The 72,089-nt window shown below is 40.9% G+C and overlaps 1 protein-coding gene across 1 annotated transcript; it reads left to right on the plus strand.

Annotated features, from left to right (window-relative positions):
* The first annotated feature begins 3,706 nt into the window (after window positions 1-3,706).
* On the plus strand, window positions 3,707-8,667 carry wfikkn2a (info WAP, follistatin/kazal, immunoglobulin, kunitz and netrin domain containing 2a). Its single transcript, XM_055152798.1, has 3 exons — window positions 3,707-3,907; window positions 5,068-5,384; window positions 6,551-8,667. Exons 1-3 carry the CDS (start codon window positions 3,707-3,709, stop codon window positions 7,734-7,736), a joined length of 1,704 nt encoding a protein of 567 aa, XP_055008773.1. The 3' UTR covers window positions 7,737-8,667.
* Window positions 8,668-72,089: the final 63,422 nt, after the last annotated feature.

Genomic DNA, 72,089 nt, shown 5'->3' on the forward strand with positions numbered 1-72,089 from the left:
GACCTGTAACCTGTAAAGATATGGCATCAATATATCTCTATGGAAACAAGGAGGTGATGCCAAAAGACAAATTTACAGGCCAGATATTTGGGGAGGCAAGCCCGCTCAGAATAAGAATATGTTTCAATGTTTAGCAATAAAAACACCTGTAGTCTCCTGTAAAATAAATATGTTTAATGCCAGACTGTGGAACACTCCAAGAAAAGTAAACTTCACCATGGAGACGAGCACGATGTACACCCCACCTGAAAAGTTCCACAGTGCACTTTTAAATGTAGAATGAGTTGACTGTATTGGCATGACTAACTAGCTTTTCTGGTGAAGGCTCCTCCTAAAAAAATAATAATAATAATAAAAACTGAACTGCAAAAATGTGGTTAGATGTAATGCCTTACTGTGGAACATTCTAGTTAAAGCAGAAAAAGATCACACTGGAGACAAGCAGGTGGCGTGTCCCTGAGCAGAACTAAAATGAAAACATGAACATTTTTATTAGATAAATGAGCTTTTATTGTGCCTATCCCTGATGACCATAGGGCTGGCTCAGATTGCTAAAATCTAAATAGTGATTTTTGGCGCAGAATCCAGACTTAACCAAAACAAGGCTCTCCAGTCATCACACCCTCCATGTGTTCTGGATCTGCTAAACCAACAGCGCCATACAGATGTCACATAAGTTGTCAATTTGTTTTGAAGTGGAGTCTGCCGCGCTCGCAGAAGGTCAAATTCAAGGTCTGTTTGGGAACAATACACAAGGAGGGCACGCAGACTGCCCCCCGCCGCGACCGCCCCACAGCCCAGGAACCAGAGCCTAGAGCCGGGGCACTGCTGCTGGGAATGTGGGCCAGAGGGAGGGGACAAGGGAGGGAGGGGGAGCAGGGTCAGCGTACACAATATCCACTATCACATGGATAAACACATTTACATTTACGCTGCTCAGGTACAGCAAGTTATTAAATGTAAGGTCATTTTTCAGAAGGAATACTTTTTACTCCCACTTGATGCAGTTAAGTTATTCTTCCCAGTGTGAGGAAGTCATGATGATTTTTTTGCACTGTTTTTTGCACCATTTTTTACATATTTGTCTCATTTATTTTATAGGTTAGGGCAGTAATCTGGCTCTCACCAGATTGTAGCACTCTGAATAGAGTTCTACACATCAGTCTGGGATGGCTCTGTCTGAAAATGTTTGGAGTCAATGATCAAAGCATTCAAATAAATATTTTACACTGACAACATCACAACAAGCCTACAAATCAAACTCTAACTAAATCCAGTTGGCGTCTTACTCATGCACAAAGCACTTCCCTCTTTCAAAAACAGAATAGTCTGTATTTCATCTAAAATAGGCCGTTTGTACGTTTGTCAGTGTTGCCATGTTTGTTTTGAAATCACACCTGAGTGATACTTTTTCATCCTGAAGCAATCTCAGCAGTTTATAAAGACGTTCAGTTTGTGGTGCTGTGAGACAATGTTTCTGCCTGAGCTCGCTCTTGTTTGATCACCTGTTTGAGGTGTGTAGCACCTTCTCCAGCCTGATTCATCAGCCAGTTTCACTTTGTGGAAACCATCTGACTTCGCAGCATTAAGGTTCGTTTGCTCAACGGTAGGTGGGTACTTTTTTATTTCACCAATCGCTGCTACTTGGTCGGGAAGTATGTAATGCGCCAAATCCCATAGGAAGAGGAGCAATAACGTCTTTCTCCTTGATAAAATTCACCAAACATTCTTTGTTCCAGCTTTAAATCCTCGATCTCGGGAATCGTTGCCAACACAGAATGTATGTCTTTGTCTATATCCACGCTTTGTTTACTGTTGTGCTGTACAAAAGGAACCCAGGTGCTTGAGTTTAACATCATGGCTTCACAACTCTTTTTTTGATTGGCCGGGGTGCAGTCTACAACTTCCAGGGTTCTCATCTAGTATATTCTAATTCCTGACCTAGTTGCTGGAGAGAAATGAAATTGAGTGGAGGCACTAGGTGGTGCCAGCTTGGCTACACCTCCTCAGCTACAGCACAAGAGCCTGAAGACCTCTGAAGGACAGAACCTCTTGTGATCTGCATTTCACCTCTTAAACCAGCTGTGATGCCCAGGTTGGTACAGGTCACTTTAGACTGTGCTTCAAAGCAAAACAATGAAAACAAGGCTTATCCATCTCCATGGAAACAGTCAGACAATGCCACCAGGCCAAGTTACAGGTCAGATCTGTGGAGAGAACATAAGACTGCATGTTTATACACCAATACTACAGATTAGTTTATATTTAAGTTTAGCGCTGCAATAAGAGAGTTACTTACTCTGTGTATTGTTTGGTAACATTACCAAGTCTACTTATCTGTTGAAATAGTCAAGTACGGTGAAAAAATCCAGACAGGGCGTTAACATTTCCATGGAAACCAGCAAGTGGTCAACCCCTCCCAGAAAAGTTACAAAGTGTACCTTTAAATACTACTTGAATTATACAACTTTGTTCATACTTTTACTCTAAATAACAACACTGATGTTATACTTCCCTCTGAAGGTACAAGAATGTCTTTTCTAATAATAAAGACTATATAACATGGTAGTGTGTATATTTTGCAGTGGGGGTGGGGTGGGGTTACAGACAGAACAGCAGACTATAGTCCTGGCTGTGCCCGGAGCACTGGGCCCCTCCTCAGCAGGGATCCAGCATGGGAGGTACACACTGGGACCACCACAATACAATATGATTTATATATAAGCTCAGGCCCTTATAGTGGGACAAAGATGGCTTTGTGTGACCCAAATAAAAGATATAACATTAAAATTAGAGAAGGGACTCTGTGGCCAAACCAGATGGGGCTTGAATCATCAGTATCGGCCTAATGAGAGCATGTCATAATGTTTGTATAGAGTTTAAGAGTGAGTTTGAGGACAGCGCTTTGGGTTCATAACTCTGAAAGAGATTTTGGTAAATACACTGAGGCCGTTTACTGGAGCTCTATGAAACTTTTCTGGTCCAGGCTCTGCCATCTGCTTGCCCCATGGAGATGAGATGTCACTGCGTTTCCTGGATTGCTCCACAATGTCATATCAAACTTATAAGAGGGTGACGCAGCCGTGCCATTACAGGTCAGATCTGTGGGGAGATGATCTGGCTCAAACGAGATCATGAAGGCTCAACATTTATGGATTTTCGTTAAACTGGGCTTACTCAGAGTAATATTTGCCTAATATTTTAAGCTTTATTACACGCGAATCTGTCGCAGTGTTGGTCCGATGAAATGTTTTGAACGTGTGGAAGTTTTGCAGTTTTTATTTATTGTGCGTAAAATTACACACGTCGCTAAGAATCTCCAATATGCTTTTTGACACGTTCATCTTGCTGGTTCATCATGCAGTTCTCGTTATAAGCTTACAGTCGTGTCCACAGTAACTCTGTACTTGGCAGTAGCCCGCTGGAAGTGAAGGGTTAAGGCGCGCACGCACGCACAGGTGGCCGAGCAGCTCCTCTCGCTCCTGCGCGCCTCTCCATTGACAGAAGCCGCTCGTGACTGTAGCCCGCTCACTGTACCTCCCGCACTGACATCTGCACACTTTGTTTTCCCACCGCTATCCAACTCTGTGCACTGCCTGCCTACCGCTCCCCTCTCATCCCTGCGCCGCTTGGGAATTCCCTCTCCACTCTCCCCTCCGCACTTCCCCGGAGTCTACTCGCCTGTCGCGTCTGCTCCGCTGCGGACATGTGGTGGATGCTGTTCCCCCGGTGGATTTGGTTCGTCTCGGGGCTGCTCTTGTGGAACACCCGGCGGGTCAGACCGATGCCGCTGGGTCAGGTGCCCAAACTGGTGTATTCCCACGCGGGTCTGTGTCCGAACGAACTCAATCCGAACTTGTGGGTGGACGCGATGAGCACCTGCATGCGAGAGTGCGAGTCTGATCAGGTGGGTTCGGCTGTTTGGGTGAATTTGGGTTCGAACCAAAGCTGACACAAAGTGGACTTTTACGTTTTATACGCGCAGGGACCATCTCTGTGCACCACGTGTTCTTTTCTTCAGTCATGCTTAGACCATTACTTGAGACAGATTAGATATGTCATTCATTTAATTAACAAAATGTGTCTTCTGCGAGGCTGCAGTATTTATGGTAAGAGAAAATAGTCCCGTAACGCCGTTTGCACCATGGCTACGAGTAAAATATTACATTTTTTATTCGCAGAAGTACTTGCTGCTGCAAAATGTAGGCTCTATTAAAAGGTAGTTGTGGACTTGTTGCGCGTTTTCTGCTGCTACAACAATTTTCGAACTAGTAACTTTGATAACCTACACTTTTCCATCTGACAGAATATAATTTTATTCACAAAATCGTGTTTCTTGATTTCCTTGTGATCTTAAACTAGTTCTAATATAGAAGACTATAGTAAAAAAAGACTATTATACCTGACTATTAAGAAAAGGTCCATCTTTGTTTTTTATGTGTTTTTTTTCTGCATTGCAGTATCAACACTTAAGTATACTATATAAGCATCTAGTGTAGTAGCTTTGATATTAGTTTTGTATTGAATAATATCTGGGTATTTCATTTTTGACAGTCCTAATTTGATCATTTTATACAGTATATGCTATGTGCTTAAAGGTTTATTATGTAACTTTTCTGGTGGAGAGTCTGCTACCTGCTTGTCTCCATGGAGATGTTACTGCTTTGCCTAGAATTTTCTGTAAAATGGCATTACATGTTTTTCTTTTGCAATACTTTACAGTTGTCATGCATTCTTATTGTGTGTAGGCTGGGGTCACCTCTCCACAGATCTGACCTGTAACTTGTCTCCATGGAGGTAGATGGAAACCATACTGTACATTCCAATTGAATCTCCTTTTGAAAAGTTACATAGAGCTTTAAACATGTGCATTGAGTTTTGTTTGTTTTTTTAAGTGTTTTTTTGTTATTATCCCTTATGGTTATTAGCCCCAAACGCTGTACTGTGAACCTGATATGAAATCTGTGTTCTGTGTTATTCTTTGTTGTGTGAGTAGAGAGTAACTTTCTTCACACTGTTAAACTTAAATCCTGTAATAAAACTTGTGTTTCTTATTCCCGTCTGCAGGACTGTGAGTCTTTTGAGAAGTGCTGTCCCAATGTGTGCGGAAACAAAAGCTGTGTGGCGGCGCGCTACATCGATGTCAAAGGCAACAAGGGCCCCATTGGAATGCCGAAGGGGGCCACCTGCGACAAGTTCATGTGCTCCCAGCAGGGCTCCGAGTGCGACATCTGGGACGGACAGCCCGTGTGTAAGTGCAGAGACCGCTGTGAGAGGGAGCCCCACTTCACGTGTGCGTCCGACGGAATGACCTACTACAACAAGTGCTACATGGACGCCGAGGCCTGCTCCAAGGGTATCTCTATCACTGAGGTCACCTGCAGGTAACATGTTAAGTACTTTAGCTCTTACTCTGCTGCTGACAGGTAACTCTGCATGGGGCTGCATGGGGCTTCTGGCTCGTCCGGGATACAAATGTGCAAATATTTCATCTTCATCATGATTGTTGCCCATTACCTCACTGGACCCTTAAATATGAAAGCTCCAAAGTGAGCTAGAGTACAGAAAACTTAGAAAACTGCCATACTGACCAAAATAAACATCTCTATACTTGCATCTGACATGGAAATGTTTTGGCTTAGTTTTGAATATTCCACAATGTGGAATAAAACAGATCTATGTTGTATTTATCCATCCACCTCCAGTGTGCATTGGCCTTAAATTCTGACTGTGTAACTTTTTTGGTAGAGGGCCTGCCACTTGCACATAGAATAGAAAGCCTTTATTGTCATTATACACAGTATTATAAGATGCAGAGCTGCTCCTTCAAAGTGCACACAGCACAGTATAATAAAATACAACAATATCATAAAAGTAAAAGTACTATCAACTACTAGCTACAACATATATACAATAAAAACTTGTGCAGACCCACTAGGGGTACACAGACAGACAGTAAAACAGACCAATAAAACAGACTTGAGACTAAAGTGACTAAGTGGCTAGCAGCATTAAAATTATGACTCCATCAAAAAAATTATAGGTCAGATCAATGGATAGGAGTCGTAGCTCAGAAAATGCATGTTTGTCAAATTATATTTAAGTTATAAAGCACCCCACATCAGGAAAAGTGACTTTTGTTTAAGGGGTTAAGGTTAAAACTGCCATCTGTAAGTTTGTTTGATGTTCTTAATCAGTAGATGTGAAATTTGCTCCTCTTTACCTCCCTTGGCCTTTGGTTGGTCCATTGCATTTGACCCATCTTTCAATGCAACTGGGTTAAACCTGTCAGGAGCAGTGGGACCCAAGGGACCCATCTCCAGGTCTTGAACTAGTCTTGGTCAGGACTACCTTAGCTGGAGGATTTGATCTACTGTGCATGTTTTGAGTTGATGGGGGAAACCAAAGTGTTTAGAGTTTATCTACCCATACACAGGGAGAACGTGCAAACTCCACTCGTTACTCCGCCGCGCCTTTATGACCCCAAACCTGAAGCACACCGCTCATTTGGAGACACTTACCTGATTTGCCTCTCTCTCTGCCCCCACAGATTCCACCTGACCTGGCCCAACACCAGTCCCCTACCTGACGAGACCACCCTCCACCCCACCACCGCCCTGCAAACCACCCTCCCCGCGGACATCCAGCCGCCCGCCATCCACAGTCCCGTCATCCGCCAGACCGTGTTCGTGGGCGACACTGCCAGCTTCCTGTGCGAGGTGTCCGGCAAGCCCCACCCCGACATCACGTGGGAGAAGCAGATCAAGGGCCGTGACAACACCGTCCTCCGTCCCAACCACGTCAGGGGCAACACCGTGGTCACCAACATCGGCCAGCTGGTCATCTACAACGCGCAGCTTCAAGACGCCGGCATCTACACCTGCACCGCTAAGAACGTAGGGGGCACTGCGTCGGCCCACTTCCCTCTGGCGGTCATCAAGAAAGAACCGAGAGTCAACACCACGAATCTACCGTTCCCCGCCGAGGAATGCCTGAAGTCGCCGGATACCGATCACTGCGGGGAGGATACAATGAGCTGGTATTACGAATCGAAGCGGAACAACTGCTTCCCATTCACCTACAGCCAGTGCAACAAAAACCGCAACCATTTCGACACGTACGAAGCTTGCATGCTGTCCTGCGGGGGCGAGCTGGCGGCACCGTGCAGCCTGCCTAGCCTCCAGGGTCCCTGCAAGTCCTACGAACCTCGATGGGCGTACAGTAGCGTCCTCAAGAAATGCCAGTCGTTCGTTTACGGTGGATGCGGTGGAAACGAGAACAACTTCGAGTCCAAGGAGGTGTGCGAAGAGTCCTGCCCGTTCCCGAAAAACCACAACTGCAAGATGTGTAAACCGCGCGGTAAGATGATAGCCAGCTTCTGTAAGAGCGATTTCGTGATCCTAGGACGCGTGACGGAGTTGACGGAAGAGCAGGAATCGGGGCACGCGCTGGTCACCGTAGACGAGATCCTGAAAGACGACAAGATGGGGCTGAGGTTTTTCGGAAAAGAGCCTCTAGAAGTGACGTTGCTAAATGTGAACTGGAATTGCCCCTGTCCGAACATCACGGTAGCGGACACTGCGATCATCATCATGGGGGACGTCCACAATGGCATGGCGGTGCTGCAGCCGGACAGCTTCGTCAGCGCGTCGAGCAGCAGGAGGGTAAGGAAGCTGCGCGAGGTGGTGCACAAGAATACCTGCCACTTTCTCAAAGAGTTCCCTGCTGCTCAGTAGGTTCAACCGGACTGTAGAAAGGACCAGGAGCAGAGGTGGGTAGGGTACGCATATGATGTCATTCAGTTAAGATAATGATGTTTCAAAGTACTCTTACTCAAGTATTAAGTTCATTATAAGCAGATGGTGTAATCCCGCATTCGTCCAGAAGTGGTTCAAAGTAGAGAAGGTTTCAACATTGGTTATCTGGACTTTTCAACTCCATCCAGAAGCCATTTTTCAGTTTGATGGTACTGGCGAGAAGCACAAAGATTTATCCAACTCTGAGTTAACTACACAATACACAATAGGGGCATAGTGATATTAGCTAATGAAGAAGGGCTGGGCAGTTTCACTCTAAAACCCATTTCTTAAAGGGACAGTCTGGAATTTTGGACATAGGACCTCATTTCCTACTTAGCCAGAGGCCGCTTTCACACTAGTACGTATTTGAGTCGTTTTCGTTGCGGATGCAGTGTTCGTCCACACTAATCCGATTGAAAACGGCTCCAGAGACAGAACGATCTGGTGCCGCCAGCTCCCTCAAATTCATCTGAGTATGGATCTGATCTGGCACTGTGTGGACTTCTGAAAATGCTGATATGCTGACATAGGTCAAGTAATTCACGTCAAAACGCTAAGAGGCTAGAATATATGTCCATTCATATATACGGTCTGTGTGTACGACCTGCAGACGTATAATCTCTGAAAAGTTTAACATGAACCATCTCCAGCGCGATAGATGCACAGAACAGACTCACCATCAACGGAACACCCCTCTGTCAAAGAAAGAACCCATATAATCCACTGAGTCATGTCTCTAAATCGGACAGAAGCTGAACCGCGTCAGCGAACTGTTTTTTGAGCGCTTAGTTTCTGCAAATTAGCCATGCGGTTTTAAGTTTTGTTTCTGTAAAATATAAACAAATATGCTCAAAGCTGTGTGGATAGGGAAGGCTTGCGGACACAGAAACGACGTGTCTGGATGCAGATCTTTTCCAATACGGTGATACGGTGATTTGTTTCAGTGTAAATGTAGCCAAAGTGTTGGAGACGTGTGGAGACAGTTTTTAAAATATTCCATCCAGTTCTTGTATTTGCAGAGGTCACTGGTGCTAGGCTAGTGCATGTCAATGGCCATAGTTATCCTGCCACTAAAAACACTCTTACCCACTAGACAATACACCCGAAGCAAATCTATTATTACACCAGACTGTCGATGTCAATGTCTGTGTAGATAGAATAATTTTAGAAGTAAAACCAACCTTACATTTGAAGGATTTATGTCTGAGCAGCAGCAGCGAGTTGAACCTCCTGATAGAAAGTTTGGCAGCGGCAGACTGATATCACCTAGCACCTGTCTTACTGGCAAAATAAAATTCCGTTGCTGCTAAGAAAATAGTCCCTCAACATGCGACGATTCATGTTCATTCATAGTTGTTTTTAGTGGCAGGATAACTATGGCCATTGACATGCACTAGTCTAGCACCAGTGACCTCTGCAAATACAAGGACTGGATGGAATATTTTTTTTAAAAGTGTCTCTACACATCTCCAACACTCTGGCTCACTATGTCCAAAATTCCGATCTGTCCCTTCAACTCTCAGTAGGATGAATTCTAGTTCCTCAAGCCAGTGCCATCAAAATGAAAATTCCTTCTGAAGAGGAGCCTGAACATCTTAAATACAAAAAAAAATAGTGTACGGATGAAGTGTACCGATGAGCATTAATTAGAAATAGTGATTCAAGTAAAAATAAAACATAATGCAAAGACGTAAATTGTAATTAGAGTGCTCACTGGATCACCGCTGAAGTAAATAATAAGAGATCAGGTGCTCTTCGGAGATCTCAAGTGGGCAAATGACTTACTGGATGAAAAAAGGAGATCTGAGGCACTCCCTAAAAAAGTAAAACATACTTGTGAAAATACAGAAAATTCAACTGAAGCACTTGTATTGAGAAACCTTTTAATGTTTAAGTCTGATTGATGTGATCAGAAAGACAAAAAATATAAAAGAAAGTGAAAAATCTGGTCTAGCCACAGAAAAATAAAAAGTAAATCTTAGGTTGCGTTCATGCTAATTAAACCAGATCTGAATCAGGACTAGATCAGGATCAATCCCAGTTGAAGCTTCACTTTTTTTACTTTTTACTTTAACTCAAGTACAAGTAAAAGTACAGTAAATATTACAGAGAGAAGTGCCTGACTGCTACCCACCCGCCTCTGCTCAGATTGGCTCAGGACCTCCAGCTCACACTCTTCAGGTACGTGCTCTCCTCAGAGGGCACTGTCAGGGCAACATTAGCATTAGTATACATACTGTGTACTCTGTCCACTCGGCCTGATAAAGCTACTCCGGTTTGGCTCCTGGTTACGCTGCGTAATATGATTGGATACAAAAACCAGAGGTGCAGTCTGATTGGCTGTTCCTCCCGTTAATGCAAAAATGTCAACAAAAGACAAAATGTATAGTAGCCCTGAAAGCACACAACAGAAACTACTACTACTACTACTACTATTATCACAAATACCAATAACAGTTTGATAGTAATAATGATAATGTACTAGTAGTAGTAGTAGTAGTAGTAGTAATAGTAGTAATTTGATGGAAAACAAATTAAGTAAACCAATCAGAGAGAGAAGCACATTGGTTCTACCTCTTCCATAGTGACATTTGCTGTTGTGTTTGGGATTTTTGGTGCACATCTTTTAAATTCAGGTGCGTGTTTCCAAAATTTGGCCCTTCAAGTTCCACCATAGTCAGGTCCACCGCAGATCTGACTACCAAAGATCAACAAATTTGATAGAATAAAACATTTTATAATCATAAAATACAAATGTATTAGCCACATTCAAAATCGCAATTTGAATAACGAATAAATAATAAATTTGCAAAACCGCTTCCCTGTAGATTACATCTGTACAATCATGTTCTGAAATGTGATTCTTATATAGTTCATATTTCAGTCTTTCGGAGATGTTGTCTGGAATGTTTCATAGTATGGCATTACTTATTTAGGGTGACCAAACGTCTGTTTTTCCCCGTTTTTCACGTCCTGTCCTGGTGATGGAATGTCCGGGTTTTCATTATCGTTCATTGGGGCCATTAAGCTGAGCGTCTCTCGTAGCTCTCTGTAACTCAGAGGGAGCGAGCAGACACAAACAGTCGGTCAGCCTGCAACATGCTGAAGTGCAAATGTGCATTTAACGATGACTCGTACAAGAAATTCTTCATTTTTTTGTCCTGGTCGAGACAAGTGTCAGGCCATGTGCACAGGTTGCGAGGTGAGACTCCCCACCCCCAGTGAGGTGTCCGGGTTTTCATAAATGGAAATATGGTCACCCTAAGTTATTTATCTCTATGTAGACAACTGATGCCACAGTTGGGTAAACAGTCCCAGTGGATTTATCCAAAACCAGTGATTTGTCCCAGTTTTATACAAGAAATATCTCAGGTGTCCCTATTTTTAACCAATCTGATACCTGTCAACAGTAAAGAGAAGCATACATTGTCCATTTGTTTAGGTAAAATACAGAAAAGCTGCTTAAAATGTCCAAAACACAACACATATTGACTCACACTTCAGTCATAAATAGTCTCTGCAAAACAATTGTCCATGATTACGCACTCGTTTCACAGTTTTATTACTACCAACTATCAAAAAATGATGTTATTTTGAATTTTATTTTGAAAATCAAGTCAGATCTGTGGATAGGCAAGCCCACTCACAGTAAGAATGCAAGTTTTTAAATAAATAAAAACCCATGTTATTGTGTAAATGCAAGATGGATAAGTTTAATGCCATACTGGGACATTCCTGACAAAGCAATAACAAGCATTTATTTAAATTGCAAATCTAATCTCAATCGCAATATTTGCCAGAAAAATTGCAAGTTAGTTCGCGATATCCTCAAAATGCGATGTTTAGCGAACCCGAGAAGTTTTTCCAGGCTGAGTTGACACTGTACCTACACCAGTTTCATGCCAGCACCAAACTCGCATAACATTGGCACAAACAACAGGTTCTAAGCTAAACTACTACACAATAAGCTCCGTTTTTAAGTGTTTCATGTGAGGTCGGTCGTCGGCTACTGTATCACCACCGCATAAGCCATACAGAACATGTCCACGTCCTGTCAATCACTCTTATAAGCTCTTATTTACAAAGGAAATATAATAGAGAAATATATATTATCTCAAATCAATATTTAGAGAATACTATTGAACTTTTAGTGGAATTTGTAGTATAATGGAACTGTCTGCGATCATGTTTGGAAATTTGACTTGTATTGACTTAAAGAGGACATATTATGCGCTTTGTTTTTGTTTTTTGATCTACATAGAACTGAACTGGAAACATATGCAGGTAATTTCTTTACATACAAATGGGTCCACTGACTTTAGGGATGCACCGATCCAGTTTTTTTAATTCTGATTTTGATACTATAGCTTTAAGTATCCGCCGAAAATCGATATCAAACGATACCAGTACAGAACAGCATTTATTTTCTTTACACTCAAATAATAAGACAAAACTGAAATGTGTTTATAGCTGTTATTTATCTCTGAAGTAATGCAAAACTTTCTTTATATAAAAATTCAAACACTTTCTGGGTCAACTACGAACAGTACATTATCATAATTCATCTATTTATATGTCCAGTCAGGATATCGATTAAACTAATGTGTAGAAGCTGATGTCCGATCCAGCAAAGTTTTCAGTATCTGCGCTGATATTCAATACTAGAATGAGAATTGTCCTAGTGACAATCCAAGCATTTCCAATGACTTTGAACCCTGTGTGTATCACTCAGAGTCTGTGTCCGAATGTCCACACTAGCCCCTCAAACACTACATAGCACTATAAAGCTCACTACATTCAGGTGACTATTAGCCTGATTCATCAGACGGTTTCACTTCGTGGAAACCGTCTGACCTCGCATCATTAGGATTTGTTCGTTCAACGGTAGGCGGGTAAATTTTTTTATTTACCCAATCGCTGCTGTTTGGTCGTGACGTATGTAATGCGCCAAATCCCGTAGGAAGAAGGGCAATAGTGATTTTCCCTTTGATAAAATTCATCAAACATTCTCTTTGTTCGGGCTTTAAATCCTCGATCTAGGGAATCGTTGCCAACACAGAATGTATGGCTCTTCACTGATTGGCTGGTGCCCGAACTTGCACTTCCAGGGTTTTTGCAAACTGTCGAGTTTATTCCGATTCCTGACCTTGTCGCTGGAGAGAAATTAAATTGAGTGGAGGCACTAGGCGGCGTCAGCCTGGCTAGGTGGCTCTGGCATCTATGAGAAAAAAAAATAAAAATGCTAAACTCAGATAAAAATTCATTTCTGCAATAAATAATGATCAGATTTTATTGACACACAAGTATTTATGAACGTAATAATAATACTCATATAACTTTTTGTCAAGGTGGATCTTGTTCAGTTTTTGTCTGTGATGGTGAAATTATTGCTCTTTTATCAGCCAAAGCAAAGGTAAGCTAGCCAGTCTGGCACCACCTACTGCCTCCGCTCAATTTCATTTCTCTCCAGCGACTAGGTCAGGAATCAGAATACACGAGACGGTTTGCAGGAGCCCCGGAAGTTGTAGACCGCACACCGGCCAATCAACAAAGAGCTGTGAAGCCCTGACGTCAAATTCATGCGCCTGTCTGATGTAGGCACTTGTAAACAAAGCGGTCGAGATGGATGTAGACAAAGACATATTCTGTGTTGGCAACGATTCCCAAGATCCAGGATTTAAAGCCGGAACAAAGAGAATGTTTGTTGAATTTTATCAAGGGGAAAGACATTATTGCCCTTCTTCCTATGGGATTTGGCACATTACATACATCACGATCAAACAGCAGTGATTGGTTAAATAAATTTTTTTTTTAAAAACTACCCGCCTACCGTCGAGCGAACGAATCCTAATGCTGCGAGGTCAGACGGTTTCCACGAAGTGAAACCGGCTGATGAATCGGGCTAAAAGTAAGCAGCTAATGCTTACTTTACACAGCAGCAGTTTATTTATGAGTCTTTTATTCATAATCAGGATCAACAGTGCATAATTAAACCAGTGCCTCATTCAAATAGACACATATTGAATCCAGTTAAACACCTGTGTCTGTCCACTGTTGTTTATCCGACTTTCGCAATGCATTGTGGTCTATGTTGTTTGGTTTAATGACCGGACAGTAATTTTCAAGGTGCATTGTGGATAATTTTGAGTGCGCTATTTCACTAGACATTCAGATACCACTAAAAATGTGCAACCCTCAAACAATACAGGGAATAGTGTGGACATTTGGACCCAGCCTGTGTGACTCATTTGAACCCTACATGTACAGAGAAGTGGGAGGAGATAGGGGGTAGGTGAGAAAGGAGATTTTCTGAGCACCCAAGCCTCAAATGCAGGACAATACAGAATTAGTCAAACATGTTTCAGTCACTCGAAAGTAAACTCTGAGTAAGCAAACGACGATGGAACACTGATAGAACGTGGTTAAATGTTGATTTTGCATAATATGTCTCCTTTAGTATTGAACAGTACAATAATGATGTGGATGTTGTATTTATTTGTCCTAATTCTGACTTGTAGATGTTTGAACAACGAACACGCAGTTCTTGTGTATAATGAATATTACTGGTGTAAATAATAAAGCTGTGAATGAATGAGCCTGGTGTTCTATGCTCTTCTAACACTGAGAGTCTAGTCTGTAGCTCCGCACATCACAAATCTGAACATGATCTGATTTCTGGAGTTATCAGATTACCGAAATGCCATCTGATGTGCGTGATCTGATTTCTTACATTTGATATCTGTGCAGAGGCAAAATAATGTGGTAAAGACAAAAATCAAAGGCAAAATGTTAAAGATTGAAAGGGATATTTTAAAATTCATTATACTTTCTCTTCCAAACACAACAAAAATTCATTTATGTAAACCACAGTGTAACAGTTTTAGCCAAATATAGAGCAAAGTTACTGCAGGTCATGTCTCTGGAGGAGGGCCTGCTCCTGCTTGTTTCCATGGAAATACTGTTCTTTTGGCTAAAATATTCCACAGTATGTCTTAAAACACAGGTGTCAAACATGCGGCCCGGGGGCCAGATCCGGCCCTCCAAGACCTTTAATCTGGCCCTCATCTGATTTTCTACTAAAATATTTTAATTATATTTTTTATTAAAATATTGTTTATTTTCTGCGGTGCTTATCATAGCAGCGTCTCCAGCGCCTCTGTACGTGGCCCCTCCCACCAGAGCAGCACAAATGAAGACTTGTCTCTTTCCAAACGCTCTTAAAGGACGATCGTTTTGACTGTTGACCGTGACACCCTCATCAATAAAATATCCAACATGAGAAAAGTGGAGCCGAGTGCAGGATTTTACAAGAAAAATTTTAGTTATTCCTATTTATACAAGTTAATGTTAAAACATTGTGTTGAAATTGTATTTTTCTTAAAGTTTCAGGTTGTTCATAATATTATAATATTTTGTAAAAGAAAGAGTTCATCAATTAAAAAAGATTTCTGTAATAGATTTGTGTTTCTCTGCACAAATATTTGAACTTATTGTTATTTTTGGGGTTTATATGACATGAGTTCTGATCCGGCCCCTTTGAGATCAAAGTCGGTAGGATACGGCCCCCGGAACAAAATGAGTTTGACACCCCTGTCTTAAAATGTCAAGTTTCGAGGCCGAGTGATTAAAAGAGACAAGAACAGTAATAATTAAGCAATATTAAACCATACATTAAGAGCATTTAGAAGTTCCGATAGTAATATTTTTTTTTCCTGGAGAGTGTTCCAAAGTGTGGTTTTAAGAAAGTTACACGGTGTGGCTTTAGCTGACACATATCTCCAGGTGTTTTGCTGATCAGATTTCTCTTCTGCTGTAAACTTACGCTGATAATCAGATGTAGTGACTGTGTTTCTTATCTGGTTTGGACTGGTCCTGTAGATGTACCCAGTGTTCTGAGCCCAGCCCGTGTGTGCGCTCAGGGCACATTCCAGACCCGCTGTGGAGCCTGCAGAGCGCTCTGTTGTGAGTGAGTGGTGTTGTGTCTGGGTCTGTCCGGCCCGGTGCGTCTCTTTCATGTACAGGGGCCCGGGGCCAGGGGCCGGGGCCTGGGGGAGGAGCAGGAGGAGCTCCCTGTCTCAGTCTGCTGGACACATCTGCGAGAGCACCACAACAACAAGACTGTGTACTGCAGCCTGACCAGAGGGACAGGACGGAGGAGCAACTGTGAATAACAATGTGTGGATGAAACACTGTCGAGAGGTGACTACATGGAACAAAAATACATATTGACAAAACTCATTTTAAAAGACGACTGTAGTGAAGTGTGATGTACTAGTGTTCCTGAAGTAAATATAGACGATAAATGATAATATTAAAACCAAACAGTAGAGCAAAATCCTCCACAAAAACTATTCTAAATGTACAATATTGCTAAAAAAAAAAAACATAAGCTGCAAGAAAAAGAATAAAACATTTTAGTAGTTATTTTGTATCTACATTAAGTCATTGAAGTCATTGTAGTACATAAAAATACACAAAACAAAATTGACTGACAAAATTTCAAAACCTTTCCATGACTTTTTCATAACCTAAAGTGAATTTTCCATGACTGTACGACACCATACAATGTGTAGAATTGATCAAACCTTTAGGGCTAAATATGAAATGTTAACCCTTTCCGCTCACCTTATGGTTTGGTATTATAGTTTTTTAACATTCAAAATATTTTCAGTGCATGTATTGTCGTCTCATTTAAAGGGTCAGTTCAGAATTTTGGACATAGGAACCTCATTTCCTAATGAGCCAGAGTGTTGGAGACGTGTGGAGACACTTTTTAAAATATTCCATCCAGTCCTTGTATTTGCAGAGGTCGCTGGTGCTAGACTAGTGCATGTCAATGGCCATAGTTATCCTGCCACTAGAAACAGTCTTACCCACTCCACAAAACACCTGAAGAAAATCTATTATCTACTACTGTCGATGTGAATGTCTGTGTTGATAGAATAATCTTTGAAATAAAACTAACCTTGCATTGCACAAATAGTTGCATGTTGAGGGACTATTTTCTCATATATCAGTCCGCCGCTGCCGAATTTTCTATCAGGAAGCACAACTCACTGCTGCTGCCCAGACATAAATCCTTCAGCTTTACTTCTAAAATTATTCTATCAATACAGACATTTACATCAACAGTCTGGCATAATAATAGATTTTCTTCAGGTGTTTTGTGGAGTTGTAAGACTGTTTTTAGTGGCAGGATAACTATGGCCATTGACATGCACTAGTCTAGCACCAGCGACCTCTGCAAATACAAGGACTGGATGGAATATTTAAAAAAGTGTCTCCACACGTCTCCAACACTCTGGTTAACTAGAAAATGAGGTCCTATGTCCAAAATTCTGAACTGTCCCTTTAAACAAAATGCGCAGACGTTCGGAAATCATCATAATACTCTAATGAGAACTTAAAAGAACGTTGTAGTTGCATGAAAGAGGTACTACAATTCCATGACTTTTCCAGAACTTTAATTGAATTTACAAAATTCTACAACTTTTCCAGGCCTGGAAAATTAAATTTTCAGTTTCTATAACTTTTCCAGGATTTCCATGACCGTGGGTACACTGAAAGAAAAAGTATCCATGATTAATATTGAACTGCAAAAAATAATTGTTCCATCTATCATCTGTGTATTGAACGATAAGTCAGTGTAGTATTTATCATGACACTCCTTCATTTGGAGGTTCATTTTATTAAAATCAGTTGAGTACATGGCAGCACTTTATAATGCAGTTTTGACTTCAGCTGCTATATCTCATCCAAAAGACCAGTGCACCATCTGAACTCTGCTCAGAGAGGCCCTAAACCTGACAGTCTAGACTATGGGGTGATGAGAGCTCCATTCTTTTCATAGATCAGAGCCAGGTCTTCAACTCAGCGTGTCTAGATGAGATAGGGGACACTCCTACATGACTTGCACAAACACCCTACTTAAAGGTGCACCCGGTGCCTCCACAGATCTGACTTGCAACTTGGCCTGGTGGTCTCCATGGAGATAAGTCCAATGTGGGACATAGACTAAATATATATAAATCATAGAACTATAATAAAATCTGGAAGATGAATCCAAGATGGCGCCGTATTGTTTTCAGAGGCCTGTCCTCATTGGCACATGGGCCCAAAAAAAAAAGTTCACTTCTGCATTTACTTCCTCAATATGGGCAAGCTCCTCCCACCAGATTAACGTCTGTAATATGCATGGCGTGGAACGTTTGGACCAATCAGAGCGAGAGCTGCTAGAGTTTTGGCAGAGCTTGCGACTTGTGTTTTGTATCTTTTATCTATTTTTTAACGGAGCTAGTACTATGTACAACTAACTTGTATGAAGCTAACTTTTAGGCGCTTTGAGGATTTGAAAATTCTTTAAAAGTTTATGTTGTGAAAAAAAAAAAAGAATCCCTACAAAATCAGACCTTTGTGAAGGTTTTGGATGCCCTGTCAGTCAAACACAGGCAGTTTGAATTCCCAGAAAAATGCCTCAATGGGGGAATTTCTTTCTGGGTCCAAGCTCCTGGGAGCTGCAGTACCTGGAGCGGCCACTAGTCGGTCACAAGCTGGGACAGAGGGGAGTGTCTTATCCAGTTTTTATTATAGATCCATGATATAAATGGACATAGCGAACCTGCTAACCGCCGTGTGACAAATAGGAAGTGGGCATGAGGGCTCCATCGACTCTGGGTCCAATTCACTTTCTATTTAGAAAAGAACATTCAAGATCAAGAACATTAAAAACAGACCAATCAGGCTCCTTCTTTTCCTTTCGTTAGCAACAGGTTTGATTGACAGTGTTGACAGAGCCCACTCTCTGCAAAATCAGCGGTGCGGGAACCTTCACCATCCTTGAGCCTCTTTGGTTGCTATGATACTCGCGGTCGGAATTCCAAATATGGATTCGCTCCTATACCTGCAGCCTCAATGAGCTTCATTTGACTGGAGCTTAATGTTGTGGGTGACGTTCACTTTAAACTATTACTTTATACAGTCTGGGTGAAACATTCTACAGGCGAAGCAATAACATCTCCATGGGAACGAGCCGAAAAGTGACACAGTGCCCCTTTAAGAGCGTACAGCTGGACGAACAGGAAACCGCACATAAGGATCTAACTAACCCCGACCCCCCCAACCCGCCCCCTCCCACCCACTCCCTTCCTCCTCGGGACCGTCCCACCATCCGACCCAGCAGCACCGCCCTGACCTCTGCCCCCCCTCCTCCTCCTCCTCCTCTTCCTCCCTCCTCCCCTCTCCCCCTCTTTCATTAAACCTGTTGACGTGGGTTTTTAAAGTGACGAACTGCCCCGGCGGCTCCAGACTGGCCCCTGGATGCCCCCGCTCTTCGCCGCACGCCTCCTCCGACTTTCACTATCAAGTTCAGCCCCGCCCGGACCACCAGCCAGGGACCCGGCGCACCAGACAGACCATAATAGTCCCCAGACACTGTGGACTCATTGACCAGGAGAGGGGAGAGGCTTTGCCAAAAATGTGCTGCAAAAAAACTACTGAGAAGTGTACTTTTAAAAGTCATTGTGTAGCTTTTCTGGGTCCGATACCTGCTTGTGTGCACGGAGATGTTTTTGCTTTGCCTAAAATATTTTGCACTATGGCTTTAAATATCCATATAGTATCATGTCATCTAAGCAGGTCTTCTTCTTGTTCAAAAATACACCGAGAAACATATATTTTTGTGCTTTACTGTGAGGGTGGTTAGCCAGACTGGCGCCACCTAGTGCCTTCCCTCAATTTCATTTCTCTCCAACAACTAGGTCAGGAATCGGAATACACTAGACTTGTTCAGACATAAGTCCTGCACTTGTGCTGCACTTATGTCTGAACAAGGTCTAAACCAGGTCTACAGAAGATTTGATGCACAACAATAAAAATAAAGAGTCATATTTTAGAACATTATTGTTAAAACTATCAATATAAAGCAGCAGAGGTGGGACCAAGTCTTTGTTTTGCAGATCTCAAGTAAGTCTCAAGTCTTTGAGTCAAGTGCCAAGTCGAGTCTCGAGTCACTGGCCCATAAGTCCAAGTCAAGTCCAAGTTGTCTGCTTTGAACTTCAAGTCATTTTAAGTCTTTGAACCAAATATAGCTTAGATTTTTGCAATTTATATGACTTTTAAACTAAATTGTACTTTAAAAAGTCATGGTGTATTTATATATGAATATTTATATAAAGTATATAAGAGTAGTAGAATTTAATTTAGTTATTTTTTTCCTTTTAAATGTCTTGACAAGATCTTAGTGTGAATCATTATGGTCAGAATAGAAATAATTCAGATTTAAAAGTGCTTCTCAAGTCACAGGCCTCAAGTTCGATTCAAGTCTCAAGTCATTGACCTTCAAGTCCAAGTCAAGTCACAAGTCTCAGTCCATTTTATCAAGTCATGTCTCAAGTCCTAAACATTGAGTGCGTATACATGCACATCAGTAACCCGGTTATGATCGGGTTTTTTGAGTATCCCGGTTTCTTGATGGTGCATGTAAACGCAGTAACCCGGTTTCAGTAACCCGGTTATGGCAGTATCCTGGTTATTAGAAACCGGGTTACTGTAGCTGGTTTATTCCGATAGTAACCGGGATACTTGTGGACATGTATACGCAGTATCCCGGTTACTGCAACATAAAGTTGAGTGCGCATGCGTCCAAAAGACACTTTCCAGCCTTTCACCACAACAGTAGTGACATAAATAAATTGACCAACATAAATAAAGTGACCAAACGAGTGAAATGACTGTAAAATAAAGAGCTGCGCTAAACCTGCACACGTACAATCTGCACTCGTGTGATCGCTGAAAACGCTAAAACATGAACTATCTCCTATACTCTATACACACGAAACACACTCACCATCATTAGCGCCTCTTCTGTCACAGAAATAACACACATAATCCACAGAGTCGTGTCATTTAGTCCAAAAGAAACTGATCGCATCAGCGGCGCAAGGAGCGAGTTGTTTTTATCGCCGCTAACAGTTTATGCTAATTAGCCTACGGTCTTAAGTTTCGTTTCTGTAAAACGTAAACAAATGTGATCACAGCTGAATTATATGATCAAACGGGCTGATGTGTCTATAGTGTTTATGGTTTATATGTTGTAAAGTTGAGTTTATTTATGCAGAAGATTTTAATGAAGAATCTGCACAGTGGATTGTGGGAGATCTCGTAGCTCCTTAGCTTCTTATGCTAAAGGAGCTCACGGTTTGTATTTTTCCTGGTTTATGAAATTGATTTAAGTTAATTTTTGCGCCTGCGCATTTGTAAGATTATGTCAAGAAACCGGGATACTCCATTTGATCATGTATACGCGGATATGAGTGTCCCGGTTTCTCAGTGCGCATGTAGTAACCCGAATATTGATTGATTGTTATTGATGTGCATGTATACGCACTCAATGTGACTCAAGTCTGACTTGAGCCCATGTCAGGACTTGCAAGTCCCCACCTCTGACAAGTACAATGCTGCAGTTTCACTGTTTGTCCACAAGATGGCAGCACATCACCATTACATTTGGTCCCCGTTCTTCTAATGTCACTGTTATTGAGAATATATTTCTGTGAAAGGCTCTGATTTCACAGACAAAAAATCATATTACAAAATATAACACACTGAGAGGTGAGTCAAGGAGACAAAAACTGTACAAAAAACTACAAAAGAAGTACAATAGTGGTCTGGAGTAAAACATATTTGGGGTAACTACTACTCAAGAGGAAAGAGTAAAAGTAATTGTCTGGATGTAATTATGATTATAATTAATATAAATTGAAGGACAAAACGCAAAATAATGCACAAAATCTGGTATTTTCAAAGGAAGCAAGAGACAAATACAAGAAATACAAATGGTCAAATCATTTCATAATACAGCTTTTGTCACTTTAGACTCACTCACAGAGGGAAGAGGAAGCACAACTTTTACTCAAGTAAGAGAGCGTACTCTTACACTGTACAATATATTACTCAAGTAGGACTAAAAATGTTGGCGTGTGAAAACTAAACACAAAGTACACTTCTATACATACACACTAAAGTAGATGTATTTGTGTAAATGTATGTATTTAAATCTACCAACTTCACTCTACCAATACAGGAAGTGTGTGAAAACTAAATTTGATTGAAACAAATGCATGGATACGTATGGATTAAAGCCACAGCGTGTGATGTTTTAGCCAAAACAAATAAAAGACTTAAATAAATGTAATGTTTTCCTCATTTTGTTTGTGTTTTTGTGTTTTAGAACATGCGTCCTTACTGTGACTCTTACTTTGTCAGGAGGAGGGAATGTTGTTCCTTTTGCTAGAATATTCCACAATATAACATAAATCTTCTATCACCATGGAGACTATTCCGAAATTTGGTTTTAACTTTCTATTTCTATGTAATGATGCACTCCAGGTGTGTTTTTGAGAAGGTAACAACATTATAAACATACCATATTTTTCGGACTGTAAGTCACATTTTTTTTCATGGTTTGGGTGGTACTGTGACTTATACTCTGGTGCGACTTCAAATTTTCACTGTGACAGCCACGAGAGGTTCTAGTCTTGTGTGTCAGTATCTGCTGCTCCTGTTCCTCCTGTACCACTGTCACTTGGCTCTACTGCGCATGTCTCCTGCAGAAAGAGCCTCTGTCCTGTCTGTATCATGTCAGTCGATCGCACCATTACTTCTGCACCAATTTAAACAAACTTATAAAGACACTGAGAAGACTGAACACAAATGCCTCCAAAAAGAAAGTCATACTTTGCAGATTACAAGCTGCAAGTAGGGAAATCTGCAGCTGAAAACGGTAATCGAGCAGCAGAAAGAAGGTTTGGAGTGAGCGAGAAACTTGTGACACCGGGAGGATGCACCATGAAACTTTCCTGGAAGTCGCTGGATGAATCGACAAATCCTGGACTTCAGCGACAACCGAAACCATCCTGTCGGGATTCAGAAAGGCCCGAATAATTCTAACTGGAACTGATGCTGAGTCTGACGACAGCTACACAGAAGAGGAAGCGGCGCTCTGTTTACCTCCGGAGGTCGTGGAGTTGCTCAGAAGTGACACCGAGGATGAAGAATTGAATGGATTTAGTGATTTGGAGTGAGATGGAGAGTTTGTTAAACTTGTTCTGTTCTGTTGTTTATGTTATAGTTTATCTGAAGAACTGTTCATATGTGACGTTAACAGTCTGTTGTTCTCTCTTCTATTCTTATAACTTGCCTTTTAAGATGAAATGTCAGTTCGTGGTCTCTGATTTTATAAAATAAATTTCCCCCAAAAAGTGCGACTTATATATGTTGTTTTCTTCTTCGTTACACATTTTTTGGCTGGTGCAACTTATACTCCGGAGCGATTTGTAGGCTGAACAATACGCCAACTTCAAACTAACAAGAGTCCATTTTGTTTCATGTTGGACCTTGAAACATCTCTAAATATGGGACGTGGGTAGGACACATCCAGCGAGGACATACGAGACAAGGACGAGGCTGCATTTTCTCAGAGGTAGCGTTGCTTGTTGACCCCGGGGGATTCTTTCTTTCTCCCTCTACCTTTCCTGCTGCTAAAAATAAACTCTTCCAGCATGAGGGGAAACTGGGACACAGCCTCCCCCATGTTGGATCTATAGATGGAACAGATACGGCCCGCTGCGGTTCACGTTTCTGTACTTTTTCAAGAGTGGCTGAGGAGGTTGACGGTTCTGCTGCCGGAGATGGTGCCATAGATAAATAACAAAAGGTTTATGTTACGTGAAATTGACCCAAAAATAAACTTGGAGCTGAGTTTTGTTTCATTCGCACGTTTGTTTTCAGTTCGAGAGAAGAACTCAAGTGATAAAACGACTCTTAAAAGTCCAATTTACTCAAAAAGTTACTCAAGTAAAAGTAATTATTATTTCAGTTTTGATTTTGATTTACAAACAAAACAAAACGATCGTTAAAAGTCCCTGAAAAGATAAATATTGTTTTGAACTCGCTGCTTATGATTATGAAAGAGAGATGAACGGAATGAAAGGATATTCTGAGAGAGATAGAGAGAGAGAGGAGGGAGGGAGTGAAAGAGAAGAGAGGGAGTGAGAGAGGGAAAGAACAGAAGGAGAGAGGGAGAAATAGAGAGAGAAGGAAGGGAAAGAGAGAGAGTAGGGAGGGAGACAGAGAGAGAAACTGAGAGAAAAGAGAGGGAAAGAGAGAGGGGGGGGAAGAGAGAGAAAGACGAGAAGGAGAGAGGGAAAGAGGGAGAGAGAAATAGAAGACAGGAAGAGAGGGAAAGAGTGAGAGTAGAGCGAGAGAAGAGAGGGAGGGAGAGGAAAGAGGGAGAGAGAGAGAAACAGAAGAGAAGGAGAGAAGAGAGAGAAGAGAAGGAGAGAGGTAGAGAGAGAAGAGAAGGGGAGAGAGGGGGGAATAGAGAGGAGATGGGGGAGAGTGAAAGAGGAAGAGAGGGAAATAAATAGAGAGCGGGAGAGAGGGAATGAGAGAGAGAGTAGAGAGGGAGAGAGACGAGAGAGAGGAGAGAGGGATACTGAGAGAGAAAAGAGAGAAGAGAGGGAGAGAGAGAGATAGAGAAGAGTGGGGATAGGGAGGGAGACAAATAGAGAGAAAAGAAAGGGAGAGAGAGGAGGGAAAGAGAGATAGAGAAGAGAGGGAGGGAGAGGAGAGAGAGAAAGAGAAGAGAAGGAGAGAAATAGACAGAGAAGAGAAGGAGGGAAACAGAGATAGAGAGAGAAGAGAGGGGGAATAGAGAGGAGATGGAGCGAGAGAGATAGAAGAGAAAGAAAGAAGAGAGGGGGAGAGTGAAAGAGGAAGAGAGGGAAATAAATAGAGAGAGGGAATGAGAGAGAGAAGGAGAGAAGAGAGGGATACTGAGAGAGAAAAGAGAGAAGGAGAGGAGAGAGAGATAGATAGAGAAGAGTGGGGATAGGGAGGGAGAGAAATAGAGAGAAAACAAAGGGATAGAAAGAAAGATAGAGAAGGGAGGGAGGGAGAGATAGAGAGGAGATGGAGTGAGAGAGAGAGAGAGAGAGAAAGAAGAGAGGGAAGGAGGAAGAGAGGGAAATAAATAGAGAGAGGGAATGAGGGAGAGAGAGTAGAAAGGGAGAGAGAGAGAAAAGAGAGGGAAACTGAGAGAGAAAAGAGGGAAGGAGAGGAGAGAGGGAGAGAGAGAAGGTATGGAGAGAAATAGAGAGAAAAGAAAGGGAGAGAGAGGGAAAGAAAGATAGAGAAGAGAGGGAAAGAGGGAGAGAGACAGGGAAGAGAAGGAGAGAAATAGAGAGAGAAGAGAGGGAGGGAAAGAGAGATAGATAAAGAAGAGAGGGGGAGAGAGAGGGAGAAATGAGATGAAGCGAGAGAGAGAGAGAGAGAGAGAGAGAGAGAGAGAGATAGAAGAGAGGGAAAGAAGAGAGGGAGAGAGAGAGATAGAGAAGAAAGGGAGTGAGAGGGAGGTAGAAGAGAAAGAAAGAGAGGAGAGAGGGAGGGAGGGATAAAGAAGAGAGGGTGAGAGGGAAAGAGGAAAAGGGGGAGAAAGAAGAGAGGGAGAGAGAAATAGAAGAGAGAGAGAAGAGAGGAAAATTGAGAGAGAAGAGAGAGAGAAGAGAGGGGGAGAGTGATGACAGGGAGATAGAAATAGAAGAGAGGGAAAGAGAGAGAAGAGAGGGAGAGACAGAACAGAAAGAGAAAGAAGGGAAAGACAGAGGAGAGAGAGCTAGAGAAGAGAGGGAGAGAGAGAAGGGGGAGGGAGCGATAGAGAAGTGAGGGAGGGAGAGAGGGAAGAGAGGGAGGGGTAGAGGAACTGTGCTCGGGACAAAATGTTCTAATCCCAGTCCAGGCTCACAGTCAGGATTCAGGATCTAATACAAGGCCACACTGTTACAAGGGAATGAGGAAACATGTAAAACAACACAATACAACACAGTCTGTCCATTTTACTAAGAACAAGTCGGGATAAGTTTAAACTTTCGACCATTTTAAAACATCTTAAATGGTCTTATACTACCCAAAACGGACTCTTGTGAGCTTTAAGTCGTGTTTTAATGCTGCTGTATAATGATATTCTCAATCATTTTAAACCAGCCTAATATTTTATTTTATGTATTTATTTTATTAGTATGTTTTATTATGTATTTATTTATTTATTTAAATTATATTCTCAATACATTTAAATCAGCCTAATATACATTATATACATTACATTTTATACATTTTATTTTATTTGTATTTTTTTATTATGTATTTTATATATTTATTATTTATTAATTTATTATTTTTTATTTTATTTTATTATGTATTTATAATTTATTAGTTTATTTTTTAATATTTACCATTTATTTTATTTTTATCTATGTATTTATTTTATTAGTATATTTATTATGTATTTACTTATTTAAATTTATATTCTCGATCAATGTAAATCAGCCTAATAATACAATTAATTCAGTAATATTTATTTATTTATTTTATTTGTATTTTCATGATGTATTTATTACATATTATTATTTGTATTTGTATTTTTTATTTATGTATTTATTTAAATAGATTTTCTTGATCAGTTTAAATTAGCCTAATAATACACTTAATTTGATTTTTATTTATGCATTTATTTTGATTTTTATTATATATTTATTATTATTTATATTTTTATTTTATTTATATATATTTTTCATTTTATTATTATATTTATTATTAGTATTTATTTATTTTATTTTTATTTATTTTTTATTTTTTTGCAGCAGCAGAGCCATTTTGTTCTCCGCTCATTAAAAACGGCTTTTCCTCGTGGATACATTACTACAGTAGTATATATCCACATAACTACCTCCATAGCCTCACTGTACTGGGCTGTGTGTATTAGGCTGTGTGCATTAGGCTGTGTGTATTAGGCTGTGTTGTCTCTCTGATGTGCCGTGACCCCCGCTGGACACTGGGGGGCGTAGTAGACTAATCACGTTCTAATAGCGAGCACGGAAACCGACTGTTGTGGGAAGTTTTCAAAGACAGTTTTGATGTGGGTGACTTGGACCACAGCGGGAAAACTTTAAATGAGTCCAGGCCGCATTCAAACATGACAATTTATTCTAGCAAACGGTTATGCTAATTCTCTTCAGGCTTTTAACCGTGGAGAAACTTTAATTTACTTCCCATGTTACACAAAATGGATTCTTGTGAGGTTTAAGTCATGTTATAATGTTGTTACCTCCTCAAAAACAGACCTGGAGTTGTGTTTAATCCTTTATTTTCATTTTTTTTTAATCTCCAAAGCTCAAAATTCTCTGTTCAAAGTTTATAATCTTCACTTCCTGGTTGGACATGAGCAGCAAATATGACTTCAGTCTTGTTATTACTTTGTTTATGTTCCGCAGTGTGGCATTAAATGATAGAATTTAATGTCTTGTCCCGATTTATGATCATTAATTTTAAAGCAGCGTTATCCAGTACCAAGATGGCGGTTTTGTTGATGCATTTGTCCCAATAGACAGAGAAAGAATGCGTCAACAAAGCCGCCATCTTGGTACTGGAGTAACTCTGCTTTAAATTAATCAACATCAATCTGGGACAAGGCAAGCTCAGGGTTTCCAACAGACCAAATAATATCACTTACCCGTCCCCCATTCAGTCCTGGTTGAGTCCTGCTTTAGCTCTGGTTCAGTCCTTGTTCAGTCGTGGTTTAGTCCTGTTTTAGTCCTGGGTTCAGTTCTGGTTTAATCCTGGTTCAGTTGTGGTTCAGTCCTGCTTCAGTCCTGGGTTCAGTCCTGGTTCAGTCCTGATTTAGTCCTGGTTCAGTCCTGGTTTAGTCCCGTTTTAGTCCCTGGTTCAGTCCTGGTTCAGTCCTGGTTCAGTCCTGATTTAGTCCTGGTTCAGTCCTGGTTCAGACCTGGTTCAGCTCTGGTTCAGCACTGGGTTCAGTCCTGGTTTAGTGCTGGTTTAGTCCTGGTTTAGTCCTGGTTCAGTTCTGGTTCAGTTCTGGTTCAGTCCTGGTTCAGTCCTGGCTTAGTCCTGGCTTAGTCCTGGGTTTAGTCCAGTTTTATTTCAGATTCAGCCCTGTTTCAGTCCTGGGTTCAGTAATGGGTTCAGTCCTGGTTCAGCCCAGGTTTAGTCCGGGTTCAGTCCTGGTTCAGTCCTTGTTCAGTCCTGGTTTAGTCCTGGTTCAGCTTTGGTTCAATCCTGGCTTAGTCCTGGCTTAGTCCTGGGTTTAGTCCAGTTTTATTTCAGATTCAGCCCTGGTTCAACCCTGGTTCAGTCCTGGGTTCAGTAATGGGTTCAGTCCTGGTTTAGTCCTGGCTCAGTCCTGGTTCAGTCCTGATTTAGTCCTGTTTTAGTCCTGTTTTAGTCCTGGGTTCAGTTCTGGTTTAATCCTGGTTTAGTCCTACTTCAGTCCTGGGTTCAGTCCTGGTTCAGTCCTGGTTCAGTCCTGGTTTAGTCCTGGTTCAGCCCTGCTTCAGTCCTGATTTAGTCCTGGTTCAGTCCTGGTTCAGTCCTGATTTAGTCCTGGTTCAGTCCTGGTTCAGACCTGGTTCAGCTCTGGTTCAGCACTGGGTTCAGTCCTGGTTTAGTACTGGTTTAGTCCTGATTCAGTCCTGGTTTAGTCCTGGTTCAGTTCTGGTTCAGTTCTGGTTCAGTCCTGTTTCAGTCCTGGTTCAGTTCTACTTAAGCTATAGTTCAGGCCTGGGTTCAGTCCTGGGTTCAGTCCTGGTTCAGTCCTTGTTCAGTCCTGGTTTAGTCCTGGTTCAGCTTTGGATCAGCCCTGGTTCAGTCCTGGGTTCAGTAATGGGTTCAGTCCTGGTTTAGTCCTGGCTCAGTCCTGGTTCAGCCCTAGGTTCAGTCCTGGTTTAGTGCGGGATTCAGTCCTGGTTCAGTCCTTGTTCAGTCCTGGTTTAGTCCTGGTTCAGCTTTGGTTCAATCCTGGCTTAGTCCTGGCTTAGTCCTGGGTTTAGTCCAGTTTTAGTTCAGATTCAGCCCTGGTTCAGCCCTGGTTCAGTCCTGGGTTCAGTAATGGGTTCAGTCCTGGTTTAGTCCTGGCTCAGTTCTGGTTCAGTCCTGATTCAGTCCTGGTTCAGTCCTGGTTCAGCTCTGTTTTAATCCTGGTTGAGTCCCGGTTCAGTCTTGGGTTCAATCCAGTTTTAGTCCTGGTTTAGTCCTGGTTCAGGCAGTCTGGATTTAACATTAAGTATCACAGATCTCTTTCACTCTTTCGTTTTCTTATTCCACTCATTCACACGCTTGTATTTGGCTCAAAAGTCCGGCATCTTCGCTCGCCGTACTAAGATGGCGGCGGTTTTAACACACACCAAGAGGCTAAACGTGAGATCTACTGTCCTATATCGATGGGCCAACGTGACAATCACAAAAAAAAATCATATCATATTGCTCTAGGATCAGTCTGTTTTGAAGCTGCTAACCCCATAAAAGCGTCATTTCATCTTTACAAACATTTCAACGATGCCAGCGATGAAGTATAAAGAGATATTTCTCAGCTGGTTTTCGTTGAATTGGGCACTTGGTTTTTATACAGTTTAGATTCTAATAACATGCTGAGTAACTTTAGAACAGTGGTGAGCCCCAACTGCTACTTATGGGGCAGATCCATCATTCTCACACTCGACTAAAAAAAGACTGCGTTTAGCGAGTGCCACAATGGTCTAAACTATTTTGAACAATATAAAGACTACTTAGAGACAAAGATTTAAAGGCCCTGCACCAATACTTTTTCTCATTTAACGGTGCATTGTGTTTAGGGTGACCAGATTTTCAAAATATAAAACCTGGGATATCCCCGGTTTTTTGGTGGTTGGTAATAAAATTGCGAAATGAGTGCGTAATTAAAGGAAATTGTTACGCAGAGACCATTCATGACTAACGTGTGAGTCAGTATGCCGTCTTTTTGGCACTATAAGTTGCACTTTTTCCTCATGGTTTGGGTGTTTCCTGCGACTTATACTCTGGTGTGACTTATATATTAAAATTTTCACATTGACAGTCACGAGAGGTTCTAGTCTTGTGTGTCAGTATCTGCTGCTCCTGCTCCTCCTGTACCACCGTCACTTGGCTCTACTGCGCATGTCTCCTGCAGAAAGAGCCTCTGTCCTGTCTGTATCACGTCAGTCGATCGCACCATTACTTCTGTACCACTGAAAATTTAAACAAACTTATAAAGACAACTGAGACTGAACACAAATGCCCCCAAAAAGAAAATCATATTGTGCAGATTACAAGCCGCAAGTAACTAAATATTCAGCCGAAAACAGTAATCGAGCAGCAGAAAGAAAATTTGAAGTGAGAGAGAAACTTGTGACACCGGGAGGATGCACCATTTGACTTTCCTGGAAGTCACTGGATGGATCGACAAAGCCTGGACTTCAGTGACACCAAAACCATCCTGTCGGGATTCAGAAAGGCCAGAATAATTCTAACTGGAACTGATGCTGAGTCTGACGACAGCTACACAGAAGAGGAAGCGGTGCTCCGTTTATCTCCAGAGGTCGCAGAGTTGCTCAGAAGTGACACAGAGGATGAAGAATTGAATGGATTTAGTGATTTGGAGTGAGATGGAGAGTTTGGTAAACTTGTTCTGTTCTGTTGTTTATGTTATAGTTTATCTGAAGAACTGTTCATATGTGACGTTAACAGTCTGTTGTTCTCTGTTCTATTGTTATTACTAGAACTTGACTTTCACGATGAAATGTTGGCTCCTGGTCTCTGATTTTATAAAATAAATTTCCCCCAAAAAGTGCAACTTATATATGTTTTTTTTTCTTCTTCATTACGCATTCTTTGGCTGTGCGACTTATACTCTGGAGTGACTTATAGTTCAAAAAATACGGTAGTTTCTTTGTGTTTTCATAATTTTTAAGCAGCTTTTCTGTATTTTACCTTTGACAAATGACAATTTACACCTCTCTTTACTGTTAGCAGGGATCAAATTGGTCAAAAATAGGGACACCTGGAACATTTCTTCTGTAAAACTGGGACAAATCACTGGTTTTGGATAAATCTGCTGGGACACGGGTCACGGCTCAAAACTGGGACTGTCTCGGGTTAATTGGGATGTCTGGCCACACTAATTGAGTAACTTTTCTGGTGGAGGGTCCGTCAAATGCTTTTCCTCACAGAGATGTTATCGCTTTGTCTGGAATATTTCACAGTGTGGAGGATTACAACACAAACATGTTAAAATAACCTCTAAAATCATTTGAAAAGTACTTTTTACTTTTCAGTCCTGGTCGAAAATGTAATGAAGCCCAGCCCGCTTCATCTAATTATACAGCTTTTTACTGCCCGATAATCAGGAAGTGTGTGTTAGCATGCTTTTTGCCCTCTGCATTTGACCCATCCTTCAAGTCTGAGTGAGGACTACCTTTGCTGGAGGATCAATCAACTAAAAAATTTCTGATTTTTTTCAATGAATTGTATCTGTATTTTTGTTTGCTCAAATTTAAAAATGTAGTCAGGATTGTAGCACAAACATGTCAAAATCATTTGAAAAGAACTTTTTAATTTTTAGTCCAGTTCAAAAATGTAATGTTGTAAAAAGTACAGCTACCTGCTCTCAAATGTAGTGAAGAAAAGTAAAAATTATCAGTTTTAAAGGTGCATTGTATAACTTTTCTAGTGGAAGGTCGGTCATATGCTTTTCTCCATAAAGATGTTATTGATTTGTTTAGTAGGTTTCACAGTGTGGCATTAAACCTTCTATCATCATGGAGACTACGGCCACGTTTATATAATGACGGTCTGAACAGAAGACGCAAAAGTGGCATCACGTCTTCACTTTTTCTTTATTTAGACGAGCATTTTCGGGAGAAAATCTGCGTGCATACGGAACTTGATTGGGTATGCATACCAGGCAGCTAGGTGGTGACGTTAGGTGGTGATGTATGTGACGTAAACGTGTACGCGACCTGAGTAGATCTGACCAGAGTTTTGTGTCTTGGGCAGTGTAGACGGAAACGCTACGCTGGAGCGTATTCAACTTTTCCACTCTGGAGGGTGGTTTCAGATTTTTGAATGTGTAAGCCCCAAAAACGTCATCACCGTCTCAACGAAAGACATTTCCGATAAAATATTTTGTCGTTTTTACCCACAAGCGGGTAACCAAGTTACAGGTCGGATCTGTGGAGAGGCAACGCTACTCACAGTCAGAATGAATGTCTATGTTTTTCTTTGTATTTTTGACCTACAAAACCACATTTAATTGAATAAATGTAAGGTAGAGCTGTTTAATGTCATATTGTGGAACATTCCAGGCAGAGCAATTACATCTCCATAGAAACAAGCAGGTGACAGACCCCCAGCTTAAAAGTTACATAGTGCACCTTTAATATGGTTTGTGTGTGACTGGCACAATAAAACCTTGGAATCAATCTCACTACGACCCTGGAAGAACACGCAAACCCCACCCCACACAACCGGGAATCAAACCCTCAACCTTTAGCAATAACCAATAGCACGCCAACTCCTCCTTGCGTGTCCTTATTTGCCTTTTCATGTCCGTACCATGATCCATTACGTAACTGTGAGCGCAGGAGCCCGGTATAGCGCCGTATGGAGGCCCTTACATACATGTGTCAGATAGTTTCCTCGGTGCGTCGCGGGGCCCCGAACGCAGCTCCTTAAATAGAATGGAAGTGCACTGTTTACATGCGTGTGCGTCACTGAACCGAGTCCCCCCCCACCTCGCCTCCCCTCCTCCATCATGTGACCCGCATCGTGCCACAGAAGAGAGCGGATTAGCGAGGGGCCCTGGGTTCTTACGTTTCTTCACACTTTAATGTATATTCCACACTCGGCCTGTGTTAGCGTGTCTGACCAAAACAGCTTATGTAAGTGCAGCAGTGAAGTTTGTAAGAGGTTTTTAAGGTTTAATTATTACAAAATAAACTCTGTTCTAAATTGTGATGTCATGTGGTGATACAGGAAGAGCTCCACTGTGTTTTTAAACTTCACACACATTCACTAGAATCATTTGAATTATTTCAGTCCTAGAATTGCTCATCTCTACTGAACTAAAGGTAAAAAGCACCAGAACCAGGACATAGGGCAATGAGCTAACCAGTGTGGGTCCTTGGGCAAGACCCTTCGTGCTACTGCCCACCTCATACAATGATGAGAGAGAAAGAAACGTATGACATGCCGGCTCAGACGTCGCCCGGCCAAACAAGGTCTGCATCAGGTGCTGGGAAACCAGGGCACCTTGATGAAAAATGGGCTACTGGAACACGGAGGAAATGGGCGAGATGCGAGATATATATATATATATATATATATATATATATATATATATATATATATATATATATATAAAATAAAAAGACTTGTGGTTATCTAATAGGCTACTGAACTAATAAGTCCACTATAATCCAAATAAATAGAGATGTGCATGGCTCAAGAACAATTAGGAAACACAGACATATATCAACCAAAAATAAATAAATAAATAAATCAGTAAACACAAAAAACTGCATTACAGTGAGGGCCCCAAACTCAAGTTCACCTAGGGCCCCCAAATTGCTAACTCCGCCTCTGCTCAGCCATCTCAATTATGACAATGAAAACTTTAAATTTGAAATAGAAAACTTACAAAACAGGATAACCTTTTTTAGTCCCAAAAGACATGGGTCAGAGGATCAACGACTTCATAGCCGCAGGTCAGTTAAAACAGCACAACAAAAACAAAGAGCGGCACATATGGAAGTTTACACAACTTCAAAATCAAAATCAAACAAACCTCAGGGATTGGAGTGACAAAAAGAAGGAAGGTAAACCTAGGAGATTTGTGCACAAGGTACACTGGGTGAAAAATCTTTCCAACCTGGAGCTCACCCAGAAAAAAGAAAAACACTTAACAAAGGACTTACGCTTTAACCTTAGATACTTATGTAAAAAGGACAGTTCAGAATTTTAGACATAGGGCCTCATTTCCTAGTGAGCCAGAGTGTGGGAGACGTGTGGAGACAAATATTCCAACCAGTCCTTGTATTTGCAGAGGTCACTGGTGCTAGACTAGTGCATGTCAATGGTCATAGTTATCCTGCCACTAAAAACAATCTTACCCACTCCATAAAACACCCAAAGCACATCTATTATTACACCAGACTGTCCATGTAAATGTCTGTGTCAATAGAAAAATTTTAGAAGTAAAACCAACCTTGCATTTGAAAGATTTATGTCTGAGCAGCAGCGAGTTGTACTTCCTGATAGAAAGCTTCCCAGCGGCGGATGGATATATGAGAAAATAGTCCCTCAACATGCGACGATTCATGCGATGCAAGGTTAGTTTTATTTCAAACATTATTCTATCAACACAAACATTTACATCGACAGTCTGGTGTAATAATAGATTTGTTTCGGGTGTTTTGTGGAGTGGGTAAGACTGTTTTTAGTGGCAGGATAACTATGGCCATTGACATGCACTAGTCTAGCACCAGTGACCTCTGCAAATACAAAGATTGGATGGAATATTTTTAAAAAAGTGTCTCCACACGTCTCCAACACTCTGACTCACTAGGAAATGAGGTCCTATGCCCAAAATTCCCAACTGTCCCTTTGAAAACTACCAGTACATGACATTACAAACAGAGTATTTTGGATTTAATCTAATGATAAATGGTTTCTCCAACATGTGTGAATGAAAAAAAACACAACTCCAGGTTTGTTTTTGAGGAGGTAACAATATTCAAACAGGACTAAAAGCTCACAAGAGTCAATTTTGGGTAATATGGGACATTTAAGGTCAAAATAAGTCCACTATGTGCTATCTGCATCTTATTATAAAGTGTTTTTTTTATCATTCGCAAACCAGGAAGTGTGCTGTTAACATACTAGTTGTTGTTTGTGATGGCAAAACTCAAATCTGCCATGTGAAAGTTGTGAAAAGTAAAGGTAAGATGAGGTAAGTGAGGAATAACTTTGGACCGCTGCAAACTGTTTAAACTGAACTGGTCGTGTTTGTAACGTTTTTACACCTTCAAAGCCCCGAGAAATCATTTATTTCTGAGACTGCCCCTTGTGTGTGTTGGCGTTTCTGTAATGATATTTCTTTGCCAAGACATTTTTCATGTGTTTGCTAATCTCCTGATAGAGTCAAAGTTGCCGCAGCGAACCTGTGCTTCCCTGCGGTGTTTGATTTAATGACCCTCCGGTTGGTGGGCGACTGACCTGCCCACTGCACCGCAGCCTGAATGAATGAATAATGTGTTTGACTGCATGTTCTAAAATACCATAATGTTTCCATAAGTTTATAACAATAATGTTAACATGTGATCATTTAGAAATTACCCTCATTTTTAAAGTCCATACACTCCCACTGTGCATGTTTAGTCAAGTTTAAGCCATATTTACTGTGTGTCACTTTATTATTATTATATATTTTATTTATTTATCTGGGGCAAGTTAGAGATTTAGATTTTTTTTTACAATGGAACATATAACAGTAGTAAAATCATAATATCTTATTGTCAAAGCCAGTCTTTTCAAGCCTTTTGAACCATATCGCTTAACAAACAGGGTTTTGCTTTGATTGCGCTCCACATACAAAATGTTCGCTGCAAACTCCTGATGATTTCTTAGACCAGGGGTGTCCAAACTTTTTTCATCAAGGGCCACATTTCTAAACACAGATGAAGCAGAGGGCCAGTCGACGGTAGACTGGTGTTCAATACCGTGAATAATTGAAATATGTTCATGTTTAACACAAATAGCATGAATAAACACTGATGGCTCGTGCTAAGATCCTTAAAACCACACACTAAATATTAAATATTCTCTTTATCAAGGTAGATTTTCCAAAAACTTGCAGTAAGAAGTTAATTTTTAAATGATATAAGGTAATTTGGGCCAATTCACCTGGAAGCCTGAGGGCCAAGAAAAATTTGTCTGAGGGCCGCATTTGGCCCACGGGCCGTAGTTTGGACATGCCTGTCTTAGACAGTCAAAGGTTTCCTTTTTCGTCTTCCCTGTGGATCAGTCCTGCCCAGCACCTTCGCCTTTCACTATTTTTCAATTCCGTTGGGAAGGGAAACAGTTTGAACGAAGGTTTGCAGTCACACAGATCTGATTTCCTTTTGCAGTTTTGGAGTTTGCAAACTTCTGAAGCTCATTTCTCGAGCTGTTTTCCGCTGTTAGGACATCCAACAACCACACAATTACGAAGTCCGAATCCCAAAACTAAAATATGACAATATCAGAACCAGAAACAGAAGTGATATGGTTCAAAAGACTAGAAAAGATCAGCCTTGACAATAGCATCAAACATGGAGGTTTGATGGTCACTTTTTCGGAGGATCCTTCCCAGTATGCATTGCGAGATGACCGGAAGTCCGAAATTTGGGATGCATGTATTTAGTGTTATAGTGTCGGGTATTTTGTACAGAATGAACTGACACACAGCACAGAGAATGAGATATGAAGTGATGATGAGAACAAACTACATGAAGTGTATGTTGCGCTCGGATTCAATGTGACTACGGTGGGAAACGAGGAAAGACCGCTGTGTTTACTGTGTCTAAAAATGTTGGTAGAAAACAGCATGAAACCAAATAAATTAGAGCGTCGCTTAAAGACATTACACCCCAATCACATCGATAAGCCACTTCACTTTTTTAAACAAAAACACGCCGGATATTGTCAACAATCATCCCGCTTTGTGAATATTACTTCAGTAAACCAGCGAACTCTATTAGCATCATATAATGTGACGTACCAAACAACAGAGGAGCTGATACTGCTGCAGCTTTAGACATGGTTTCTGTCACGCCGAATGAAGCACGTGCCCTGAACTATAACATGGATATCAGCGTTAAAGACGAGGAGGACACGGGAGCGGACCGCCTCATGACGCAGGTGAGCACAGCGGAATACGGATAGACACATGCTGCGTTTGTCCCGGGAGTCACTTTGGAGACGTGACTAGAACGTTTGCTCTCATATGTAGGTGACTGAAGGCGATGGTGCGATTTGTCCAAGTTTGGTAGTGGTTCTGTGTAGTGGGGGGACATGAAATGTTTTCTTCTTCCTCTTTCTTCCTGGGGGGGCGTGATAGAAATTAATTGAGAAACACTGGGTTAAAGGGCCCATCTCATGCAAAATCACTCTTTTCACATTGTATCTTCTGCACATAAACAAGCACAATTTGGGTTTTGGAACATCCATTACACAATAGTTATGAAATCTTACTGATTTCTTGGAGACAGTCACAGACCAGGAACTATGAAAGACTGACTATTGTTCATCCCCCCGCCCGTCCTGAGAAAGCACAGGCTCCGCCCTCCAAACGTGATGCATAGGCTCTGAGTGAGCCGCCCTTCCTCCGCCATCTCAGGGAGGGAGGGGGAGACAGGCGTGCACCCTGATAGTGGCAGGAATAAACTTTTATTCATCATGGAGATACAGCGCGTTCAGGCCGCATGTGTTGGACCCGGAATCGGACGAGGACTTTGAGGTGCACGAAGCTCAAGCACCGCGTCCACATCAGCTGAACATTACTGATTGGTAAATTATTAATAAACACTAGTAGATAAACTTATTATATCGTGAACACAGCAGCGTGGAACAATGAGCTTATGCTGTCGCTTTTGTTTAAGTGTTCATGTGGGAATTGTCAGTGGAGGTGGGGTGGAGGTGGTGGAGGGGGGCCGGTGTGAAGCGCCTTCTGCTACGTCTAATGCGTCATAGGTGTATCTGCCGTGTCATCGTTGTAGCAGCTTTAGTTCTTTGTCACTTGGGAGGGTGACAGAAATACGCTGCAATTTAGTTTAAAAAAAAAAGCTGAATCAATCTAAAAAAAAAACACTTTGGCAACATATATACAAGGCCCACACATCACTCTTAGAAGGTAGAAAGTTCTGAAAAGTTGATTTTACATGAGATGGGCAATTTAAGGATATGAGAAAATGTTAATGTTAATGTCTCCACAAAGCACGGAAAGCACCCTCGCTGGTCTGTGTGAGGGTCTTTACATCGTCACTCAGGTTCCTATCATGTACATCCTGTCACTGGGATGTAGAAGCATAGAAATCTAATGCATGTATGTGTGTGTGTGTGTGTGTGTGTGTGTGTGTGTGTGTGTGTGTGTGTGTGTATGTATGTGTGTTTGCATTTGTTCGTGGAAGGCCGGTCATTCCCTTTAATCTGGATGAGGCTGAGCTCCTCACGTGCGGCTCTGTTCTGGCAGAAGCTTTGACGGAGACGGGGGAGAGTGTATTGCTCAAAGGCAGGTCCCGTGACGTCAGGCTGCGGTCAGTCCTGAGCGGCTTAGGCACCGTGCCGCCGCGCATTAAAACATCCACATGACCCCTGAACTCTGACCTGTGCTGGATTCTGCGGAGAGAAACCACCCAGCGACAAAAACAATACAAGGCTGGATGAAGAGATAGAACTGTAATAATTGTAATTTAAAGCCACACTGTGTCACGTTTCTGGTGTAGGATCTGTCAGCTGCTTCTCTCCACGTAGATGTTATTGCATTCCCAGAAATTTTCCACTTTACAGCATGAAAATGATCTATCTCACAGGTGTCAAACATGCGGCCCGGGGGCCAGATCCGGCCCTCCAAGACCTTTAATCTGGCCCTCATCTGATTTTCTACTAAAATATTTTAATTATATTTTTTATTAAAATATTGTTTATTTTCTGCGGTGCTTATCATAGCAGCGTCTCCAGCGCCTCTGTACGTGGCCCCTCCCACCAGAGCAGCACAAATGAAGACTTGTCTCTTTCCAAACGCTCTTAAAGGACGATCGTTTTGACTGTTGACCGTGACACCCTCATCAGAAAAATGTCCAACATGAGAAAAGTGGAGCCGAGTGCAGAATTTTACAAGAAAAATGTACTTATTCCTATTTATACAAGTTAATGTTAAAACATTGTGTTGAAATTGTATTTTTCTTAAAGTTTCAGGTTGTTCATAATATTATAATATTTGTAAAAGAAAGAGTTCATCAATTAAAAAAGATTTCTGTAATAGATTTGTGTTTCTCTGCACAAATATTTGAACTTATTGTTATTTTTGGGGTTTATATGACATGAGTTTTCTGATCCGGCCCCTTTGAGATCAAAGTCGGTAGGATACGGCCCCCGGAACAAAATGAGTTTGACACCCCTGATCTATCTCCATGAAGACAAGCTGGTGCTGGATCCTTATACAGCGCAAAGAAAATCACTGAATTAAGCCTCAGGTTGTGAAGTTATTGTAAAAATAGTTTCACTTAGATGGTTCATTGCTTGGGAGTCCGTCACCTGCTTGTTTCTAATTCCTCCTCTCCGGACTTGACTCCAAATCCATCTCCCGCCTCCCGCCTTTAACAAACATCAACACATGACCCTGTTTTTCTTCCCTTCACTGGCAGCCGGTGCGTTTTAGAATCGATTTCAAGATTTGACTGATCATTTTTAAAGCTCGTTTAGGTCTTGCACCAAGTTACACTTCAGAACTTTTAATCCCACACGAGCCGCCCACAGCCGCAGATCCTCAGGCAGGTCCCTGTTCATTGTTCCAAAGTCCAGGCTCCGGACGAAGGATGACGAAACCTTTTCAGTCCGGGCCCCTCAACTTTGGAATGACCTGCCTGAGGAGATGAGGCTCACACCATCAGTATCATCTTTTAAATCACTTCTTCAGATTAATTTTTATTGGTTGGCCTTCCTTTAACTGGCTTTAATTATTATTTTATTATTATTATTATTTATTTTTATTATATTAATTTATTATAATTTATTGAATTGTTTGCATCATTGCCTGTTTTTGTTTGCTTTCTGTGTGCTATTTTTATGCTTTTTGTATTGTTCTTTCCTGCTTGTACAGCATTTTGTGAACCTTGTTTTTAAAAGTGCTTTATAAATTAAGATTTATTATTATTTATTATGGATATATCATTGTTCTGCCTGGAAAGTTCCACAGTATGACATTAATCAACTCTACCTTACATTTTTTCAACTACAGGTGGTTTTACAGCTCAAAAATGCCTTGAAAAACGGACATTCTGACTGTGAGCGGATTCGCCTCTGCACAGACCTGACCTGTAACTTGGTCTGATTTGGTCTCCATGGAGATAAGAAAGCATGAACATCTTTACGGAAAAAAAGCATTTGACGGACCCTCCACCAGACAAGTTACACAATGCACCTTCAAGTTAAAATATGTTGAACTTTGTGTTTTTTTGTGACAGATTTTCAATGATTAACCAAAGCCACATCTAAATCCATATTTTTACGTCTTTATAACAAAAAATAAGCCACAATTTGGAATTTCCGGAGTAGAAATGGAAGTTAGTTTGCTTTTCTCTTACAAAAGATTACAAAAACTGATTTCTAGCCACAAAAAAGTAGTAATTTTCACATATAGTATAAAATCTGGTAAAGTATATTTCTTAAGGAACCCTGAAGAGGTTGTAGATGTCAGTCATACATGTTTGAGTAATCTAGTGATCTCTCCTGGGCCCTATTCGAACCCTCCTTACGGTTAGCTGTACGATTCTGTGCAAAGCTCTGCCCACAAGCCTGCGTTACTCACAAGACAATTCTCTATAAATATACAAAAACATGATACTTTACTATGTTATTAGATTATTTTTTTCAGACCCAGAGTTTGTTTTCATACCTGACAGTTTCGACTGATCACTCGCGGGCTTCCTCAGAGTCATGTGATGTTGCTCTGACGTGATTTAAAGCAAACATCATTGGGACAGAGGAAAACAAACACCGTCTCTGGATTAAAGAGGCAATCGAAATACGAAAACGTGCCCACGGGACTATAAACCGGGACGAGGGGGCTTTTTTTACTCTCACACACCTGGGATACTGTCTTGAGGAAGTCGGACTGCAGGTGGCGCTGTCGTCCTGCGTCTACCGGTAGGAAGACGGCGCCAAAACCTGTTTAAATCAGCTGACCGGACACGTCACAGCAACATCACGTGACCACTCTGAGGAAGACCGCAGGGAGCAGTCGAAAACAAACTGTTGGTCTGAAAAAAAAACCTAATAACAAATTATCGGAAGACCAAATGAACCTCGCTGGACAATGAAACTTTACTAAAATTTACTACAACTTCACAAACCTGACGCGATGTGCAGTAGTTTCATTAGCGGGACACACGTCAGTTGTAATGTAATAGGTCGGTCTGAAGGGGGAGCGATTTAGCATGAAAAGAGAGCAAAGGGAGCGTCAGGACATCAAAAATGAAGCTGAAACTTTTCGGCGATTACAGCATTTTCAAAACAATAAAAGGTAACACGGTGATCTAAAAATGTTACGTGTTACCGGTTAATACCTCGGAGAAGTTTTTAAACTCGCTAAACCCGCTTTCGTTTCTCGTATTTTGTGAAATTCCGAGGTAATTCCGAGTTTCCCCGTGCGCTTTTCCACTTCTTGCTTCCGTTACTTTGACTTGACTTTATGATGTTTCTGTTTACAGCGTTTTTTTAAAGGGTCTGCGACAAATGCCCGAGTATAAGTGACACATCTGAGACGCTCACCCACACAGCGACCGCTAATGACCCGCCGGCTGACCACTGGGACCGTGTGATGTTTGCCGGGAGGACGCCTCGGCTCCGATCTGTCACCATGACGACCAGCGCTGCCATAAAGCTATATCATACGTGGAAAAAAACCCCGAGGAGATGAAGAGTTATGAACGGGAACATCTGAACAGTGGCATGACGGATGCACGTGCTCTTTCATTTATTTCTGGTCTTTTGCGAAGGTCGACCGTTCAGCGCAAAAAAATATTCTGTACTTTTGACAACTCTCGACTATTGGTGCAGAATTTCCGAGTGGTTTCCATCTTATCTCAACAAAGTCTTTCCAAGTTGTGCTTTTGATTGGAATATTTCAAAGGATGGCATTGGACATATCCCATGGAGAATAAAAGGCCAAGTTATGGCTCAGATCTGCGGAGAGGATTTTTTCCCAAGCATTTTGAGCAGTATAACATCTGCGTGGAGATAAATAGGTAAAGGATCCCTACCAGAAAAGTTATATATTGTGTCTTTAGCAACTAGTATTTAAATCCTTTATTAGGTAGTTTCTTTAATGTTTATTATTTTTTCATATCATCTTCAGAGGCGAGTAGAGAAGCCTAAAATTGCACTCAAGTAAGAGTAACATTACTTCAAAAAACAGTAACATTACTCAAGAAGAAGTGCAAAGTAGTAGTGGAAAAATTGCTCAAGTAATGGAGTAAAAAAGTATTTACGAAAACTCATCTCAAGTAAGAGTAACTGAGGTTTCTTTATATGATAATGTTCTGAACAGAAGACGCAAAAGTGCCGTTGCATCTTCATTTTTTATTCCGTGTTTAGACGAGTGCATATGGTGACGCAAAAGTGTGTGGAATTCGATTGAGTATTCATGTACTTAAAGCAACAAGGGCGTCTTTGGACATATGGAAGTTTTCACGTCACGCATTTTCATCAGCGACTCCTTCCACAAAGGTGTTCCACCGTCAGCTGGTTTTCCAGGTCTCGTCCATGAACTGGTGCATCCAGAATTTGACAGAGGTGATTGAAAAAGATGCTCAAGTTCCATGACTTTTCCATTCCTGAAAAATTACATTTTCAATTTCCATGACTTTTACAGGATTTCCATGACTGTGGGAACTCTGAATAGTTTTATCAAGGAGGGATAAAATATTATTTAGACTGCAGTAAAATACATTTAGATTTGGACAAAGAGTGAACTGTAAACTTACAATTACTTTTAAAAAAAATCACTCTTATTTGTTTTTGCAAATTAACTCTTCACTTGTTAATTGATTGATTGATTGATTACATTTATATAGCGCCTTTCAAGATGCCCAAAGCACTTTACAGTTCATTATTCAGTAACTCCACACTCAGTGGTGGTAAACTACTATTGTAGCCACAGCTGCCCTGGGGCAGACCGACGGAAGCAAGGCTGCCAATCTGCGCCATCGGCCCCTCCGACCACCACCATCACTCACGCTCACATCACTTTCATACTAGGCAATGTAGGTGAAGTGTCTTGCCTAAGGACACGACAGTTTTTGCCACTGGCGCCCCCCTGGGCACTGGGTTAATGGGTCATTTTGAGTAAATGATGAGTTAATGGTTAATAAACATTTAAAAGTCAATGGCAGATATGTTTATTATAAAGTGTTACCAAATGTTCGCAAAAACATTTCATATCGTCAACATAAAGATTTTGTTACTTGTAGATTCCTCACAGTGGGAAAAAAGAAACCACAATTTTCACACATTTAATTAAGAGTACTGTCGCTTCAATAACAATATTACCCAAGCAGGAGTAAAAGTTTGTATGCAGTGTGTATGATGCTAGAAAAGTACAATTTCTCTAGAAAGTTACTCAAGTAAATGTAACTGAGTACTACCTTGGCCTCCTCTATCACCTCTCCAGACAGACAGCACATTTCCTGTAGAATAATATCCGCAGACGTTCCAAACATTAGCGTGTGTGTTCTCTCGATGGCCCGGCCGTGACTCAGAGCTATTATAAAAGCACATTAGCGGTAATGCGTTTGCCGCTGCGCCGTCGGTGTGAGCGGGCTGCCAGGTAATGTGATCATATTTGTCCTTGGTAGGGTGGTGGTGGTGGTGGTGGTGGTGTGTGGGGGGAGTGTTCTTGGGTCCGCCGTGAGTCACGTTTACGTTTACATCTGCCCCCTGGAGCAGGTATTTATTAAGATAGAGTCAACCCCGTCTGTGGAAAATGATGGTTTGCAGCCGTGGTGGTTGTAAACACTGGGTCACAGATGATATTAGAACATGAGAACATAAACACTATATCAATTTTTTTTACAACTTAACTGTTTACATGTTCTTTTAATAACATTATCTACTATTTCTACTATTTATTTATTTATTTTTTACTTAAAAAAAAACATATTTTATGAAGTTTTCAACATTTTAACACAACACACAACAAAACAAAGAGCAGTCTGACTTTTCCTCATTACATAAATATTACCCAATCACCAGTGTTGGGGAGTAACAGATTACATGTCCCGGAGTTAAGTAATCAGAGTACAAATTACGAGTAACTGTATTCGGTTACAGTTACTGTTTCCATGAGTGGTAATTGGATTACAGTTACTTTGTTGAAATAAATGGATTACACGGCGGTATTTTCTTGTTTTCACATTTTGGGCTAAACCTGGATTAACCAGGACTAAACCAGGACTAAACCAGGTCTAAACCGGGACTAAACCAGGACTAAACCAGGTCTAAAACCAGGACTAAACCAGGACTAAACCAGGACTAAACCAGGACTAAACCAGGTTTAAACCAGGACTAAACTAGGACTAAAACCAGGTCTAAACCAGGTCTAAACCAGGTCTAAACCAGGACTAAACCAGGACTAAACCAGGTCTAAAAGCAGGACTAAAACCAGGACTAAACCAGTTCTAAACCAAGACTAAACTCGGACTAAACCAGAACCAAAACCAGGACTAAACCAGGACTAAACCAGGTCTAAACCAGGTCTAAAACCAGGACTAAACCAGGACTAAACCAGGTCTAAAACCAGGACTAAACCAGGTTTAAACCAGGACTAAACTAGGACTAAACCAGGTCTAAAACCAGGACTAAACCAGGACTAAACCAGGTCTAAAAGCAGGACTAAAACCAGGACTAAACCAGTTCTAAACCAAGACTAAACTCGGACTAAACCAGGACTAAACCAGAACCAAAACCAGGACTAAACCAGGACTAAACCAGGACTAAACCAGGTCTAAACCAGGACTAAACCAGGTCTAAAAGCAGGACTAAAAGCAGGACTAAACCAGGACTAAACCAGGTCTAAACCAGGACTAAACCAGGACTAAACCAGGTCTAAACCAGGACTAAACCAGGTCTAAACCAGGACTAAACCAGGTCTAAACCAGGTCTAAAAGCAGGACTAAACCAGCAGTAAAACCGTTCTGGACTATGTTACTATCAAACATATCACCAATAACTTTTAGTCCTAAACTATACCACCTTTGAAAAATTGCACATTAAGACCAGGGCTGAAGTCTCGATCATTTATAAGTGGTGTTAAATAGCTGAAGTTAGAATTATCATTATTTTTTTTTACAATTTTAATGCAGCTAGGTACATTTCGGACAACTTTTGGTCAAAAACATCTTAAGCGTGTGCTGCCTCTAATTGCCACTACTGTTTCAAGTAGTTGATGACATCACGCAGGACTGGTGACAACACTTGCCTGCAGGGGCGGAGTATAAAGTGTGGATACCTGTTAGACCAAATTGAACATGACTAGAGTGACGGATTTCGGTCCGACAGTCTGGTTTTAGAGCCTTCTGTCCGGATCTCTGTTATGCGTCCTCATTTTTAACATTTTGTCCTCATTTTGGACCCTCGCCCCACCACCGTTGCACAAAAATTCTGGTAGTGCCCTCACTTTTGGGCCTAAGTGTCCTAATTTTCAGAGTCATACTGGTGGTCACCCTAAAGACAAAAATGCAATACTTTAAAGATAGGTTTAGTCTAGGCCTGAGCTTCTGCTATTATCGTCATCTGGGAGGGCATCCGACATAACACAGAGCGACTGGTTCACATTAGCAGCCCTAATTCAATATAATGATTAAAAACGCATTCAGGACGATAGTTAGCAGCTCTGTGTGTCTCCCATGTTACAGACACAAGCTCGCTCCAGGCCTGCTGTCGTCGTGCGCTCCTCTCTCCTGCTGCACTGTTTACATGCAGACAGCTGCGGGGCCCTACACACTGCTGTTTATAACCAGAGCCTCATCAGTGACAGATGACCAGTCCCCCGAGGGCCCCTCTTCCTGACCAGGTCCCATCACATGCGAACATGCAGGGGGTAAAACAACATTAGCCTGCCTTCACATGACACAGCGTGGACTTGTTTTGCACTTGTGTTTTGGTCATACAGACTTTTTCTCATTTCAACACGAGTCTTAAGGGAGACCTACTGTGTAAAATCAACTTCCTAGAACTTCTAACAATGTCGTTATTGTTGTTCCTTCTATTCTATTCAAGTATTAATCAAATTAAGTTTTGATCCACCCCCGTTTTCACCACCAACCGTGCCCACTGTTCTGTACTTGCTTGGTTCTCCGATTTTATTTCCTTAATCTCTGATACATTTAGGCACCAACACCAACATGTAGACATTTTGGCACAAATGAAAAAAAAAATATCCGCTGCTTGCTAACGTGATGTGCAGCTTTCTGTAGGAGGTGCCAGCAGCATGTGGCTCTTTGTTCTGATGGTTGTTACGGTGACACCAGCTCCTACTGGATGCCACAACATTAACACGAGAGTTGACCCTGACAGCAGTGCAAGTGTCACAACCACAGACTGTATCAAAGTGGATTGGGGGAGTGTGTCGTCACGTTTAAGGTTTCTCTCCAGCCAAGTGAAGCTCTTCGAGGCTGGCAATTTTAGCATCTATACACCACCTGCCTCACCCACAACCACCTCACCCGCAAAGTGATCACATTTGTGAGTGATGCAAGTCACCCCAAACACAACCTGTTCAGCCTCCTGCCGTCCAGGAGGATGTACAGGAGCCTCTGTTTCCGCACCAACAGACTCGAGAACAGCTTCATCCACCAGGCTGTTAGGATGCTGAACTCTCTCCCGTCTCTAACCACCAGGCAGACAGGAAACAGGAATCTGTGCCTCCCCAAGAACAGAACTCCTCAAAGAACACTTGGACTCAGACCCCCACTGACCCCCCCAAACAACACCCTCTTGTGCCTTTTGCACCATTTACCATTTGCACTAGACCCTCATAAGAAACTGCTGTTTTTATTACTGCTGCTAATACTTGAGATGACTTGAACTACACTGTACATTAGTGTTTTAGCTTAATTAATTAATTAATTTTTATTTATATGTATTTATTTATTTAGTTACTGTAGTGGTTAGAGATGGTGTTATTTGTTGTGTCTGTGCACACGGGACAGAGAGAAACATAATTTTGATTCCTTTGTATGTCTAGTACATGTGAAGAAATTGACTATAAAGCTAATTGTGAACTTTGAACTTTGAAAAAACAAATTTTGGAGCGAGGATGGTTGAGTGGCTAGCACTCAAGATTCACAATAAAAAGGTTCCGGGTTTAATCCCTGGGTCACCCCAGCCTTTATGTGTGTAATCTGCATGTTCTCCCTGCGTTTGAGTGGGTTTCCTCTGGCCGCTCCAGTTTCCCACTTCACACCAAAACATGCACCATAGTTCAGATCCTCCAGTTAAGGTAGTCCTGACCAAAAAAGATAATGGAGATGTGTCCTTTCCTTCTTTCATATTTGGAATTCCGACTCTTTGATGTGATGACGTTCACTGAAACATCTCCCATTGGGCACCAAGGATTTCCAACACAGAAGTCAAGATGTTGTTTTATATAAATATTGGAATTTAAAATGTGCAAATGAAAACCTAATAATCCACGTGTGTCATAGATTACAAAGCAGACACAATCGCAATATGTTTTCTTTACAGTGCTCCATGCATGTCTGTGTTATCCTCGTCGTGCATGTGTCCTGTATCAGTCCCATTGTGAGGCAGCACAGACTCTCCTCTCAGACCCTCACAAAGACCTCTTCTGTGGTCCTGGTCTAGTCCTTGGACCGGAGCCTTTTGTAGTCCACAGAGAATGACCTCAGACTCAGACCAACCACACCGCAGGGGGACACATATCCACGGAGACGGAGCAGCTTTTACATAACACACGCTTTGTAATACTAATAGAGGTGATTGTATGAAGCAGTAAGCAGAATGGTGCCACAACAGAGACGAGTGTGTGTGTGAGAATAAAGAGTGTGTGGAAAAGGCAGCATTTCACAAAAGAAAATAGGGCTGCACAAGTACTGCATACTGCAAAAGTATTGATCTCGCAATAAAGGCTAAAGCAATAATCGATATGGCAACAAACAAACTACATCAAAATTGAAAACACAGAGTTCTCCTTCTGAAAAAACAAAAGCAGTTTATGTATTGTTATCAATAGTCTGGCGTAATCTATTATTACGCCAGATGTCGATGTAAATGTCTGTGTTGACAGAATAATGTTTGAAATAAAACTATGCATACTGGGAAGGATCCACCGAAAAAGTGAGCATCAAACCGTCATGTTTGATTTCCCAGTGGGATGCATCTGTTGTCAAAGCTGATCTTTTCAAGTCTTTTGAACCACATCGCTTTTATTTCTGGTTCTGATATTGTCATATTTTAGTTATGGGATTTGTACATCGTAATTGTGTGGTTGTTGGATGTCCTGATAGCGGAAAAAGGCTCGAGAAACGGGCTTCGGAAGTTTGCAAACTCCATAAATGCAAAAGGGAATCAGATCTGTGTGACTGTAAACTGTGGGTTTTTTCGGAAGGTTCAATGCGTGTCCTAAAAAGAAGCACAGGAGATGGAGAATCCGAGAGAACAGGCCACTTTATTTCAGCATTTCCATTGAGAGAGATTCAAGTTGATTACCAAGTACAACTGCCACCCCGGAACAACGCCTGACAAACTCAAAATCAGGGGTAGCTTTATACTACATCTTGACAAAACATTAACTTGTTGATTTAGCATATACAGCAAGAAAATGAACAATACTGCTGACCCAGTGCACCTTATCATGGGTGGGAACATGCCACGGGGTCCACATATGTCAGTTTTTCTGCGTCGTGGCACTCAAAGTCCAGAAAAACATGTTCTTTATGGCACTTAAAGTACAGAAAAAACATGTTATGTAGACCTATAGATAGTCATACGTGTTTTCCACCCTGTTGTCATTCCAAAGTCCATAATATTAGGTGAATGACCACCACATAATATTTCCCACAAAACCTCCGTTCAAACTGTTTCTCTTCCCAACAGAATTGAAAAATAGTGAAAGGCGAAGGCGATGGGCAGTATTGATACATAGGAAGGACCAAAATGGAAACCTTTGGCTGCCTAAGAAATCATCCCAAGTTTGCAGTGAACATTTTGTATGTGGAGCATCAACAAACCAAAATCCCGACCCCTCACTGAACCATGGTTACGAATTTAAAAAGTCAACGCCAAAGCGAAAGACACCAGCTGTTCGCCAAGAAACACCTTCCACTGCAAAGAGACCAAGACGTGATGTTGCTGTAAAACCACAAGAACAAGAAAGTGGAGCTCTTGATCTGTTCTGTACCTCTGTACCTCTGTACCTCTACCACACAATTACAATGTCTGAATACCATAACTAAAAACATAACAACAATCAGAACCAGAAACAAAAGTGATATGGTTCAAAAGATTGAAAAGATCGGCTTTGTCAATCGACGAATCCCACTGGGAAAACAAACATGGCGGTTTGATACTCCCATTTTTCGGAGGATCCTTCCCAGTTTGCATTGCGCGATGACCGGAAGTCCAAAATTCGGGACGCATGTATTGTCGTGTTGGGTTTTGTCTCTGTTAAGATTAAAATTTTGACAGAATTTCAGAAGCACATTACAGCATGGACATTTTTATTTATCTGTAAGTGAAATTACTGAGTCAGAAAGTATATTAAATTGACGCTTTTAACAGCCATATCGCGTCGCAAAGTTTTCCAGTATCGTGCGGCCCTATAGTAGAACGTACAGCAGAGATGGACAGGTTCCCCCTCTCCCCAGACGCTTCCTCCTCTCAGTGGGACGGGTCCAGAAGGCGGTGCGTGAGATTGGGTTGTCTCCGCTTGATGGGGTCGGGTCATTGAATTTCTCATCCTTTAGGCCCATTTATTCTCCATGTTCCGGGCGCGTACAGATACACGTGGGACTTCGGTCTGTCCCATGAATTGTTCCGGTTCACTGTCCAAATGTCTCCTCAGAGCTTGTGGAAAATGAACTACAAACTGCAAAAGAAATAGTTTAATTTTACGTTCACTCTTCTTCAGTTTTGTCCGCTGAATTCTGCATTAGAAAACTGTAGTGTCCAGTGGGATCTGACGTCGCCAAAGCCTCTTCAACCTACCTTTAATAGTTTTATTGTTATATTTTATTGTTTTAAAAATTGTATAATTGTTCAAACAAAGTATTACAAGATTCATAAGTTTCATTTTGACACTTTGAGCCTACCGTCCCTTTAGTTGACATGATGGTACAACCCTTATTCCGACGTACCGCCACTTCGACAAATCCCGAACCCGACATTCCGTCATTCCGACAACCCTCCATTCCGACATGTCCCCATTCCGACACCTTTTAAGTCTCCATTTGGAGCACCTTTTTTGCCTTGTATACGCTGCATGGACCGTGCCTCTAAATGAGAACTAAAACCAGGACTAAACCAGAATTAAAACCAGGACTAAACCAGAATTAAAACCAGGACTAAACCAGAATTAAAACCAGGACTAAACCAGAATTAAAACCAGGACTAAACCAGAACTAAAACAAAACTAAAAAAAAAAAAAAACCAGGACAAAAAACTAACCAGGACTAAACCAGAACTAAATCCAGGACTAAACCAGAGCTAAAACCAGGACTAAATCAGAACTAAAACCAGGTCTAAACCAGGTCTAAACCAGGACTAAATCAAACAAAAAAACCAGGACTAAACCAGGTCTAAACCAGGACTAAACCAGGACTAAACCAGGACTAAAACCAGGACTAAACCAGAACTAAAACCAGGTCTAAACCAGGACTAAAATGAAGACTAAACCAGACTAAAAAGAAGACTAAACCAGAACTAAAATCAGTACTCAAACCAGGTCTAAATCAGGTCTAAACCAGGACTGAAGTCAGGACTAAAGTCAGGTCTTAACCAGGTCTAAACCAGGCCTAAACCAGGCCTAAATCAGAACTAAAGTGAGGACTAAAACCAGGTCTAAACCAGGACTAAACCAGTCAGGACTAAAATCAGGACTAAACCAGGTCTAAACCAGAACTAAACCAGGACTAAACCAGGACTAAAATCAGGACTAAAACCAGGTCTAAACCAGGACTAAACTAGGACTAAACCAGGACTTAACAGGACTACAGTCAGGACTAAAACCAGGTCTAAACCATGCCGCAAGCACCGCATCTCCTACGCTGCCAGTCTGTGAAAATATTGTCCCGAAAAGAGCGCCGCTGTAGCTTCATAATTACCTTTTGTGTCAGAATGGCGGAATGTTGAAAAAAAAAGCGAAAGTACCATCACTCTGACCAAGGAAAAAAAAAAGTCAGAGTCACGATGTTTGTTCAAAAATGCAAATGACAATTGGACGTCAATGTCGGAGTGGCGGTATGTAACAGTTGCCATGCTAAGTCACTCCCCCTTCAAATCGCTATTGCATTACAATCCCCGTTCTTTTTACTATGAAACTACTGCACATCGCATCAGGTTTGTGAAGTTGTAGTTACAGTTTTGTATCATGCTTTTGTATATCAGAATTGTCATGTGGGAGCATTGGTGACATAGATTTGTGGGCTGAGGTTTTGATGGGATCACACTGCGAATATGGCCTAGGGAGAGATCACTGGATTACCCAAACATGCACGGATGACACCTAAAACCACTTCAGGCATGTTTTTGACGATCAAACAATGTTATAACACGGTAGAAAACACGGGATAATACCTCTTCTTGAAAGCGTCAGCTCTCCACCAACCTGCAGAGGAACAGACACCCATTTCCAGTCAAGAACATCGATTTTCTGACATATCAAAGCACACCGGGGGTCCTGGTTTGAAGAAGCCAGCGGGACAGAATTTCCAAAGATCATCTAACCGGAGAGCAGTGAACTCATATTGAACAGCAGTAGTGACAGAGGTGTGACCAGTAATGTAATGTAACATGTGCAGTGAGAAGAGGAGCTGGGCCTATCATGATAAATACGACTATATGGACAGCGTCGTTCAATACATGATAGACGGAACAGTGTTTTTTGGGTGTATTTGTATTTATTACTGGGAACGGTTTTGTTATATCTCTACTACAACAAGATTTGAGCTGCAGGAGGCTGAATAACTTCTATGACTCATGATAGATGTACTTAAAGGTGTTTATAGTCAGAATGCCTGTTTTTCTAGGTATTACTCAAACCTGCATGGATCTGGACATCTAAAACCTCTTCAGGCATGTTTTTGATGATGGGACGATGTTAAAACGTGACATGGAAGCTCCAAAGAGTCGATTTTGCATTATTCTCCCATTTCAATGAACCTGATTTTTATTAATAAGTAAAACCAGTAAACCAGTAATAAACCAGATAAAAAGGTTTTCACAGTTAGCTTAAGTTTTTTTTTTTTTTTTAATTCTATGTTTGCATCTTGTTCTTGCAATTCTTATTAAAGATGGGAGAAACTACAATTTTTGGTACTGATACAATTCCAAGCACCTCTGCTGATTTTTTCTACACCAATACTCAATACTAGTCTAGTGCATTGTGTAACTTTTTGGCCGAGGGTTCGTCACCTGCCTGTTTTTATGGAGATGTTCCCAGAGTTGGGAAGGTTGACTTTTAAAATGTATTCCCCTACAGATTACAGATTACATACCCCAAAATGTAGTTTGTAATGTAATCCATTAAATTACTTAAAGAGAGTAATGTAATCTGAATACTTTGGATTACTTGATTTGCTGTAGAGAAGTTTTGTCTGCTAAAAGACAATAAAAAGCCCAGACTTTACTTAACCAAATTAAAAACATTATTGATAGAAGAGGAGGAGACACGGTCCTCACAGTTAAATCCTGTTTGAGACATAGTTTAGACCCTGTTTAGTCCTGGTTTAGTTCTGGTTTAGTCCTAGTTAAGACCTGGTTTAGACCTGATTTAGACCTGGTTTTAGACCTGGTTTAGACCTAGTTTAGACCTGGTTTGGGCCTGGTTTAGACCTGGTTTTAGACCTGGTTTAGTGTCCGGCAATGAATGAAATTACCAAAAATAAAAAACAAAAAAAAAGGGAATAGCCCAAAATGTGAAAACAGGAAAATATCTGTGTAATCCATTTATTTCAACAAAGTAACTGTAATCCAATTACCACTCACTGAAACAGTAACTGAATACAGTTACTCATAATTTGTACTCTGATTACGTAACTCTGGTACAAGTAATCTGTTACTCCCCAACACTGAATGTTCCGCAGTATGACATTAAACAGCTCTACCTTACATTTATGAAATTACATACAGTTTTATAGCTCAAAAATACCTAGAAAAACAAGCATTCTGACTGTGAGCGGAGTCGCCTTTCCACAGATCTGACCTCTAGCTTGGTCTGGTTTGGTCTCCATGTAGATAGAAAGGTTTAATGCCAAACTGTGAAACATTCCAGTCAAAGAAATAACATCTCCATGGAGAAAAGCATTTGACGAAAAAAAGTTATACAATGAACCTTTAAGGGTGAAGGGATTTCAAAATGCTTAAGAACAGGTTTCTAATAGGCTCTAAAGGACAAACAGAACACGTATCACAGAATCAGTGTCAGGAGTATCAATACTTAGTTCTTGTATTATGTATCTGTGTATTATGGCCTGTGTAATCGTAACTACAAATCCACAAAAGAGTTTGAGCATCCCCAACTGTCACAAACTTGGCACCAAAAGAGCTGATCAGAAGAACGCACGATGCCCGCTGTGTCTCTGTGCACATGCATGCTGACCCAGGCCTCCCTTTATGTCCCTGTAACGTGAGCTCCCTCCCTCCCTCCCTCTCTTTCTCTTTCTCTTTCTCTCTCTATCTCTGTCTCTCTCCCAGCTGAAGCCTTCCTGTTCTTTCACTGCTTACCTCTGCACTCTGATTATAACTGTGCGGACAGAGCTGCTGCGGTGGGGCGAGCTGGCGGTGCGCTGGTGTCTTGCTCATGGGTTTCAGCTTCCTGTTACGTGTGACACTGTCAATGTTGGGAAGGTGACTTTTAAAATGTACAGATCTACAGATTACATACCCCAAAATGTAGTTTAATCCATTAAGTTACTTAAAGTGAGTAATGTAATCTGAATACTTTGGATTACTTGATTTGCTGTAGAGAAGCAAAGACGAGGAAATCTTTACATAAGATGTTTTGTCTGCTAAAAGAAAATAAAAAGCCCAAACTTTACTGAACCAAATTAAAGATATTATTGATAGAAGAGGAGGAGACACGGTCCACGCAGCATGATTTAGTCCTGTTAAATCCTGTTTTAGACCTGGTTTAGACCTAGTTTAGTCCTGGTTTAGACCTGGTTTAAATCCTAATTTAGTCCTGGTTTAGACCTGGTTTTAGTCCTTTTACCTGGTTTAGTCCTGGTTTAGACCTGGTTTAGACCTGGTTTAGACCTGTTTAGACCTGGTTTAGACCTGGTTTTAGTCCTTTTAGACTGGTTTAATCCTAGTTTAGACCTAGTTTAGACCTGGTTTAGACCTGGACCTGGTTTAGACCTGGACTTTTAGACTGGTTTAGACCTTTTAGACCTGGTTTAGACCTGGTTTAGACCTGGACCTGGTTTAGTTTAGACCTGGTTAGACCTGGTTTAGACCTGGTTTTAGACCTGGTTTAGTGTTCGCCAATGAGTGGAATTACCAAAAAAAAAAAAAAAAAAAAAAAAAAAAAGGGAATAGCCCAAAATGTGAAAACAGGAAAATCCCGCCGTGTAATCCATTTATTTCAACAAAGTAACTGTAATCCAATTACCACTCACTGAAACAGTAACTGTAACTGAATACAGTTATTCATAATTTGTACTCTGATTACGTAACTTCGGTACATGTAATCTGTTACTCCCCAACACTGGACACTGTGAAGTTTGTATTGCAACATTTATGGGTCATTCCACCTCAATTCACCCCCAAAAATTGTGATTTGAACCATCGCATTGTCCATTTGCAAAGAAAATTGGTGTATGGGTAAGTCATAGCCAAGAAAGCCAAAATGATCAGAGTAACAGTTGCTAAGATATCATAATTTCATTTTTTCACTTTTTTGCGTGGTCGCCGAATTTCAAATTGCATTTACTCAGCAACTACAGGTCTGATATCAAAATCCAAGGTATCTCTGGAAAGGGGACATCAAAGTCTATATTTTTGCATTTGAGTAGTTTTGAGATGAATTACCTTTGACCTATATTTTGACCTTGAAATTGACAGTGAGGGACACACCCGACCTCAATGACACCGACACAAAAAATGTAGCTCTATTACAACATATAAAAAATCTGGAGAGGTTTTATTTTTACTTTTTTGAATGGATATTTGGCATGTCTTAAGAAGGGGGTAAGTCAACTTCTAGGTAAATTTGTGACAAAAACCTCATCCTTCTCCTTCTCAATCTCCTCCTTAAAACAAGTAATTTGTTCATGTTGTGGCTCCGGAACGAGAGGAACTTTAAAATCTCCAGGTGCTCGATGCTCGCGTCCATGTTTGGACAACTTCCGTAAACACAGAGCACGCTCGCTGCGGTTGAGGGCGTCGTGTCTCCAGTGAGCATGCGGGACACTTTCGGGCCTTTTAATGTTCAAACTGGAGATCACATACAAGTCGCATTTAATTGGAAATGTGAACGACCTCGCAAAAACATCGGATTTAACAAGAAAATCTGAATTGAGCGTTAAGCCCTGCAGTCTGAATGTGGGCCTTAGATACCTATACACAACATAAACAAATAAAAAAACAAAAACATTATGTTAGGTTTATCTAAACATTATAAACAAGAAGAAAGACAAGAGATTAATTCAGTTTTACTCGCGAGGAGAACGGGCAGAGAGTGGGCATCAAAACCAACAGTCTCCACACGTTCTGATGACTCAAGGCCGTTCTCCTCTTTTTATTTCATTAGGAGGCCCTAGTTACAGAATGATAATTCTCAAGGGGAAGGGGAAACAGCCAAGACATAATAAGAAACTGGTGCAGCTATGCATAGTCCAAACACATAAAACATGATTAACAATCAGGAGGTGCCTTAGGTTTGGTCAGACACCATCATAACTCTTTGCATGTGTGACAGTGGGAGTTGGCTTCATGTGAGGAATCATCTCGAGGTTCACTAGAGCGACAGGACACTGCACACAGTTGTCAAACACACAGAGGTTATTCAACAAGTGACAAGTGATTGGTACATTATAAATCAAAGAATTGTAGTACATAAATGGTTAACTCATAGGCCTAGAATATCACACAAGTATTTAGCAAATATGGGATAATAAAATTATTCTGACACATTATCCTGTCATTAGTGCACAGAGTTAAGCACCAGTGGTAACAGTCACGTAACTGATCAATTCTGAGTTATTCAGTGCGATACATATAATTCAGAAATCCCTTGGTGAGCTACTTGGAAGGGTCTGGACAGCAACTGGTAGCTCCCGAGTTACAGGTTGGAGACCCTTGCTGTACATATCTCCACTCCTGAAAAGACATGATGGTACATAAAAAAAAAAAATTTCGCCGAAGAGGAAAAGTGGTGATACTTTAAAAAGATGTAAGTTTTAGATTTTGACACTTTGACACTTACATTATCCCGGGGACTCGCTGACACCACTTAAAAGCAATGAAAACTTGCCAAAGAGAAGTGAGGACATCTGGTCAGACTGAGCCTGAATGTAAATTTAATTCACAGACCAACGTCATCTAACCAGAAAAGTGCACTCTGTTTTGGGGTTGTTTTGGATACTAATCAATCAATCAATCAAACTTTGTTTATAGAGTCCTCTAGGACACTCAAGGTGCCCGAAGCGCTTCGCCTCAAAATTAACACAATATAAAAACATGAAAAACATTAAACTGTGACATGAATCCAATTGTGTCACTGCGTCACTGAGTGTTGAAAGTCATAGAAAAGTCATAGAAAGTCAGAGTAGAAACGTTTGGAGCCTGGATTTGAACAGGCCAAAATCAGAGACAAAGAAAGTCCAATCTGTATTTAGATGAGTTTAACCCCCCCAAAAATTCTGTTAACTCGCTCCCCCCTCTACTGTTGTCCCATATAAATTCTGATAATCTACATAAAATGATTATTCCACTATTACACATTTTATTTAATAGGGTTAAGGTCTACAAAATATATGGTTTTGAAGGACCACGTGCACATTTTTGATGACTGTGGTGGAAATTTGAGTATTATGTGTGTGTTTTTCCGTTGTCCAACATACACAGTAAGAAGTGTTAAAAGACACACTATTGTTTGTCTAATCCTTTAGTCTCACAGGAAGGCTACAAGTACTTTTGTGTTCGCTATTTACAGGTCTGCTGTTTCATTCCACATGTCTTTTGTTTATTATCCTGACCTGACGCAGATGATAATGTAAAGAAGCTAAGAAGGCCAAATTGTTCTTGGGGAAGGGCTTGGACCTCAGACATTGTTTAAGGTGATGTCCACGTGGAACCGACGTTTTGGGTGGGTGAAAACGGTGTATTTTGAGAACGGGTTTCAGAGTGAAGACATCTGAGAATACTGGTGTTGTGTTGTCGTGTGGACAAGCAAACCTCAGCTTCTGGAAAACGATGACATTGTGACTTGTCATAGTCCTCGAACTAGCCTCCGTGGACCAAAATGTGACAGGTGTAGCCTACGAAGCCGCTACTGTCGGCCAGCAACGGAGACGCACTGCTAACGTTAATACTAACAACACACACCGCAGATTACGCTCACGGATCAATAACAAAGATAATGCATGGCTAATTAATCTGTTGGATTTTGAGATCAAGTTATTCTTATAATTCTCATCCAAATCTTATGGCTAAAATGAAAACTTATGTTCAACTTTTGCAAAACAAAATGGCTATATTTTTGGGATAAATCTAAAATAGGCTAAATTATCTTAAAGTTAAAAAAAAAAAAAAAATTACAATGATGAGATATTCAATGTTATTATCATTGTTAACAGCACTACATACAGGTGTGGCATATGAATAAGATCTGGCATGGAACAAACATCATTGGGACAGAGGAAAACAAACATCGCTGCTGGATTAAAGAGGCAAGTCAAAATACGGAAAGGTGCCCACGGGACGATAAACCAGGACGAGGGGGCTTTTTTACTCTCACACACCTGGGATACTGTCCTGAGGAAGTCGGACTGCAGATGGCGCTGTCGTCCTGCCTCCACTGGTAGGAAGGTAGCGCCAAAACCTGAATAAATCAGCTGACCGGACACGTCACAGCAACATCACGTGACCACTCTAAGGAAGAGCGCTAGTGAGCAGTCGAAACTGTCAGGTATGAAACAAAACTCTAGGTCTGCAAAAAGAACCTAATAACATAAAATATCGGAAGACCAAATGAATGTCTTTGGACTATGGATAACATCGTTTTCACTCAGTGCTTTGTTGTCGTCGGGACGTAAATGTTTACTGATCTGACGAGTGTGGATGTAATTTCTTTTTCCACCCGCAAAAAGTGAAAAAAATAAAATAAAATCCAGGAGAGTTGTGGACGTAGGTTGAAGTGTTGTCACCTCATTGCTCTTTGCTCACTGCAGCAGAAACTGTCCGTCAGTAGTGAGACTGTTTGTTACCGGTGCAAATGTAATAAACCAACATACACAGTCTTCTGGTTTTGTTATTAATTGTACAGATAATTTCCAATGACCTGTTAAAGAATAATCCTCCCATAGCTGTACCTCAAATGCACCATAATTCTTTTTTACATTTTATCTTTGGCTTTCTCACACCAATGACAAATCAAGGTTAACGACACATCTGTATTATCACTCACGATAACTCTACCGGTACCAATTACTGTCAGTTTAACAATAGGACACTCTTCTGTTATGGGTGTGTGTGTGTGTGTGTGGGTGGAGGGTCGGGCTCTTCCAGCGGTCACCTTGAATGACCTGAGACCACATGACCGCCCGCGCCCCACGCAGAAGACGGATGTTCCCTCTGTGGCATCTGTCCCCTGGAGCTAATGATCCTGCTGACCACCGTCCCCTGGCCCCATCTGCAGCACACCAGAGAGGGCGTGGAGGGAAAGGCAAAATCTCTTCACAGATATATTATGATTTTACCAAAGCACTAATGGAAATGTACAGTTTAAAGGGCCCAGATGACTCTATTTGACCTGTTATAATGTTGTTTCCTCATCACAAACAGACCTGGAGTTGTATTTTTTGTTTGATTCACACATGTTTAACACACAAACCTGGCACAACACTCTGTTCCACCTTCTGATGTTATTAAGTGATAATACAGGAAGTGCTCCACTGTGTTTTTAAACAATTTACACCTTCAGTAGAATCATTTGGGTAATTTCAGCCTTGGAATTGCCAAGCTCTACTGAACAAAGAGTAGAATGTAGCTTTTAACTACTAGTGAAAATGCCACTACATGACATCACACAGTGGAGCATCTGGAGCTTTGGAGATGCAGACAGAGTAATAATAAAGGTTTACTCTTTATTATTATTATTATGTGTAATATAAGAACTTTGGGATCAGCATTTCACATTTTCTAACTTGAACTAATGTCTGCATTTGGAAAATACACTTAATAAACTTCACCTCATTTTTCATTGAGGCCTTTAGATGCTGGAGCTCCCTCTGCTGTCAGCAATGTGAATGAACAATGGGGAAATAAACAAAAAGAGCTGTCTGGCTACAGGTGAGACGTGCACCCGCTCACCTCTACATCCAGCTGTGACGGCTGCATCGGCCTGATTCAGAGCGTGGCTGAGTTGGAACAACACATTGTATGAAATCCAAGAGGAGCGTGACCTGGATCTGCTCTTGGGCAAGACTCGGGCACAGCCAACAGCACCCAGCTCGCTGACACAGCCCACTACTCCAGAGACACCTCTGAGCACCTACTACAGAAAAACAGCATGGACTCCAACGAGGGGCTGAACCCAAAGCCCAGATCAGCTCTGTTCCAGTCCGGTAAGATCTGTGGATTGTTGTAGTCGTAATGGCTTTGGGCAGCGAGGTGAAGTAACCAGCCATCCTGCTCCTCTTCCACCGTAGATGTAGCTCTGGAAAATAAATTCATTGTCTTGGACTGAAGATTTTCCTCTGCTGTTCCAAACTCACAAACGCCAGCTGCACTTCACCCTGGCATTTTGTTGTGAACAAAATTTGACCAGACAATGCAGTAAAGTGTATTTACCTTGTTGACATGTTTCGGCTGCTGCTGCCATCTTCAGAACTGTCACCGGTGTTGGTGGTGACGTGTCGTGTATCAGCTGTTGTTACTTCCTGTAGGCGTGGTCAGCCTGATGGACCTGGCAGGTCGCTCAGACTGACCACGCCTCCCGTCGCCCGGTGTCTCTGGAGGAGGGTGTCCCAGGTGTGTGAAAGGAGGAACGCCCCATCATCCCGGTTAATGCTGTCTGTGCCTCGCTTCCTGATTTCAATGGCCTCCTTGATCCAGCGTCAGGACAAAATCCCACAAGAACAAAAATGCAATGCCATCTACGAAATCCAATGCAAATCATGCAATAAATCATACATAGGGGAAACAGGCCGGGCATTTCACATCCGAAAAAAGGAACACCAAAAGGAATGCGAAAAGGAAACGTCAGGGAGACTCACCAGAACACAAAAAGACAAAGCAGAACAGGAAAACCTAAAATCCGCCATATCAGACACTGTAAAAGGAACAACCACATTATGGATTGGGACGGGGCTCGGATCATTGGATCGGAAAACAACAAGTTCAAACGCTGGATCAAGGAGGCCATTGAAATCAGGAAACGAGGCACGGACAGCATTAACCGGGACGACGGCGCGTTCCTCCTTTCACACACCTGGGACACCCTCCTCCAGAGACACCGGGCGACGGGAGGCGTGGTCAGTCTGAGCGACCTGCCAGGTCCATCAGGTCTGACCACGCCTACAGGAAGTAACAACAGCTGATATACGACACGTCACCACCAACACCGATGACAGTTCTGAAGATGGCTTGCAGCTAGCAGCCGAAACATGTCAACAAGGTAAATACACTTTACTGCATTGTCTTTAAAAAGAACCTAAGAAGTTAAAGTATATAAGAAGACAAAATGAACATCATTGGCCTAAAATTTGACCAGAGATCAAGTCCTGTCATGGCCTATAATCCAGAATTTTATCTGTGGCGCAAACAATTCAGGCAAATTACCAACAGATAATGTTTGAGCACTCAGAGAAGATGACTTTAGATTAACAGGACTGGAGTATAAGACTGAAGAATGTCACTAAAAGTCAAAAGTTGGATTAATAGGCCCATCTGAGTTTTAGTTTCTATGAGAACATTACTATGTCCCAAACAAACCCAGAGTATTTTAAAAAAAGCTATTTTACCACTGTTCTAACTGTCCTTCACAGCGTCCCTGGTTGACACATAATACTTTTAAGCACAGGTAGAATGGGAGCAGTTTCACTATAATTGGGGCTCGGTGGCGCTCCTGTCTGTACTGGAGATTCCCACGCGCTTCACTGAAACAGCAGCAGCTTTATTAGCAGTTAGCCCCAGGGAGCGGGAGAGAGTCTGGATTAGTTTACACTTCCCGTTAGTGAGGGGAGGAAAACTAGAGCAACAGCTTTACCAGTCAAATACATTGTTGTTTTGAGGTCACATACTATGTCAAACTGAGTCAAAAATACTACGGGTGATTGTGAAGTGGCGTAAATTAATCTTAAACTGGATCATTAAATCAACTTTTTTTCTATTTGCTACATCTATTGAACTACAATACTCTCTTTTTCTTTTGCTATCCACTGTCTGTAGTCATTTTTGGCATTTTTCATACACAACAACTTCACAAACCTGACGCGATGTGCAGTAGCTTCATTATGGATGTATACTGTGATCGTAATCTGAAGGGGGAGTGACTTAGTGTGAGAGAAAGGGGAGAGCATTAAAAACAAACATGAACAAAACGTGTTAATAGATTGTTTTCGGTGAAGATAGCATTTTCAGAACAATAAAAGGAAACACGGTGATCTAAATATGTTATGTGTTAGCAGTTAATACCCCAAGAAGTAAAATAATATAATTCAATATCTTTATCTGGTGTAGTGTTGTAGTACTCAAGACCGGTCTTGGTCTCGAGACGGGCCTTGAGACAGTTTTTTTTTGCAGTCTTGGTCTTGTCTTGGACTCGAGCACATTTGGACTTGACCTTGTCTTGGTCTTGGTGCCCCTTGGTCTCAGTCTTGTCTCGGACTCGAGGTCTGACACTCGACGTGCGATCATATTTCACTACGGCCGGTAAATGTGCAGCTGCTGAATATCACCGCAAAACCAGTAAGAGAATGAAACTGTAAATGTTAGGAACTTGAAAAAAAAAACAAAAACACTTGATTCACTTCGAAACCCTTTTCTGTAAAGTGCGAATGAAAGTTGGATTAAAGAAGAGGTTCTCGAAAGGGTCACAGAGTGTTTCAGTGCAGTACAGTTTGCTTAGCTTATTTTAAGCCTAAATGAACATTAATCAGATCAAATACTGATAGAAGATACTGTAGATCAGGGTTTTCCAATCTTTTGCCTCTGGTGAGCTGCTTTGATGAAACGAAAATGCCAGAGAGCTGCTCATTTTAACGGTCACAAGAAATTGAGAAACAAGAAGAGCTATGGCACGCTTTGGACGAGGTACAGGTAGATGCCTATAAAACATAAACCATTATCCGTTTATTAGTGCTTACATTAGGCATCAAAATGATATGTTTACACTGGTGATTAATCAGATTTTAGTTATTAAGGGCAGTACATATAATTCAGAAATCCTTTGGCGAGCTACTTGGAAAGGAGTGGAGAGCTGCTGGTAGCTCCCGAGCTGCAGGTTGGAGACCCCTGCTGTAGATTTATAAAAACATTGATATACAGTATATTGTATGTTCCAAAATAACAGTAAAAAACAATAAATGTAGGAAATGACAAAGATGGTCTTGATTTGGTCTTGATGGGCCGTGGTTTCGGTCTTTTCTTGGTCTCGACCTTTAAAAGTCTTGGTCTTGGTCTTGTCTCGGTCTTGACCCTCAGAGGTCTCGGTCTTGTCCTGGTCTTGGGATGCTGTGGTCTTGGTCTCAACACTAATCTGGAGTGTGCGGCGCCTTAAGTGGCCATTGCAATTTCAAGCACTACGTGACATCACGCAGGGCTGCCTGGATTACAGCCAGGAGCAGAGTTTGAAGTATGGATATGAGTTAGACCAGTCACCAATTATCCACATGATTCTAGTGAAGGTGAATGGAGTTTAAAAACACAGAGGAGCACTTATTGTATTGCCTGATGAGATCACATAGTGGAGCAGTGTTTTCTGTTTGAGAGAAGAACTCAACCTAAATATGCAGGGGTCTAAATAAAATATAACAAAACTATATTAAAACATTAAACACTATGTAGTAAGGGTGTAACGGTACATGTATTAGAGCTGAACCGTTTCGGTACGGGACGTTCGGTGTTTATATTCCGCCACTACATGTGCAGCTACACAGAAGACTCGGCTCTTTAATATTCACGAGGGAAGTCGTCGGTGATTGGGGTGGCAGTGTTTCCCGCAGCGCTTTGTAGTTAGGGCGGCCACCTTTACAACAATTGCCCCTCGTCTTGACTACATTCCTCTGAACCATGTGAATCCTCACAAAACTATGGTCGTCGCACCCCTTTTGTCACTTTTGCCTTTCGCCAGCTCAGAATCCCCGCCCCCCTCCTCGATACCCGCGGCCTCTGACCCAAGCAAAAGTGTATTTTCAACCACTGGGGATGTTGTAATTGACAGGCAATCAGCACTTACTGCAGACAATGTGGACAAGTTGTTTTTTCTGGCTAAAAATATAAAAATTTAGTAAAACTTACTAGAACTAACAATTTGCTCTTTACAAGGAATTTATTATTATTATTATTATTATTAATTATTAATTATAATAATAATAATATTTCATACATCTGTTGCTTATTTGAGAACATTTTATTTCACTTATTAATATTACCAAGCAGCACTTTGCATTTATTTTATTTTCCCATTTGTATATTGTTTAAAAAAAAAAAAAATTGTTCAATAAAAACACAAATAAACAATAAGCAAATGGTTTTACGTTTTGTTCCCATACTGTACCGAAAATGAACCGAACCGTGATTTTCCTGTACTGTTACACCCCTAGTTTTTTTGTATTTTCTACCAGACTATCAGTTCCAAATAAAACACACTATCAAAAAACACTTCATCCACGTACTACCCACAAAATGTCAAACTCGCCCGCTGTTCCGCCCGCCGCCACACTGACTCACCGGCAGCACTGAGCCCTTTCAACACGGGCCAGAATCTCCAATCTCCAGAGCAAGAGGGCAGCGAACTGGATACGCCAAAGCCAGGTCCTCCCAGGTCAAGTCACGCGCTGTCTCCGAAATCTGACCTGCACAGCTCACTTGAAGAGTCCCGGATCAGAGGGGAGCAGGTTAGGATTCAAGTACACTTCGTAATGGCCTAAAAAGAACAACAGTGTAGACTTACAAACCGCAGTAACCAGGCACACTGCAAAAAGTAAAGGAAAGGGTGTTTATATTCGTTCAAATGATTTAGGTGTCGAGATTTATTAACTTGAATGCTTTCCTGACTTTCATATTTTTCTCAACCTGAGGTGAAAAATGTGCTGGTTCTGTTGGCGTATTTATTATTTTCTGCTTATTTTCCAATTCTGAATGTCCTAAAAGTCCTTGAATCACTCATGTCAATGTCATAAATGCACAAAAAAGCATTAATTTCACTTCAGTTTGCAATTTTATTTATGCACAATCCACATTTCTAAACAGTTAGTTAACTATAAAGTAATGAGCAGTGTTTAAGAAAAAGTATTTGTGATTGTTTCTCTTCGAAACTACTCTCTCTTTGCCTCTTTATTAATAAATTATGATCACAAATGTGGAGTTTTTGAAGACTTATGAGACTATGTGTTTAATCATTCAAATTAAACCAAATACAGAATAAAATTTTGATGTAAAAATATGCTCATACTTAAGTTAATGTCTGGTTTGATTAGCTGCACAAATACACTTTTATTGTCAATCTGGTGTTTTGTAAATCTGGTAAAAGGCTCAGGTTTTCTTCTATCGTTGAGCGTTTGTCCACTTTCTGAAGGCAAGGCAAGGCAAGTTTATTTGTATAGCACATTTCGTACACGAAGTAATTCAAAGTGCTTTACAGAATAAGAAAAACATTAAAATCACAATAAAAAACAATTAAAACATAAATAATCATAAAGATTAAAATGAAAAAAGGGAGACATAAATTAGAGACAAGAGTGCGGTATGAAAACCTTTCAGTTATATGCACAGTTAAACAGAACTGTTTTGAGTCTGGATTTAAACACAACAGCATCAAAGTCGAGTCTGTCTCACATGTTCAGGAAGACTGTTCCAGGTTTTAACTGCATGAACCTGAAACGCTGACTCCCCTTGTTTAGTCGTGACTCTGGGCACCAGCAGGAGGCCGGTCCCTGAGGCCCTCAGAGTGTGAGATGGTTCATATGGCACTAACATGTCACAGATGTACTTTGGTGCTTGACCATGGAGAGACTTGTACAAGCAGAGCTGCTTTAAAGTCTATTCTCTGAGGCACAGGAGCCAGAGCAGAGACCTGAGCACAGGACTTACGTGCTCGTACTTCCTAGTTCGAGTCAGGACCCAAGCTGCAGCGTTCTGGATGTTCTGCAGCGTCTCACAGCTCGTTTGGAGAGACCAGTGAGCAGAACATTACAGTATCTAACCTACTGGAGACAAACACATGGATAAGTTTCTCCAAGTCTGATTTAGACAGAAGGATGACAGTTCTAATCCAGCTCTCGACATAAACATCACTGGTTGAACGGCCAGATGCACTGACCCAGAGGACAGATGAATGCTGTAGTTGTGTCCTTGGGCAAGACACTTAACCCACCTCACCCCCAGTGTGCGGATCCTTGTTGTAATGAGCTTTGAGCACCTTGAAGGTAGAAAAGCTCTGTATAAAAATGTAACCTTTTACCAGTGTCTCATGATACGATATCGTCACGATATGAACCTCACGGTACGATATTTATTGCAATATTGTGGGAAAGCTCACCATATAGTGGGGAGGATCAAGATTAGGAATGTAAAAATATCCAAATCTCTCCGTACGATATTTTGTGGAGACTAATATGCTAAATTTTCCTCTTAAAATGCCTTGACAAGACTTAATCCAAAGAACTAATACTTAAAAGTCCTTATAACTGTTAGTTCTTCATGTAGTCTACACTGAAATGGAGCAAAGGATCATGGTCGATGTAGTTCCCTCTGTCTTTTTTAGCTATTGCTGCACCATAACTTTTAATTTAAGCAAACAGACTTGTGATTCGATATATTGTGATGGTCCACGATATTATTGTGAGAACTTTGATGATACGATCACGATATTTTGGTTATTGTTACACCCCTAGTATTCATAGATAGATAGAATAGAATGATTTTATTGTCACTATACACATGCACGACGAGATTAGAACTAATTTACTCTCCAATGCAGACACGTGGGACACTTCGAACGCAGTACAAATGAAAAAAATAGAATAAATAAAAAAGTATGTAGTACTTGTGCAAGACATAAAAAGACTGGAACACCCAAGATTACAAAACTCTGTTAAATATTATTTGAAAAAAAAGATAGTGCACTGTAATAAATTGTATAAAATTGCACAACAGATGGATGGAAGGAGATCAGGGGCTCGAGCGATAGGAATGTGCTGACAGTCAGTGCATGTGTGTGTTCAAGGTGGTTAAGGCCCTTGGAAAAAACTGTCTTCGAGTCTGGTGGTCGTTGCTTTGATACACCTGTGGCACCTTCCTGAGGGCAGCGGGTCAAACAACTCAGAGCCAGGGCTGTCCTCAATAATGTTTTTGGCCCTGTTGATGCAGCGGGAGGTGTAGACGTCCATCAGGGAGAGGAGAGGGCAGCCGAAGATCATCCCGGCGCGCAACAATAATCCACAATCTCTGAAACGCACATGAAATTTGTTCACGGTGGCTCACGCATGGCTCATGCTTTTAGTTTCTATGGGACTTCTCAGCCGAAACCACTGCCAGAATGAGATTTGGAGGAACTGCAGGAGCCCCAATGTTTTGTTTTGTTTTTTCTTGAATCTATGTTTTGTTATCTGTATTTTTGCTCGTAAATCGATTTTGAAATTCTTTTATTTGCATTCCTTGGTTCAGCATCATTTGATTAAACGTGCACGTACTAATGTTTCCTCAGACCCTTTTCTGTGGAACATCCTCCCTTTTCCTGTCAGGTCCTCTCAGTCTGTAATGCAGTTTAAGACTCGACTGAAAACTCACCCCTTCTTTCTGTCATTTAATACAGATAAACAGGATATCTTGGTAATTTCCTGTATTTTTTTTTTTTACATGTATTGTGTTATGTGTATATCTGTTTCTTCTGTTTTCGTTGACTTTTATGTGAAGCACTTTGGTCAGCTGAAGTTGTTTAAGGCCCCATCCACAGTAGTATGTATTTGAGTTGTTTTTGTGGTGGATGCAGTGTTCGTCCACACTAATCTGATGGAAAACGGTTCCACAGACGGAATGATCTGGTGCTGCCAGCTCCCACGAATTCATCTGAGTATGAAATCTGATCCGGCACTGTGTGGACGCCTGAAAACATTGATACGCTGACGTAGGAGCTCTAGTTGCTGTCCTTATTGGAGCATGTCACTGTGACTTGCGCATTCCTGATTCGCTGGGTTCTTGAAATCACAAAACATTCATGACTATTGTGGAAAACTGTTCAAACAAACCACAGAAACCAGAAAACAGCATAGTTGGAGCTACTTACTATTTTCATTCTTGCCATATTCCTCGGTTCGAAATCAGATGCTGCAACTTCAGACACGGTTCTCCACTTCTTTGTTTTTACCACCCACGTGATGTTGTGACGTCGTGACACCAGCCTAGTCATGTGACTAGTGTTTCAGGCGGGTTCGTGTTACTGTGTGCATAGGGAAGGCTTTGATTGTGGACACAGAAAAGACGTGTTTGGATGCAAATCGTTCCCGAAACGGTGATACTGTGATTCGTTTCAGTGTAAACGTAACCTTAAATTGAATTGTTTCCATATTTTAAGTAAATAAATAATCCTAAAACCCTTTTTTATGTTTTGGTCAACATAAACAAATTAGGGGACATAATTATTACAACATTAGAATTATTTCAAAATCTTAAGTGAAGTTAAAATCCAACAAGTCAAAATACTCTAACGTATAAAATAGGTCACGCTGAATTGAAGTTAAATTTTGGTAGATTTTCTTTTATATTTTCTGCAGTGTAGGAAAATGACCACAGTGTTCTATTAGTAAATGCTGGTCAGGTAGACTCAGGGGAGGGAGCGGTCCGTAATACAGAACAGATGGACATGTTGTGCGTACGGGTTTGAAGCAGGAGCCAGCTCTTTGGAAACCGACCAGGAAAAGAGAGATCCGAGGATTCTTCGGAAGGCTTGGAACTCCGCTGCTACTGCATTCCCGGCCCATGTGTATCTGCTTAAATCTGTGACACATATTTTTGATATGAAAAACGGCTTTTATTATATTTATAACCTGTTTAGCTGAAAAAAGTAGTTTTGCTTGAGCTGGTCCATATTCACCTGTTGCCAGTAAGACGTAGATCTGATTGTTGTTTCAGTATTTGTGGTGGAAGTACTTGATTTTGTTAAGTTAAAATACAGATAAACAGCAAAAAAAACTCATAAATAATTCTCATTTGTACAACCATGAAAGTAAACAAATAAAAAAAACCTTACATTTTTTCTACGATCATAAACGATAAACTTCTGTGCCTGTGTGTACGACCATAAACAAAAAAACAAAAAAATCAACAACAAATCAAAGCTGGCATCATAAAAAAAAAAAAAACTAAGAACTAAGAAAAAAAAGTGATTGTATTTCTGTTAGAGGGGTTAGTTAGATATAGAGCTCTGGAATGAATGAATTATGCATTAAATTTTGATTGTTTTAATTTACTTGTCGGTCATGCACTGCTTTCTTTCTTGAAATTCTGCCTTTGTTTAATAGGGTTTGGTATTTTTGCTTCAGCTTGAACCCTTTCTGTTATGATCCATGTAGTTGTGGTCTGTTTTGTTTTTGTTTTGTAGTGCTGCAAAATTAGTTAAAATAAAATATGACGAAATATACTTAAGTAAAAGTATTAAAGTGCTGTTTACAAATGTACTGAAAGTTGCATTGTGTATCTTTTTTCTGGTGAAGGGCCTGTCAAATGTTTGTCTGGAATGGTATTAAACCTTTCTATCTTCATGGAGACCAAACCAGACAAAGTTAGCGGTCAGATCTGTGGAAAGAATGGAGGAATTGTTTTATCTAGGTATTTTTTTGGCTATTTTTATGCAGATTTTGAAGTTTAATAAAATTCCAAATGTATGATTTTAATGCAGATTTGTCCTGAATTTTTGTAGAAATAAAAACTGAATTGATCATTTTTTCTAGCTGTTTTTATTTGTAAATTTTTCTCAAACTACAGATACGTTAAAAAAATAAACCCTCGGCCTTTACAGCAGGTCTGACATAATAATAAACAATTCTTTAACTTTTCAGTCCAGTTAAAAAAATGTAGTGGCGAAAGTACAAATGAAGTATCTGTGTTCAAATGCAGTAAAATAAAAAGTATCCAGTTTAAAATGTACTCAAGTAAAGTACAGATAACTAAAATGTATATTCAAGTGCAGTATTTTACTACTTTTACTTACGTTCCACCACTGGTATTAATTGAACAGAATAGGCCCCACGACTAACCCTTGGGGAACACCACAGGTCATAAGAAGAACAAACTGCGGTAACGATACTAAATTATGCAGAAGTTTCAACAGCGGCTGATGAATTAGAGATTAGACCGTCTACTAAAATGATATACTAGACATATTTTTGCAAGCACACTTCCTGTTCTGCTTCCCCAAACTTTCCACTTCCTTTAAAGAGCCAATGTCTGGTTGGACTCATTTGACTAAAAAGCAGTTAAGATCATTGCGCCTGATTTATGAAATGCTCTTACTAATAAATTTGTACTTTAGGCCTTCACTTGAACATTTTTGGCATTCACGAAAACTTTTTATTAACTGAAAATGTTGTTCTGGAAAAACAGATCAGGAGCACTCATAAGAACAAAAACTGTCTACTGTTTTAGAATATTATCACTCTGAGTGCACTCTTATGCACCCCTACCCCTGCCCTTACCCCTCGCTGTTTACCGCAGGTCTGCAATCGTGAAAAGCGCGATAAATAAGACGAAAGCAGCCATTTCAATATTATTTCCATAAGTTTATGACTTAAATATTCGCTCCCTCTGCATTCATGTGAGTTTGGACATTTGAAATCACTACTGAAGCTGTAAAAGAGCCATAGTCTGTGTAGATGTTCTCCATCTGATTTCCTCGTTCAGTTCCTCTATTGCACTTTCACACGTCATAATGCTAAAGCCACACAGGAAGTTCAAAGGGCGTTTCTAACCAAACACATATTAATTTTCTATGTAAATGAAATGTAAGTGAGCATGGAGGTGTTTGTAATTTCAACTTTAAGAAGATGCTGATAAAACTGCATCAGATGTACTAAGCATTCTTAGGAAACAAAATTCCTTCTTAAGTGACAGTTGCGCCGAATTCACCAACACCCAAATACAAAGTGTAATAATTGAGATCAATTACATTTAAGATTTTATGAAAAGATTAACTTTTTTTTCACCAATTTGACAATTTTTTAAGTTTCAGATTTTACTCCCCGGTTGGAAACAACTGCTACGTCATGTACACCGGGTCAAATCTCCACTAATGTGCACAGAGATTATTATTTGAACAATAAAAATATAAGAAAACACCTTTTATTTTGATGAAACAATGGCAAATGGTCACATTTTTATATGGCGCATTTTCATCTTCAAGGCTCAAAGCTCTTTACATCAAGGAACCACTCACCCATTCACACACACATTTATACACAAGTGTACGTAAACACAGGTTGAGGTTGACATGATGGAGGAAGTTGTTAATGCTAGAATTTGGTGTTTTGGTTCTCAAGATGAAAACTCATAAGTCTCTCATTTGCGTTGCCAGTTTCAAAGCTGAAATCCATCGTGTTTAAACCTAAAATGCCTCTCTCTGATCTGAATGGTGACTACTAGGGATGTAACAATAACCAAAATATCGTGATATCGTATCGACAGAAGTCTCACAATAGTATCGAGAGCTGTCACAATATACAGAATTATAAGTTCCTTTGCTTAAATGCGTTGTTCTTTAGTAGGAACAGCTAATAAACATTGGGAACTACATATCCCATGATTCATTTCAGCGCAGACAACATGAAGTTATACGTTTTCTACTTGAGTTCTTGAGATTTTGACAGTAATAATTCACACAAAAATCTTGTCAAGGTATTTTAAAAGCAAAATTGGCTAGAATTATATTTGCCACTCCAAATATCGCAGTAAATATCTTACCGAGAGATTTGGATATCGTTACATCCCTAGTCACTGCATAACCCTGCAGCCATCATGAGTCAGAGCTAGTGCAGCCTCTGCAGCTCAGTGAGGGAATTCTGGAGGATCTGAGCTTTCACATGAGACAATCGCCTGACCATAAACTGAGTGTAAAGGTCAAGTTAGCTCTTATATACATTAACATACAGTCCATGGCATTTAATAGGAAGGTTACGCTTTTATTTTGGTAACTTCCTGTGTGAGCGGAAGTGAAGGTAAAAACGTTACCTTGGTATACAGAAAAGATAAAAGATAAAAATATAAGAAAACACCTTTTATTTTGATGAAACAATGGCAAATGGTCACATTTTTATATGGCGCATTTCCATCTTCAAGGCGTGTACGTAAACACAGGTCGAGGTGGATTAAGTGTCTTGCCCACGGACACAATGACAGCATTCATCTGTGGGAGCTGAAATCCCACCAGTCAACCTGTGGGTCAGTGGATTTGACCGCTCAACTAATGATATTTATGTCGAGAACGGGATGTTAAACGATGTTAAAATTATTGGAAAAAACGTGTTTCTTGTACAAATTGGATAGAATGATGTTATCAATATGGAACTCTCTAAAATAAAACTACTTCTTATGATTTTAAAGATTTTGCTTCCACTTTTCGTCGCAATTTTTATTATAATAGTGGCATATGTTTGTTTTTTTTTATTTATTTTTTTTATTCATTCATTCACAGTGAGTCAGTTCCTCTATTCATATTCTGTTGGTCTTTGCCGGTTAAGTGTCTTGCCAAGTGACGTCACAACAGTACGTGCTGCGTCTGGCCTATAAATAAAGTCACACGAGTGCAGCGGCGATAAAATATTGTCTTGCTATAAAATACCACCGGTGTTGTTGAGATGGTGTGGGGGTGTTTGTGCGTATGGGCTATGTAGGGCGTTCGGGGGCGGACATGTTGTTCCAGTATTGCTGTGTGTGACTGCATTTCATTAGAGGAAGGAGAACAGTTTGATTTAAGGTTGTTCTTGGCCCGTCTCCACCGCTCCAGCACACGTCAGCAGCACC

Source organism: Boleophthalmus pectinirostris, unplaced genomic scaffold (genome assembly GCF_026225935.1).
Source record: "Boleophthalmus pectinirostris isolate CB_2022bp ecotype Guang Dong unplaced genomic scaffold, ASM2622593v1 HiC_scaffold_17, whole genome shotgun sequence".
Taxonomy (NCBI): domain Eukaryota; kingdom Metazoa; phylum Chordata; class Actinopteri; order Gobiiformes; family Gobiidae; genus Boleophthalmus; species Boleophthalmus pectinirostris.

Coding starts and splice junctions, on each gene's coding strand:
- wfikkn2a (XM_055152798.1), top strand. CDS start 3,707: ATGTGGTGGATGCTGTTCCCCCGGTGGATTTGGTTCGTCTCGGGGCTG. Junction 3,908..5,067: donor GAGAGTGCGAGTCTGATCAG/GTGGGTTCGGCT, acceptor TCCCGTCTGCAG/GACTGTGAGTCTTTTGAGAA. Junction 5,385..6,550: donor ATCACTGAGGTCACCTGCAG/GTAACATGTTAA, acceptor CTGCCCCCACAG/ATTCCACCTGACCTGGCCCA.